This window comes from Coloeus monedula, assembly GCF_965178545.1.
Source record: "Coloeus monedula genome assembly, chromosome: Z".
Classification (NCBI taxonomy): domain Eukaryota; kingdom Metazoa; phylum Chordata; class Aves; order Passeriformes; family Corvidae; genus Coloeus; species Coloeus monedula.
Window position 1 is genome coordinate 12,608,280 of NC_138822.1, and position 72,089 is coordinate 12,680,368.

General features: G+C 39.3%; 1 protein-coding gene across 2 annotated transcripts; it reads right to left on the reverse strand.

Annotated features, from left to right (window-relative positions):
- Nucleotides 1–5,935: 5,935 nt before the first annotated feature.
- SNCAIP (synuclein alpha interacting protein) lies at nt 5,936–54,588 on the reverse strand (the record flags this gene model as incomplete). Of its 2 annotated transcripts, none has more annotated exons than XM_082301826.1 (11): nt 5,936–6,045; nt 10,462–10,528; nt 12,129–13,191; nt 15,627–15,719; nt 20,717–20,886; nt 26,173–26,298; nt 32,068–32,181; nt 33,747–33,926; nt 35,571–36,433; nt 46,727–46,799; nt 54,532–54,588. In XM_082301826.1, 11 exons carry the CDS (start codon nt 54,586–54,588, stop codon nt 5,936–5,938), a joined length of 2,916 nt encoding a protein of 971 aa, XP_082157952.1. The 2 variants fall into 2 exon arrangements, with proteins under 2 accessions (XP_082157952.1, XP_082157953.1); XM_082301827.1 differs by lacking the exon at nt 10,462–10,528 and adding an exon at nt 10,252–10,322 and having other exon boundaries at nt 5,961–6,045.
- Between the last annotated feature and the right edge of the window lie 17,501 nt (nt 54,589–72,089).

The window sequence follows — 72,089 nt, forward strand, 5'->3', positions numbered from 1 at the left end:
TTCTTGGCCACATTGGCTCTATTTTCTCCTGTGCCACTACTGAGTGTACAGTGAAACCTGGAAATCCTGTAAAAAAATCTTTGCTTATAGGTCCTGGTGCCCAGTGGAAATTGGCATTGCACTGAACAAAATGATTTTATCTTAAAAGATCAGAAGCATATTTTTAGAAGCTGTCACATTTGGGTAGACATTTTCAAGAAAGCTTAAAATTAAGTCACTTTTTCGATTCCTTAGCAAACATGTAGGTGAATCTTACTTGACCAGTGTTCTCAGAAAATAAATGCCGTATCATGGACTGCTGGCAGAATTGTTCGTTGTCTTGACAGTGCTATAAAAGCCACAAGGTGTAAAGACCTCACAGTTTTCCCTTTTAAAGTTGATTCTGCTAGAATAGAACCACAGACCCATTAAAGGAGATCTGCCTGAAAGGGATCTCAGGAGGTCATCCAAGTCCAGCTGCCTGTCCCATGGTATTTCTGATGGTTGTTGCTGGCATGTCATTTCTGACAGTTGCTTCTCCCACCTGTTCTTAAAATCCTCCAATTATGACTCTCTCACATCTTCCCCCTGGCTATTGTTTCCAGTGCTATCATTACTTGTGAAAAGTTTTGCTTACATATGACCTCCATACCCATTGCTACAGTTCTATATTTACTGCTTCTTGTTCTGCCCCTAGTAGACAATGCGCAGAGCAACATGGAGGGGCATTATTTCTATGCTACTTTTAATCTGTACTGGAAGACAGTTGTCTTGTCTTTAACATTTGCATGCATATGCAAACACATAGATATATGTGGCCAGGCCACAGCTTTTTGAGCTGAAAAGCCCCATAATTGGTCCCTAAGCTGCAGTTTTTCCATACCCTATCTACACATAAAGTTATGTTCATGTCTGTACAGGAAAGAGGGCAAACTCCTTTCAGGCCTTTTCCCTTCGCTTCCAGACCCACATGATTTTCTTTTCTTGGGGCAGTATTGCCTTCTGAAAACAAAGATAAAAAGCTAGCTCTATGTTCAAACAGTATCAGGATTTCTTATCAGTTTCCCAAATATACCCTGAATAATTATTTTCCTTCTTCCTGTATGTTGCTTGCCAGTAAGCACATTGGCAAAACACCTAACTGTTAGAGTGGGAAAGGAAATGAGTCTGCAGCTGTCAAAGAAATATTCTCCAGGAAACAGATGGCTGGAGCTATTATTTACAGCTGACCGTATATGTTAGAAAAAAGCAGTTCAAGCTACAAAATCTGGAGTATCCAGAAAACTGGTGATGCATTATTAAATGTGTGCAGAGGATGGGTGGTTGATGCTGTGTATGCAGCACCCTGCTTTACTTGGAAGAGGTTGTGTGGCATTTTAAGAACCTATCTGATTTCTCCTGTCTAAAGTCTCTTGATACTTGGATCAAAGTTACATATCGAGTGGCCATTATAACGAAGAAGAGATGGGTGCAAATAGTGAGTAGTATGTCTGGGGTACACAAGGTGCTAGGGCAGTGATATTCTACAGAGGATGAACAGCAGGTAATGCCCTGCCTGGGCTTTTACACTTGGGCATACAGTGCTAGGCATAGGTCTGTGTCTGAAGGACATTGTGGTTGCAGGACACGTGCTGTACTCCTGCACAACTGTTTGCTTGCTTCCAACCTTAAAATGCAGAGAAACAAATTTACACAAAAGCTAACTAACAGACCGTACTTGGGCACAGCTGATGTACAGTTGGAAAGACATTTCGGAACTCAGAACAGGAAACAAAATATATTTTGAGAAACCATTCCAACTATGTCATTGAAAAACCATTCCATGACAGACTATTAAGTCTTGCATTTTGATGCTACAAATGCAGGGACTACATTTCAAACAAATCTTTCTGTTGGTTTTACATCAAGTAGATTTTTAAAAAGCTAAGAAATATTTCAAACATACGAGGAGGTGAATCTTAGTCTACATGCAGACAAAGTTGTCTCACCTTGAGATACATTCACTCATCCATTAATTCATACCTGGCATATGATGTGTTTTTTACTTTGGTTTTGACTGTGCTGCATGACCATATTCTGACATTGCTTGTGATGGTAGCTGATGAAACATACAACAAATCAGCTCTCAGAGGGCATGATTCTGAGACAGTTACCATTTTGTTATAAATAAGTGGATGTTGGAGTATTTTTTTTTTACTGTTATGCTGTCAATCATATTTCGTTATGCCATTGATCTTATGCCAGCTTGATGTTACAAAAAGGTTTCTGAATTACAGTTACAGTGAAATGAATATTAAATCTAAACTGTTTGTCTGACTAGTCTCTTTCAGCCACTTCATACAACAACTATGCTGACTATAGTTATTTTATTCATTAATACCTTACTAAACCAATTTATTTGATCTCTAATTTGGAGACTGAAAGGCAAAAAGATAGAATATTACAAAAATGCTGCACTACTAATGCAGGACAAAGCACATCCCACTATTCTGCTGATGAAATTGAAGCACCATTCTTGCAGTGTTGATGCTGCCTGTGTATCCATATGCTGCTTGTCTCAAGTACCAGAACCAAATAAATCAGTCAACAATGAAAAAATCATAAGACTCTTAGAAAATGATTTTCATTCTTCAAAAAAGGAGAGTCAGAGATTACCTGAAATTGGGAATTCATTACTGCTGTCTGGCACCCTGTCTATCATCTTTGGTACAGAACTGAAGGCTAAACACATCTGACATCTTCTGGGTAACAGATCATGAAAAGTTACTCTTTGTGTCTGTGATGTCCGCAGATACAGTTTTACTAGGACACACATTGGTTCGTTAGCAAATGACTGACTTCTTTGAACAAAAATTTCTGAGTGGATGAAGGAGGACCTTTTATGCAAGAGCTGTAATCATAAGGGGTTTATGTTCCTGTTGAAAGCTGTGGATAAGTGATATTTTCTGAAGATGTTTGGTGGAAATCCCTGATCATCTCTTCTGCCCTGGGAAATCCTTATGCTTTGCTGACAGAAGCCTGACTTAGACTCATGCCAGAAGGGATATGCTTGGAGGATTATAAACTAAACAGAAGGAGTAATGGCACCTGGATTTTATAGCTGCTAAGGATACAAATATGCAGAGCACACAGGCATCAGCCAGCTGAAGATCACAGAATCAGCATTCCTCTAATACGCATGACATCAGAGTGTACCATGTGCAGGCTTTGGGGCCCTAGGTAAGAAAGGGACTACAAATTAGGAACAACAAAATCAGCAAAATATAACATCAGTTCACCTTAAGCCTTCCAGACACTACTTTCCATGCTTACATCAAACTCCCTTCTAGACAAGCTTGCCCCAAAATATCTTTCTGTTGCAATGTGCTCAGGAGCCATGGATATCTTTAACCACAGACCCCAAACATCTCCTGGCATCATCTTTTCTCATGTAGTAATCTGCATTGCCCTAGGTTACTTGCATAATTTGACTCTCCACATGCTGTATAAGAATGTACTTTGGAAATTGCTACATTGAAGAGAGCAAGTAACTGCTAAATCCTCAGTCTTTAGAGTAGGCAGTTTCTTACTTCCAGGGTTTGACAATATTTACATCTTGGTCTACTTCAAATCCTCTCAATGAAACTCAGTTTTTATCCCCTGCTTCAGCTAGATACTACAGACTGTGGCAGACTTTGCACATCTCCAGTCAGTCAAGACCACTCAGCAGGATTGCTGCTTCTGCCATTCACATGAACACAGTCAACTCTCTTCACATTCTCAAAAACGCAAATTTCCAGCTTGTTTCAAGCCCATCTACCAGACACAGAATCTTTCCTTTTTAGCTCTCTTTCACCACTCTCGCAATTGCAGCACATGTGTCTCTTCTCATTTTGCATTCAGATTTTTCATATGCACACAGATGACAGGAGGCCCAGTTAGAGGTATTGCTGCTCCTGGCTCACAGATATTTTTGGAGGTTTGGTTGTTTCTTTAAACAGGTCAGCTAGAGTGCTAGGTTTATCACTTTAGCTAAAAAATCAGAGTGTTGCCAAATGGCAGATAAGAACTGTGGAAAGAATTTCTGAATTTCATTTCTGCAAGTACAGGCTTTTATTTTTTCATGTTGTTTGGGCTGGGATTTTTTTTGTGTGTGTGTGTATGTGGTTGGGGATTTTTTGGTTGGTTGGGTTTTTTTTGGTTGGTTGGTTTTTTGTTTGGTTTTTTTTGTTTGTTTTTTTTTTTTTTTTTGGTTAGGTTTTGGTTTTTGTTTGGTTTTTGTTTTTTTTTTGTTGTTTGTTTTTCTGATGTCTCAGTTGGCCCTGTATTATCCAGTAGTACTCTGTGCTTACCCAAAGCCTACAAACAGGGTAGGTCTGGGGCATTCAGACATCTTGGTCCATGCAAGCTGTGTGGCCAAATGTGACATCACTCTGAAGACTAACATAAAGAAAGACATTTATCTCACCTAATTAAAGATATCCAAATACTAAGTAACTATTCCAATAGCTTTACTATCTTAGCTCCCTTGTAGTAGGTAGGAAGGGATGAGCTGGTTCTCCTGGCAAAAAAGATGTATCTAACAGGTAGAAGGAATGATATTCAGGAAGTTTCTCTCTCCTCACTGACCATAAATGAAGCTCAACAGTCAAGATAAACACAGCAAAAAAAAAAAAAAAAAGCAAGAGAAACTGCACAGAAAGCAACTCCATTGTAGTTAATCAAAATCCTCATTTTTTTAGTTAGTAGTTCTGCATTTGCAGGAATTTAATCATCACAATATCATAATTTTTATGTCTCTGCCCACTACAGGGAGGCTGGAACTCAAAGGTCCTGTCCAGCCCTAACCACTTCATGATTCTATGACTGTCTTTGTGACAAATAAAAAATTTCCTTGGCAAACTTCCTTTGACTTCCCTATGTTCTATTAGAACAGTCAGCAAAATAAATCCTCATTAATTTGGATCTTTCTCAGCAAACTGTAGCAGCCTTCAAATGGAAATAAATCAATATAATCAAAATAAAGCAAATATATACACACATATTTGCTATAAATAAATGTGACAAGTAAAGATTGCCTAGTAGTGTGCCTTTGGATGTTGTGCTGTAGGACACATTTGAAGGATGTGCTCATAGTTTATCAGAAACAAAGTGAATTAATTCATTTTCTCTGAAAAGTTAAAAGAACATTCAATAAAGGGATCATGGCACCTTTAAGAGAATGTGGACTAGAGCTTCAGCACCTTATGCAGTAATTTCAACAAAGCTGAGCACACTGCCAGTGTTTGGCAAGTAGCAGTAATTGGTAACTTAAAATTGCATTTATACTTTTTATTTCTAAATGTTTTAAAGCTGATGAAGGACCACTATACATTAAAGCAGCTCTTGACACAACTAATTGACTGAACTGAAATCCGGAAACTGGATGTTGTTTAATTATCAAATGAACACCAGAAAGAACAATAAAAAACTTAGAGCTCAAAAGAGGAAATGAAGTATAGGAAGTATCTGCACTCAGTGTGTCCTCTTAACACCGTCTTTATTTCCTTTTTACAAAAAATAGAAATAACAACAGACAAAACATACTCAAAAAAAAAATCAATGCTTTTGCCTTGGTCTCACTGAGGAGCTGCTCAGGCAGGGTCCTGGCTGGAATTTTGACAGTATATGCTGTTGACAAAGGGAAATAAAGATATATGACAATATATCCATGCAAGACACAAAGTACAAAATGTGTTCTGTGGCCTTACAAACATTTTGGCAATTGCAAGTGTCATAACAATTTCCAAATTGTTACTTCTGCTCACCCATGCCTTTACACAGCATCGCTTACAAACAAGTTACATATACACATATATCATAAAAAAGATTTGTATATGGTCTAACTGATAAAAATTAAGGCATCCTAACAGCTGTTGTTTTGCTGGTGAGTGGTATGTCTCCTAGTAGTGTTTCAAAAGTCTATACTTCAGGTATTTCAAACTGAGACATCATGATGTGGTTTAGAGGAAGAATTCCTGCAGCTCTGGCTCTTCAGCACTCTTTTGACTCTCAGGTTTCTGGATTTTCCAGTTGATGTCATCATGCCTGAAGAAAAAAAAGAAGAAAATTACTCAGTGGCAACACTGAAAATATAGAGGGGTTGGCACTGTGTTTTTTTACCCTGTTTTGTTCCATTTGCATGTATTGAAATCTGAATTCATCTTTCTCTGGGCTTATTTTTCCAGACATGTACTACACAATATACTTTTTAATATTGTGGATTTTTTCTGAGTTGTAACTTCCATTTTGAAATCAAACCTGGAAACCAATGGGATGATGAGAAGCTTTTTAAGTCACAGCACTAAACAGAGTGCTGTTGTAATGTTCTGGTAATAGTGCACAGAACATCAAAAAATTCCTTGCACCTTAGAGAAAAGTATCACAGTGACAAAAAGATTCACTACAACAAACATTAGACATATCCTATTGGTTTCTGACTCTGCCTGTAATAGAATTATCTTGTCCTCATAAATAATCATCAGAAAGAAATAAATCTATCTATTGTGTAGGAGATTTGAATGACAGCTTGCCAGTTAGAGTAGAAAAATTATGCACAATATATTTGTAGCTCTCATTTTCTTCACTTTCTTTCATATGTTCTTGTTCTGAGTTGCCAGTATGTTCCCCTTCTCTTCAATTAACCTTCCAACTGATTGTCGACTAAGCATCCAGTTCACAGCAGTTTTCAAACCAGTTAAGAGACTCACTTTTACTTATTACTACTGAAGAGCAAAACTCCTACAATCCAATCACGACTAGATGGTTTGCTGCTGCAAAGGACAGATGTTAGAGTGAGAGCAAGAGTATGTTTATGAAGAAGTTTGCCTTTAATTCCCATATTGGTGAGCTTGATTCTTGTAAGCCAGAATAGCTTTATTTCAATCTACAACCATCATAAAGAACCAAATATTCCCAAGAAACTTATACTTAGGATGGTTAGAGAAGCTGATGGTTACTTCAGGGTTTAACAGAAGCTGACCTCATGGACCATAGTTTTGGGTCCTAGTAAGAAGGGCATTAATGATCATTTCATTTTAAAATCCCCTTCATTCATCTAAATCACAGTTGTCACATATCCAATGCAAGAGCAAAACACACAGAATTGAGCCAGGCGAAACAGATTTTGCAGGAATGGGTCTGAGGAGGAAAAAGAGGAGCACTTAACTCTTTGCTACACCTACATTTTGGCACTTAACATGGATTGCTGTTATCATAGCATTAACCATGTCGCTTTACTAAAGGATGCTTTCTAAGGCTAAGATTTACCTGCTGTACCAGCTTAGGCTTGCAGTGCTGAAAGATCCTGTGGGTGAGTCCCCCATCTAGAGGCTCAGTAGGCACACCAAAGACCCCCTTTGGCAGCTCTACAGTTGCAATGAGACCTCAAAGAGGAACATTTTTAGCTAATGCAGATGTCTCTAGGTAACAATGCCTTTTACAACTGTGTCTCCTGACCTGGAAAAAATGTATTACCAATACCAAATACCAAATGTACTATTATTGCTAACTAGCAACCAAATTCCTAATTAAATTTTTTAACATCTTCTAGTGCCTGTATCACCACTAGTACATCCTCTCATGCAACAAGCAGTGGTGCATGATCGTAATACCTCACAAGGGAACAAATGTAAATTTTCTGAGACAGTTACTTTTGTGTTCATGTTATACTCTACTAGTATGAATTGTTACTATTTTGTTAGACATATAAGCATTCTTTTTCTGGAGGATACATTTGAAGTTGTAATTTATCCAGCATTAGGCCTGGCAACGGGATATGGATTAGGTTAGAGTCACTCGCTGGTTTAGAAGCATGCCCAGTTTACTACCTGACAGATATTTGATGGTGGATTCTGTTGAGTGCCACCATGTAGGAAGCAATTTTTGCTCTTGATAGCTGTACCTAATACAGGGTTTTACTGCTTATTTTAATGTAATGCAGATCTCAGATGATTTAAAGTGTGGGAAAGAACTGTTCATTGGCATATATGTAAGATGGAAAAAAACCTACAAGTATTTGCTTGGAGTCGTAATATGCAAAAACCAGCTAATCCTTCCAAAAGAGGAAAAAATACCCCAAACCATCTTGCACATCTAAAATTTCCTCCAAGACTTTAAGAAAAATAGGGTGAATCAAATTTCAAAAGGCCACTAAAAAATTTACTGCAGTCCTCTACTATTAAGCTGTGACCAACTTGAAAAAGTAAACTATGAAGCCTTAATGTACTTGGGTATTTTGAATGAAAAGAAAAAAAAAAAAAAGAAAAGAACAGAAGCTGAAGAAAAAGATGCTGGAAACTAGCTGACAGGAAAGTCATCTCACTGAAGGTAGATTTTGTATAATGACTTCAGATTTCAGAAACTGCTAATAAAATCCCCTATTATAAGGGTGTAGTGTCAAAATGGGCTTGGGGACTGTGTTCAGAAACATAATTGCCCAATATAACAATCTATAAAGGTTTAAACCACCAAAGACTGTACTGTTTTCCAAAGACGTTTTTTTTTCAAAATAGTTCTGAAATGGTAATTACAGTCTCCCTAGACTATCCAGGGAAAATTCAAACAGTGTCCAGGAGCCTGTAGTGCACACAACGGTGACGTTCTTTTAAGACTTAAATGTCACACCTACTGGACATCATGCAGTTGACTAACGACTGGTACCCATTCTGCTGTTCAAAAATCACAACAGATGCTAAAGGTCATTACAAAGGCTGTCTTAGAAGCTCTGAGAACCTTCAGGCCTGTGTCCCGATTTCTGAGAAGCACAATACAACTTCCGTTCTTATGTGATATTTGGAAATCTCATGCCACAGACTTTGACTTCCAAATTTATGGGTATTGTAACAGCCTCCTCAAGCTGCGGCCTCAGTGCACTCTGCTCCTTGTTTCCTACTCTCTGGTTCTCCATGTGTCCATGGTCATGGGGGCAGCTTTAGGACATGGTGCCTGGACCAGCAGTGCCTGGAGGGACAGCCAGGAGTTCATGCCCAACCATCACCCTCCCAGCAGGTGACACCTCAGCCCTGCAGTGGCAGCCAGACTTTCCCTGTCTCTCGCTTCTGGGGAAATGCCACATTGCCACATTCCTCACACAAGAGCAGTCACACAGAGCAAGTGCCAAATTACAACAACTGCCTACATCTGGGACATGGCTCCAACATAAGGATGAGATTAATTGTTTTGCATTACTCTACGATCTGGACAGGCAGCTGGATGTTTTGACTGGAAGCTGCCTGCTGATGCTCCCTCAAACTGCTGCTATCCAGTTTTCTGCACAGGAGTTTCCCTCTTTGTTTTCAGAAGAGAATGAAACCTCTTGGAAATCTCTACTGTTTTTGGTTTCACATACACTGTGCCAATAGCTTCTGAACAAGACTCATATTTCCATTACAGAAATTGAGTTTTTAAGTATGGGAAGGTCCTGGCAATAGAAAACTAGTGAACGGACCCCTCTTCCTCCATGTATTAGATATTTAGAAAACACTAACTTGAAAGTAACTTAGGCTCTTGAACTGCAGAACAACTAACGTCAAAGTAACTTTACAAGTCAGTTTAACAGAAAAAGAAGAAAGGAATTTGTGAGTGTTAAGAGAAAATGACAGGTCATTTTTAAGAAAGCATTTGCTTATTAAATAAACAAACATTTTGTCAAGTGTTGTTTATTTCCAACATATCTTTATGGAATTGAGGGACTGGTCTCTACCTGCCTGAATAGCCCTGATGGAACAGGACTAACTTAAGGAGTTTAAGTACAGTCAGAGTTAATCAGACTTTTAAAAAACAGATTTAACTTCAAAGTCTAAGGGAGAGTAAGAAAAACGTGTGAAAATAGAAGACCACTTAGACTTAAAGTACAGCATTCTGCTTCATGTTCCCTGTATTCTCTATTTCAAGATGAACTGTGATCTTTTTGCTCTTCTCATGAGAGGAAATTTAATTTCCATTCTCATCTGGTACTTGAGTTTTATTCAATAGAGGCAGAATACTCAGCCAAAGTCTGCTACACACTCTGGTCGATTTATGAGCATGAATACTTTTTGTACTTGCTTGGAACTGAAATCCTGTAGCCAGTTCAATAGTGACATCAGCAGAAATCCATCATAAATTTTTGCTTTTCTAGGAATTCAGATATTCATCTACTTCCCTTCTTGTGAATCGATTCCAGTGTTTCAGTTACCAACAGTGTTAACAAACATACAATTTGAGAAAAGAAGGCAACAGAGATGCTAAACATTACCATGCATAAGCACATACCAAGCATAGTTACACAGAAGTTCTTCATTCAGCATGCAAGAAGAAAGACTGGTGTAGCTGAAGTAAGGATCCTAAGGAAGTAAAACATCATACCAGTTAAGAGCATGCACAGAGTTTCCCACATGCATAACATGAAGATCCACTAAAACATGCAGTCAGACAGCCACAGGAACATTTTAGACGATACCTTTTTGCGCCTGAATCTGTTACCTCTTTGAGATATGTGCTGTGGTCCTTTGGGTTGGTATGAAACATTATTGTTTCCACAGTTCTGATGCTGGCAGCAGTGACATGCAAACATGGCCTTTTCACAGAACAAGCATTTTACAGTGCAAGCATCAATACTGTTAGAATTACCTCATACAATCCTTCAAATTTCTTAGGGAACTACAAAATCTGCTCATGGCCTTGCAACCTATCCGAACATCTTTGAAGACAGACTGTCTTTTCCACTGTCACTAGGAAATCTGAATCACTCATTCCAAAAGAAAAGCCATTGTGTTTTAAAAATACTTTTATGTTAAATTGGCTGTTTGACTAGATGGTGCATGTCTTTAAAGACTCAAATCATAGTAGTTCATATTGTGATTCTGAGTAAACTTTAAGAAATGCAGTCCCACTTCAATTTAGCCCTTTAGATGTCATTTGAATTTTTCATGTAGTTTCATTTAATTTCATTTAAGTCTGCTATAGCACTACTGGTCTAACAGCACACACTAATATGGGCTATTCATTATTTCCCAGTTGTCTCTTTCCACTGTTTCTTTTGCCTCCTCCTTGCCTAAGATTTTCCTGTGTTTTTCTCCCATTACCTTGTCATACTTTTTACAGTATATAATTCATTACTGCTGCTCCTCCTCTTATTGGCCTGCTTTATGCTTTTTTTATGTTGAAATTATTCTTTCCCCTCATGTCTTTCTATCCACCTGTCTTCCCTCCCTGTCTTCCACAGAGGATTAAATCATCGACCATTCCCTCTCACTCATCTCTATTGTATCTCCAGATGCTCACACTTCTCTCCATTCCACAGAAATACTGCACCCACACTACATTACACAAAACCCACTACATCTGACTCTTTCTATTCAATATAGAATCACGAGGTTGGAAAAGACCTTTGAGGTCATCAAGTGCAACCAATGACCTAACGCCTTGAATGATGCATTTGTTCAAAGTATTTTCTCCTTTCTTTTAAACAAGAGGACCAGCTTCTTAACTGCAAACACCCCTCTTTCCCTTGGGATCCCAGAAAAGGGACTCTGTTCACTGCAGAGAGGGGAAGATCTGGATCCAGTACATTTTGTGACAAGCCCAACCATATGCTCTGACACAAGAAGACTCTGTGCTATGAGGAGAAGGTGGTCACAGAGGACTTGCTGCTGACAGCTTCAACACCTAGGGTTGGCTGTAGCTCCCAGAGAAGCAGGAAGGACCATTTCTGCAATTTTTCCTTGTTATATTTCTAATTCTGTTGGCCTCATCAGTATTTATAGGACAGGACAGGACGGGGCTAGTTCTTCAGTTATTTATACCTCAGGCGTCCCAAGGGTTCAAGACTGACATTCTCATTGTATGTTTTGTCACTCAGTGCAACACCAAACATCATTTCCATGTGAATCACATCTCCGTGGAAAGCTTTCAACACAGAGTATGTGGATCATGTGCCCTAAGAATACAGACTCTGTACATAAGCAATTCCTGCCACTCCTTGGAAAATTCTTCCAAATCTAAAAAGTGGATGGACTTTCTGTAGGTCAAATACAATAAAGTATTTGTGTGCCTCCTTTTGCTATAGAAAGGCAGAAGGAAGAAGCTGTCAAACTTATGCTTTACTTAATGAGACAAGGAAAAAAGGCCCCTCCTTTCAGTGCACTCACTGTCTTGGTTCTTCCTTTTGAGACGACTGCTGGATTTCCCTTGCTTTCTGTCGTCTTCCTTCCTAGTGAGGTAAAAGGCAGTGTTGAGGAGGTTTTGATGAGGTTTGCTGTTTGACAGTTGTTGTTGTTATTTTGGTTGCCACTCAGTGTCTCCATTATGGACCGAAAGGTTCCAAAAGGCCTTTTCAGCTGGTCCCCTGCATACTCCCCAGAGCTGGCTGGAGCCCGCGTGAGTCCTTTGCTCCGGTCTTTATCCTTTTCCTCATTTAGTTCTGACTCTGCTAGTTCCACCTGCACCACAGGCTCCTCGAAAGTTACTCGAAGTTTCAAATTTTGAGAGGTTCTGCGCTTTGAAGATGGAGACTTGAGAGCACTCTTAGGGCTGGTGGCAACCTTCTGGGCAGTGGCACTGTCTGTGCTGGACGGAGGGTTGTCCTCACAAAACTGGTTCTGAGGTACTGTACCAGACTGATATGGGGCTTCATTATCCACATCGCTGCTCTCCGAAGTAGGGGAAGGACTGTGGCCATCCACAGACTTAGAGACCCTGATACCAAAAGGAAAGCGCCGTCCTGCTGTGGAAGTGTGTTTCTTAAGCATCATGTTCAAACTCTCTGTGCTCTCAACACTCTCCACTATAGGCTGAGGTCTTGGTTTGTCAGTTCTTTTCACAGGGGTGTTCTTGTGCTCCTCAGAATTAGCTGAATCTGTATCAGACTCACTGAGAGACCGCTGCATCAGTTGTCTCAGTCGGGCTAACTTCAACTCCCTTTTCTCTGGCAAAATCTTCTTCACGTTCTTGGAGGATGCATGAGCATCCTGAAATTCCAAAGTCAGCTTTTCCTGCATACAGACATTTTCAGAGATTTCTTTTCCCAACAACTGGCGCAAGATTTTATCTGAGTCCTCATCTTTTATCTTAGATCGAGCACGACTAGATGTTCCTAAGCTGCCAAGGATCTGAATACCATCTTGAGTGCTCAATTTACTTTTTGGTGGAGACAATTCATCTGCTTCAGATGGTTTCCACTGGGGTTTGCCAGAAGAAGGAGATGACGGCAAGCTTAAAGAAAAAAAGAGGAAATATCACAGCAACATTAAGACACATCTAAAATGTGAAACTACCATTTCCGGTGTATATGTCTGTCTCAGTTTATTTTTACTTATCCTTTTCATTGCTACTCACATGGAATTCATTACTGTGATGTCACAGCAAAGCTTACAGAGAGAAGGATGTAACCCTGCTTCCACTCCTGTTTAGAATTTGAGTATTTTTGCTTCGTGTTACAAAAAATACCTCCTTAAAATCAAAACTTAGAATGGTTATTCAAACACCAAATATGACTTTATGAGGAGAACTGTAGAAAAACTACTCCTATTTGTGTGAGTTGACATGCTAAAAAGCACCACAAGGCTAAATGCCTACTATCCAAGTCGCGTCAGAATACAAAAGTAGCTTATTCTAAGTCTGTAAAAGTACCACCACTCTGCATAGCAATGATTTCATAAATCTAAACTGCATCTGGTATTAATAATAACAACCATATAAGACCTCATAAAAAGTCAGGGCAATTTGCAACTCAAAACCTTTTCAGATATGAAATACTGAAAAGCAAGAGAAAGGTGACATGAATTTATTTCAATACTAATAGTATAAAGTAAATTTAGAACTCCAACTGTTTTACAGACAGAAACAGCAATTTCAACAATGACTGATTTGCAAAGAATGTAAATTGCAGAGACCTTTTCTTTTCCCGTGACATATGCTAGAGCTCATAACACTTCACATTTTTACTTTAGACCACTTGACCACTTTTCCTCTAAGCAAGGACAAGGTGAGAAAATTTAGGTTTGTGTGAGGCAGGCAAGCACCTTCTGCTCTCCTGAGTCCATAGTTCTCATAGTGTACAAAATTCACATGCCTATATTAAACACCTCATTTTCAATTAATTTTATGGGTTTTTTTCCTGTGGCAAACCTAAACAGACAGCGAAGAACATGCATTTATCTATAGCACACATTCTCAGTAACAGGGATAAGTTCTCTTAGATCTGCTACTGCCTCCTTGGATGATGAAAATATCTATGAGTGAGTTCCAACTAGATGGAAAAGTAGTAGCCAGCTATGAAATAAAATAAACAGAGTGTAATTTTCAGACTTGCTCACTTAACTAAACTGATGTTGAATCCTGACCTTTTACAGGAATAATGAATGATGAGGGATCTGCTTTCACCTGATCTTATCTGATACTGAAAGTAAAACAGTCCTGGTGCTCCCCAGAACTCAGATAAGAGATCACTTGGAAAGATCAGTCAGCAAAAATCACAGAAAACAAATGAGCTGGAAAGCTTTGGTCCCATTGCCGCTGTTGAGCTGGCAGACAGGGAAGACAAAGATTCCTTAAAAAAGGCAAAAAAACCCTCTTTCCAGTGTGGTTTTGTACTTCAGCAGGAGTTTGGAGTTTACAGCCCTTTCCTAGCTGAAGTTCCTTTACACAAATGCATCTCCAATCCCAATATCTTTGTTATCTACAGCTGTAACTGTTTGCACTTCTCTGAAACAGTGACACATGAAATTCAGGGCCATGGAGCACTTGCACAGAAAAATGCTTGAGATTCTGTGAGAATTGATAAAAAGCAGTCATTGACCCTGCAAGTTCATACTTGATGACCCAAAGCTGTGGTAATCAACGGCTGCAGAAGCTTTTATGCTGGCTTTATAGTTTCACATACATGTAGCCCCCTAACAACTCTGAAACAAGAAGCAGCATTGTATATGTCTTCCAGAGGGGAAAATGGATTTAAAAAAAGGATAAACCGATAAATCTCTATTTGTATGTGAGTTACTTCATTTCTTTCCAAGTCATCTTCAGATTGCTGTGAGAGTGAAGTCATGCCTCCTTCATCTGCTTCCATGCATCACCCTGTCAGAGAGATCCAGTCCTCTGTCTTTACCATCCTCCTCTTTAGTGTTTGAAACTTAACTTGTGTTTCTTTCTGTGACTTCTGACAGGATATGTAAACAACACATGAAGTTTCCAGAGTTTTGACTTCTTACGCAAGCTAAAGCAGGTAAAAGATTTAATGAGTACAAGGAGCCTCATTAATATGAAAGTAGTTGTTTTTGATAACTGGCTTTATAACTTACTGCTAAAAGTAATGTATGAGAGACTACCAAAACATCAAACTTTACAGCTTTCCTAGGGGTTTCTAGGATCTTCTCCTGTTATTTAATTCAAAATATCCTACATTCCACTACAAAATTTGCTTTCATCCTGTTGGGAAGCTGGGACTATTTGGTTTGTACTCAAAAATTTCCAGCATTTATCATTACTCACTGTCAAATTCTAGAAGCTCAGCTTTGAGTCCATGAGGTAAAACCCCTACATTTTCTTTACACAACACATCTGCTATTTAGCCAGATCACAGCTTTTCCTGACAACCAATATATTATGAAAGTGTGCAAATCCACACTGCAGTACAGTTCCAGTCACCTTACCTTGGGGACGTGGGCAGTGACTTGCCCTCCGACCGCTGGGCTTCTAAGAGCTGCTGGAGTTGGTTCTGTAATGTCACACGTTCCACAGTCTGCCTGCGAGAAAATGTAAGACTGTGTACCTCAAACTGTAAAACTGACTGCATAAGTAAGTTACAGGAAAACTGATACTACCCTTTCAATTTTGTATTAAAGAAAGAAGTCCTCTTCACCTGTACTTCATGTAGTGAATAGAGAACTTATAAATAAGAACACAGAGAGTTTGTGCTTTTGTCTGAATCTCTGCTGACATTTTGTAATCACTGTACAAGAACAACTGAGAGAAACTCACTTGTCAGATTATTTCTAAAACTTCATGTAAGGACAAGTATGTGATCATAAGCAGCAGTGAATTGAAACTGGGTGACTCACAGACACAAAAGTATGGTAAACTTAGGGCCATTTGTTTCTTACTTGTTTGTGGAAAAGAATAGAAAGTGCACAGATTAAGCAGTCACTTCCTACATTTGGTGGATGGCCTTTATCAGCTGAGCAACAGCTCAGGCAACGGCTCTCTCCCTTTCTATTTGCAAATGAACTCAGAGAGAAGTCTCTGCCCACAGGAAAGGACTGGTCCAAACTTCAGCTGCAGGATGGAGTTAGGTATATGATGTCTGTGTCACATCTGCTTGTTGCCCAACCTTACCAAAGGTTGTACCTGGGCTCTGCATCCACCTTATCCCAGGGCTTTACCTACCGCATTTTATCACTTTCAGTGTGGTGTTGTGATCTACACTGTTTTGCAAATAACTTTAGAGTTAAATTGCAATAGTACCTAAAAATTGTTAGTAATATCAGAGTGATATCCATAGTAGAAACTCCGTTTACCATTTATCATGTGTAATCACATCTGTTGTCCTGTAACATACTTATTCCCCTAGGAAGGACTCAGTTGAGCATTACAACCTGAAATCCTCAAGTAGTTCTACAAGAATGACAGATCAATTTGCCACAAAAAGGTCTTCTTTTCCCTCGTCCCATACAATTCAGACATTCTATTCTCATGTCAAAACACCCCTTTTTGTTAACCACCACAGATAACATTCAATCTTGTTTAGTGATCTGTAATTTCCAGTGCGTCTAAACACTACACAGACAGAATTATTGGAAAACTTCTAGAAAACTAGGGATTTAGAGACTTTTATTACTGTACCTATGCTATCTTTCACCTGAAACAGAACCATTACATTGCGTTTTATTCCCTGGTCCTGACCAAATGACCATGGGAAAATGACTTTTTATCTGCTTCTCCCAGGCTGTGCATCTGTTGCTGTCTAAGTAATATGTTTTTGTATGTAATATGTTTAATAAGTTATGCAGTTGCATCTGCAGAACTAAGGCAGTTCTCGACCAGTGAGCTGGACACTTTCCTAGCTCACATGCCATCAGCAGACGATTTAGCTGAGTTTCAAATGCAGTCTTTATATTGGCAATGTCAAAGCCAGAAAGAATCCAGATCACTTTTTAGACTAGAGGTTGTACTTGCAGGACTGGCAGAAAACAAATGCTTTACTTTTAATATATCAAAGTGAGTTTGAAAAGTGCTCCAGAAATAAAGGTGTGATCTTGACATACTGCCTTGCGTTTTACAATACAGCCATGCTTTATGTAGATCCTTCTTCCTTTAACTTTCCATCTTCCTTCCTTTGGCCTACGCACTTCCTTAGACTATTTTAAAATTACTCCTACCATCTGTCAACATTAGATTATATTGCAGCTCCCCAGATACTCTCCTATAAGAGCCAGGGAAATTTTCATTTGAGATTACATTGTGATGCAATTTATCTGTTTTCTTTTTCCTTTTATCATTCCTTCAATTTCTATTTCTAAATATCTAAATAATGCAGCTAACAGTTTTTTATGTTTTTAGCTTCAGCAGAGATCTCTGACGTCTTCCTCTTGAGTTATTGTTCACATTCCTCTTAAACAATTTATTCTGATAGAAGAGTTGAAGTTTACTCCATTTTTATAGTTTAACTAGTTAGTACAGAAGTCACAGACACCCACACATCTTGCCAGTGCTATCCCTAAAGATAAATAACATACATATGTATATTCCAAGATATCACTGGAAACAAGGGATCACAACTTTTTGGAACAGCAATACTGCAAAGTATTAAAGCCAGACTGATTTAGGAGACAAGATGACTGTAGCTTCATGGGTAAGAGGGTGAATGTTGTTTTACTAGAATTGATGGCGGAATTCTGGGGGTCTTACCTTAGACAACATTCCCAGTGAGTAATATGTAAGAACCCTTCTGTGTCTACTTAGACATCTGGGAACCTGAACCACCTCCTTATGAAATCAGGGAGCTCAGTAACTGCAGAAGGAATGGGCTGAGGCACTGGGCTCTACTGGAGTATCTCTCAGAGCATGTTTTCTTATTTCTCCTTTTTTTTTTCAAATAACACAAGAATGACTACACCACAAAGCAGAATATAAAATGGCTTAACTAAATAAAAAAGAGATTAACATTATAAAGTTTACATTGGGTTTCTTACTATACGTCTATATAACATGTTCTACCCCAAAAAAACTCCAGCTAACCAAAAACCCCATCAACCTGCACACACCTTGCCATACCACTACAGAGAATGCATGACCAGCTCATATTTTGGAAGCTGAGGGAAGGCTGGGAAGCACATAAGGGATTTTAGTGTTGATATTGACTGTTCAGGTAATCCATCACGATAAAACTATTCCTCTTCTGTCTCTAGAACATTGTTCATTAGCCCTGGGAGAAGTAGGTGGTGAAAATCCAGGAAAGCTAGCTCAACTGCCCAAGTTGGAGTTATTCCTATATAACAGCTACATTATGTACATTTGAAAGAGTTAGAGAGTAAACTTGACTTCTATCTGTTGCCATCTGATGTCTTTAGGATCTTCAGAACTGCTTTTCAGGATTTTCAGAGGTGTTGCAGCCAGTGGATTCTCCTGCTGTGATAAAGGTCCCCTTGACAAGATGCTCCACGGATGTACTTTGTACCCCCCTTGGATTTTTAAGAAGGATGAGGACTGAAAAACAGGGTAAGAGTCTTCCTCCATCATCCTTTCTGGCTCTTGAGCATGAGCCTCTGAACATGGTCCATTGCTTCTATCAAAATCACTTGTGGCCTGAGGCCTGCAGCCCAAATAGCCATGCAGAAGCTGCTCCCTCAAGCAGAAAATAGATTCTTTCAACTGCCTCAGTAAGCTGCAACAGGGTTGCACAAGAGACTTACATCTCTGTGTAGAAGAGGGAGAACAGGCTGCTGCTGCACTTCCTAAAACTAATCTGAAGCCTGAAAAATAGACTGCTGAAGGGAAGCAGATTTTACTCCAGCTGAAACACGCAAAGAAACTCACCAGGAGCCAGATACGAATCATTTAAATGACTTCCTAAGGATGCAGTCTGTGAGTTACTTGGAAAAGTAACAGTGGGGATACTTGGAAAAGTGTTAATGCTTTTGTCATGAAAGTCACAACTAGACTATTTCTGTGTGAGTAAGCAGCCTGCTGACTTACATAACAACTCCTTTATTTCCATATGAGAGGTAAAACTTTTATCAAGTACTGGGTGAGAACAGAAAAGAAATGAAACATGGGTATTCTTTAGCTGCCACTTCTACTTCCTGGTGCGTATACCATTTTTCTTTTTTTTTTTTTTCTGAATTATGGGGAAAATATATTTTGTGATATATTGATATGAATCAGATGCTAATGCTGTCTTCTAGGGAAATGCCCTATGTTTATTTTTTTTCCTTTATGTCAGTTTTCTCAGCAAATGGACCAAGTACAACCAGGTACACTGACATATCCAGGGAACATTACCAGGCTGTAAAATTATGAAAACTGTAAATGTTATAATGATCCTCAGTTCAGGGTTTGCATTTTTGACAGTATAAATGTAAAAGAATGAAGATATTGCAAAGAGAAAATGTCAAGGTAAAGACAGGGAGATCGCTTCCCAGTGACTGTCATGGGCAAAAGAGGTTCAGTGCGGGGAATTTAACTTAATTCATGGTTAATTAGCATAAATATTTCATTATTGGTTCAGGTATTGGGAAACAAAAAAGGACAGACATTTAAAACATCTATTCTCCCTTTTTCCAAGCTCAACTTCTCTCCCAGATTCATCTGCACTCCTAGCTCTTCTTCTCCACCGTTCTCAGGTTTCACTCCAGACACTCTTCCCCTCTTGTGATTGTTGCAGGTTACCCCCAATTTTTCAGTAAACCAACATGCAGCACAGGTCAGGGTTCACGTGTAGCAGTTTCTCTCTGTTGCTCTCTTTCTCCCACTCTTTCCTGTTCTCTAATGTGGGTCTTTGACAGGCTGCATTCCAATCAGGAAATCACTGGCTCTGGGCTTGTGCATGGGCTGCAGCCCTTTCAAGGGATGTACCTGTTCTACCACGGCTTCTCCATGGGCCACAGTCCCTTTAGGAGTGTGCTTTCTTCACCATGGTGCACCTCCAGCTCCTCTGACCTTGCTGTTCCCTCTGTCACTCTTCTGTTTTCTTCTTCTCTCTGGCATTTTCTGCTCTTTTTTAGATATGCTTTCACAGAGGTGCTACAAGAATGACAGGTGGGGCTTAGTTGTGTCTTGCAGTGGGTCTGTTGCTGAGAGCTCTGTCCAGCAAAGGGAAGCCCCTTGCTGGTTCTCACTGAGGCCACTCTGCAGCTTCCCTGCTAACAGAGTATTGTAATTTATACCCAATACAATTAGCTACACGTTACTTGCATAAAATGATATGGTCTCTTCGAAACATAAGGTTATCAGAAGTCATTTTCATGGACTGTGACATCTTGATCAGATATCTACGCTGGAACAATGTTAGGTCAGTGCTGATGGTTTCTAAGAGTCTTACCAGAATATTGACATGTTAAGCCACAGTAACTGCATCTACAATTAAAGCAAGTAATTAGAATAATTTGTGTTTCAAAATAAGAAATAAGGTAGAAATACGACTTTAAAATGTCATCTATAAGACGAAGAAAATGGACACAGCTAATAAACTGAAGTAGGGTATTGTTTTAAGATCAGCCCCTCTTGCTAACAATGAAACACTTACTCCTTCAGCTGCTTAGTCAGTTTGACAACCTGGGAGGCCAGCGACATACATGTCTCCACAACTACTAAGTAGCGGGAACACATGGTGTGCCCGTGTCGCTCAGCACTTTGTGATGGCTTCTCTCCCACGTGGTTTTGCATGGTGACATTTGCTCCATATTCAACCAATGTCTGTAAAAACATGAAAGGGAACAGTGACATCTCTAAGTGTAAGTCTATGCTGTGACTTCTGATCAGTACAAGAACGGCTGGACAAAAAGCACTCCTGAATAAAATGCTTGAGAAATGTTAGTCTAAGCCAGACATTTTTAAAATTCAGTCACTGACAAATCTGCATGCAGCTTGAATTCAAACCACATACCAATCAAATCTACCACTCAGGTGCAACAATAACATAGAAGACTGAGCTGCAGTTCAGAGGAGCTATAAAAAGACTGTAATTTATATATTATTCCCTCCTCTGCCCCTGAAATTCTACTCAATTAATTTGTTTTCTGTTCATATGTTTGTACAGCATCGCATCACTTGTAGCATTCATACAGTGAGTGGGACTGCCAAATGAAAACAGGACTTCCATTTGGCCACCTATTGATTCTCTCCTGCACCACAGCAATAAACTCTTGCAGATGCATCTCCCTGTGCATTACAGAACACTGTGATAACTTTACACATGGCAGACCTAGAAAAGAGGACACAGGACATCTGATGAAGATAACAGCAGGGTCCAGAGCAGCGTGAACACATTGCTAGCCAGTTTACAGTGGCTGGTGATGAGCTGTAATGGCTTACCAGATCTGTTTTTGGGATCTCCACACTGCAACGTATTTCAACACACCTTTAGGATCTCATTTTAGGAATGCCTTTGCTACAGTGTTTGCTGACTCCTTTTGTGGTTTAGCTCTCCATTTTCTACCACAGCAGAATCTCTATGTTTAAAACACTCAATAGAGCAGTCTCAGTGTTCTGATTCCTTAGCTAAGTAATGCTTAGACATGAAAGATAGGCCAGATACTTTAGGTCAGACAGGCACAAATTTCTTATTGCTGATAAAGAACTGTACTATGACTTAATCAATCTGGTTGGAATTTTTGGGGGGTTAGGTCAGTGTGGTTTTTTATTGCTGAGAGAAATCTCATTGCTTTGCACTTGCTTGGTTAGTCACTATTTTCTTTTGAATACGTACTGAAATATGTGTCAGCTTTTAGTCTTTAAGAAATATAATATCTTACACTGATGTATACCCCTGTGTTACTCACAGTACCAGCAGAGAACCCTAGCTTGCTGCTGGAGAACCATCCAAGTTGTAAGCATGCCATTTGAGTTACTCTGAGACTAGAATAAAGAGTGTTCTATATGCAAAAGAAGTTCTGTCAGGCCGACCTCAAGACATCAAATAACTGAAGCAAGATTTGAGACTAACTCTTCCCTCTTTATGATCTGCTTGTAATAATCAGTGTTAGGAGCTCTTTGCATTACTGGAGTAGGTAAAATAGGACCTAAATGTTCTCAGCAATGCTTTGACACATGTTGATACCAGCCCCCTGGAAAACTTGTGATCCTATACACCCAGAAACTATAGCGTCATTAACTTTATGAACACACATGCAGAAGAGGAATTGCATGGCTGAGCTCTTGGCTGACTTATCCAAGCAGAGCTGAAAAACCACTGAGGATTGGAGTGATTTTGTTGACCACAAACAGCAGACACAGAGACCTCTACATCTGCTGACAGAGAAGTGGAATGGGTGGTCTGTCTGATCTGTTAAAACCACGCAGAAAGGAAAGTTATGAACTCTTGCACTGCATCTCATATCAATAGATTGGGCTTAATTTGTCAAGAAAGAAAATAAACCTTGCAGAAAGTAATCAAATAGTTTGAAACATGATAGGAGTGTCATCTGCTCATAAACACAGCGAATAAGAGGGCCAGGGAATTACTAACAGTGATTCTTCATTTTTTATTCTGCTGCTTATAGTTTCCCTGTTTCCTTTATCACTCCTTTCTTCTTACCAGATTATTCACTGTACATTATTTTAAAGTACACTACAAGCTTATTTGGCACAGGGTTTATTTTGTTTCACAGCACAACAAATTATCAACTACACTTAAAACTGTGAGGTTTTAGTGAAGTGGTATTACTAACATTGTGTATTTTTATCATCACAAGATATTTTCATGACTTATTTCTCATGGCCTCACTTCAACAGAAAGTACTTGTTGAATTGCATATTTACCTAAAATAAAATAATATTGAGAGTTCTAAGCCATTTATTAAGGCTAATTCTTCACAGGGACAGCAGGGCTAGTCTCTTTGTTGTTTAGTTTTATCCATGAAAACAGCCTGCAGATGTCACCACTCTGTTCAAAATCATCTACACTCATTTCTCCTTCAAATGCATTGCACATCTTGATGAGGCACTGTTGAGATAGCAACCCTAAACACACACTCCATAGCAACCCTAAGCACACCCTCTACCACAACAGTGCTCCCCACCAGTAAATTATAAACATTTCTTCTATCCCTTTTTTTCCAGCTGATCACAGCAATTGGCTACAATACAATAATAAACCCGCTAGACTCAGCGTGGATGTGATGGTTTGTTTATTTTATTCTCGTATGAGTTTCTACAGGGTCCATTCCTCACATCTTTAAGAAAAAAGACGTCCCCTTAATAAAAAAATGCAGAGATGGTCATGTTCTCCTAATCTATTTGACTGTCTTCAAGTCTATTCACTCAGCTCAACCTGTTTTTCTTTTTTTATTATGCAATACTCTCAAACTGGCTTATGGAGTTATGTCTTCTTGGTGACCAAATATATAAATAGGTAATAATAATAATAATAGTAAGCAGCTCTGCAGCTGTATATCCAACATAATAATGTCCACTAATATATTTAACTCTTTGAAGAGGTTAGCTGATGAAAATCCACTAGCTGTATTTCTTTTAGGGCTGGACTAATACAAATGTTCTGTATTTGCAGTGGCCTGAAAGGTGATGTGGATCAGTTCATGTGTGGTAACATGAATAACAAGTTTACTGATACATATCTGAGTCCCTTGAGAATTACTGCTTGTTCTTAGACATGTTTTCCTCCCTAACTTGACTTAATCACTTTAATTTTTATTTCTTGCCTTTCTGCCAAGAGGTTTTTATTCTTTTATCTGTTCTTCTCCAGGGACTAGTTTGTTTATCAAATACCTCTCTGCAATTTCCTGGAATAATTTTATTATTATTTCTTCTCCAAACAGCTTTTGCTCAACGTGACAACAACACAAACACTGAAATGTACTCCTATGACTGTACTAATGATTCTAGCAAATTTGACGGGCAGAGGGTACATCTGCAATTAACACAAAGTTAAGTTGCTTCACCTTCAATAATTTACCAGAAGCGCTGATCAACCAGCGAGGTTCCAGTGACTGGAAGTTACCAAACTTGGCACCCATCTATTACACGGGTTTGAAGAAGGATCCAGGGAGGAACAGGCCTGTCAGCCTGATCTCAGTGCCAGGCAAGTTCATAGAGCAGATCATCTTGACTATCCTCATGCAACAAGTACAGGACAGCCAGGGGATCTCACCCACAGTATGGCTTTATGAAAGGCAGGTTCTGCTTGAGCAACCTGATCTCCTTCTGTGACAAAGTGACCTGCCTAGTGGATGAGGAAAAGGCTGTGGATGTGTTTACTTAGATTTTAGTAAAGCCTTCGACATGGTTTCCCAAAGTATTATTCCAGAGAAGCTGGGTGCCCATGGTGTGAGTGAAAAACTGGATGGATTGCAGAGCCCTGATAGTGGTGGTGAGTGTATTTACATCCAGATCATGGCTGGTCATTGGAGGTGTTCCCCGGGGCTCAGCACTGGGGCCAGTCCTGTTTAATGTAATGAACAACACAGACAAGGCGATCATGTGCACTGTCAGTAAGTTCACAGACTACACCAAGTTGAGTGGGAGTGCGGATCTACTGGAGGGCAGGAAAGCTCTGCAAAGGGATCTGCACAGAATGGATCAAAGGGCTGAGGCCAACTAGATGAGATTCAACTGCACTTTGACCACCCCAAGCAGCACAACAGGCTTGGAGCAGAGTGGCCAGGAAGCTGCCTGGAAGGACCTGGGGGTGCTGGTTGACAGCGGCTGAACATGAGCCAGTGCGTGCCCAAGGGCCCAAGAAGGCCAATGGCATCCTGGCCTGTATCAGCAACAGTGGGGCCAGTGGGCATCGGTGAGGCCACACCTTAAGCCCTATGACAAGTTCTGGGCCCCTCACAGCAAGAAAGACATTGAGGTGCTGGAGCAAATCCAGAGAAGGGCAACAGAGCTGGGGAAGGGTCTGGAGCACAAGCCCTGTGAGGCTGAGGGAGCTGGGGTTGTTTAGCCTGGAGAAAAGGACATTGAGGGGGGGACATTGCCCTCTACAACTGCCTGATTGGAGGCTGTAGCCAGGTGGGGATTGGCCTCTTCTCCCAGGTAACAAGTTAACAGGATGAAAGGAAGTGGCCTCATGTTGTGCCAGGGGTGGTTTAGATCACATATTAGGAAACAAATTATCACAGAAAGGGTTGTTAAGCACTGGAACAGACTGACCATTGAAGTAGTGGAGGCACTGTCCCGGGAAGCGTTCAAAACCAGCGTGGATGTGGCACTCGCAGACACAGTTTAATGATGAGCATGGTGGTGGTGCTAGTTTGGTCAGACTTGATGATCTTTCAGGTTTTTGCCAACCTTAATGGTTCTATGACTCTAAGACCAGCCATCTAGTCCAACTCCATTACTTTTTTGGTATGTCTGCATTGAACATAGGTACTGGACAGAGGTATCCAAACTGGTTCGTTCAGATCTGGCTTCCATTAGCACTGTAGATGTGAAAGCCTTCTCAGCTGGACAAATTACCATTTTTAGCACCTCTGTACAACAGAACTGTACTGTTTTCAGTGGCCAAGATGATTCACCAAGAATTAGTTAGAAATTAGCATCACTCTTCAATGTATAGCACAGATTCATTCCAGGATGGTAAGTCTGAAAGGGATGGTTTAGTCAAGGTATAATCCTTCAACAAACCTATCTTTTATAGTTCCCCTAAGCTGGAGAGCTACAACTACTCAATGGAAAAAGAAACAGAAGGAAAACTATCAGACTAATAAGAAAAGTATGCATATCTAACCTGGCTGACCTTTTGCAACACAAAAACATACACACTAGCTGCTTATGTATGAACAATATAATCATGCTTTCATCTTGAAATACAAGTTAGTTTAGGCTCACGACAGCATAATTGAGAATAGAATCAAAAATCCAAAGCTTTTCACTATTTCAGTCTGACTCCTACTGGTTTAAAGTTCTTCCTTCTGATATATTTTAATGTATCAATAATGATTCCCACTTAGATTTCCCATAATATTTCTTTTGTCATTCAAGCTTGAAGTTTAGAGGTTTCTTCTATAGCTATCACTCTACCTGTATGCATCCTAGATAGCCATGTTGAGCAGCTATGTGAACAGCAGTGTTTCCATCCTGGTCAACTTCATCCAGTGAAATCCCTTGTTCTTGCATAAACTGAAGAAGCCACAGAAGAATTTTCTCCTGGGGGCAAAGAAATGTCACAAAAGGTAAGAAATAATGAAAAGCTGAATATACTAGAGGAATAGTGGTACTGTCATCTGTTACTAATACTATCCAGTAATTCCTTGTTTTCAGTCTCTCTTAACTTTGTAGGACTTAGTGCATCATGGGACTCTGGTTTGGCTTTTAGGGAGTTTTGGGTTTCTTTTTTTCCCCCAAGGGAAAAAGTTGAAATACTTTATTTTATAAAAAGACATAATAGGAAAAAAACGAGTACTGTAACACATTCTGAGAAATTGTACATAAAAATCGTGCATGCCTCTGTGTTGAGGATGAAACCTGAGGCAGAACAATCCATATATCAATCTGAAAATCAGGTTGTGAAATTTGGTCAAACTTCACAAGCCTGTCTGGAAAAATAAAACAGGATTGTGCTCAGATCACAGCCATGAGCAGTTAGATTCTTCAGATCTATAATCATTCCCCATTTCTGTGCAGTTGTGCTAAAGAAGCAGCAACACAACTAAAACCAGAAAATAATGTTACCCTAAGGTCTCAGTGTACTGACTCATGGACCATTTGTATGTCCTGCATTTTAGGAAGGATGGGGAGACTTGGGAGTGCAAAAGCTCGTCTCGGAAAATCTGGAAGCCAAAACTGAGGTAGAAACTTTTTTTTTTTTTTTTACATCACTGTTTGTGTGTGTATGTAGGTACAATACACATTTATTTGGGTATTCTTTTATAACAATGGAGAGTTATATATGTACACTAAGCTTTTCTGATTTCTTATTTTCTCCAGCAAGTTTATCTGGAATAAATTTCTTCTCTCTAGGAACTTCCCATTCCTCTCCAGTTTAAATTTCTTTTTGCCCTCCTGAATATGATACATATTGAAAATCTAGAATAAATCTATAGATTACATAGAAAAGTGCACTCCATTAAAGGGTAGCTGACTACAGCTGCTTTAAGTTTTTCTGTCTGAATAGGTGAAAAGACTAAATTACTTCCTAGCTTAAAACTTTTTTATTTAAACATGTATTTTTTAATATCTTGCATTGATATCTATCATGTGTTGCACTGTCTCAGAGCTCCAGTTCAAAGGGGGAATTCTAGTGTGGATTCTAGTGTTGCAAACACTAATCCACAGACTTAACCTGCACCATCTCAGTAGCTCCAGTGACACATAAGTACATAACTACCCAAAATTAGAAACGTGGAAAATTAAAGTACACCTAAACAAAACAGTATTGAAAGCACATATAGGAATCGTAGCATTAATTACGTAGAAAAGGGTAAGAATAAAAGTGAAGAAAGAAAATTCTAATAAGGTTGGATATAAACCTGTATTTTTTGTGCAAAATTTTTATTGCAATGAAAAGGAGAGGGACTGTCAGACTCTTCTGAACTACTCCAGATGACTCTGCGCGTTCAGGCATCCGGGTCTCTGCTTACTCCTTCAGAGGGCTACTCTGTCTGATACTTATTTTCTTCATATATTCACTTTAGCAGCAGTTTTGTTCTTATTACAGGGTGAAGACCTAGGTATTTTGACTTCTCCTTGGCTGACTGCCCAATACAGCTGACAGCCAGCATGGAGAGATGGCTTCAGATCACATATCCCTTTAAAAATACTTTTGAACAAATTCTCAATATGTTGGTGGTGTTGGCCAGCGATGAAGAAGGATTATGCTACTCCTATGAATTGCCCCTATGTAGATACAAAAATGCTGCTAGCAAGGATTTTCTTGCTATTTTCTAAGTTTGTGAGAGACTTTTCTCTCTCACAGAAGAGGTAGCAGAGTTATGTAAACAACGAAACTACCTGCAACCTTGAAAAGTCTTGTTTATGGTACAGTAGAAAAATATTTTGACAATGGATGTTTTAGGATTTTAGCCAATCACCCCCAAAGGGTGGCTGATCCTTTGTCCAATTAGACTATGAAGAAAAAAGTCTATAAAAGAGTTTGTAAAATAATTAAATCAATCAATCTTGCTGCACAATTCCTGCCTGCTGGATCTTCTCCTCCTCCTCCTCCCTATGGCTGCGGGGCACGGTGATATACCGTAGGAACCAGGCCTGCGGTAATATTTTGTGCAGTAATACCTCTATGTTTCAATAATTAAAAGAAAAATATTTTAGCAAAACTTATCTGCAGAATTGGAAGACAACTATAGCTTTGAAATCATATATTTCTTTGGAATGTAATAGGTACCAGAATGTTAAGCATGTTCTGTAATTTTATGATCACAACAGCATGGAGCAAATCATGCTTCCTAGTCATTTATCTTATCAACAAGAGTTGATAAGTCAAGTTGAAGTCAAGTGGCTGCATGGCTCTATTCAATCATCTATACTTAAGACTATCTGTGCACCAAGTGATCACAGGCACAAAGTTATAGTTCTACTCAAACAGTTTGTGTTTCAACAAATTTATCCTTGACCAAAAAAACCCCAAGAAAACAAATACTTTTTTCACTTAAAACCAGGGAAAACAAAACCATCATATATCAAAATATACTACGTATCACTTTATTAACACTCTCACTTTTATTAACATTATGCATTTGCAAGAAAAATGTTTTCAGGAATAGATTTATAGTCTTCAACTCAGTTTATTTAGACAAAATGCAATATAGTAAAGAAATTCATCAGATGAAGATAATGAAAAATAATTGCTTTTTTGTTATGTAATAGGAACTTATAAATACTGATAAATTATTCAGTATATCTGTTACTTTTAAGACCTACAATGGTCTTAAAATGTTCTAGCAGTTATTAACACCCCTTTGGCCTATTCTAGATCTACAGTAATTCAAACCTCTCTATAAAAATACTTCAGTAAAATTTGGGACAGGCTGCTGACTTTGGTTCCATCAGACGACTTTTGGAGAAGGAAGTACAACTAACATGGACCATTTAAATAATTACATAGCCTACAACAGGAAGGGATAGCATGCTGAAGAGTACTGACTTTACAGCTAATCCTAGTCCCACCACTTGATATTAATTAAATAAACAGGCCTTCCCAGTATCCCTTCAAAGAAGAGGAGTAGGAATGAGTGAAAACCACACATTACCCTTGTAAAAACGACATCAGACAGGAAGGCAAATACCCTGAGGTTTGTTAGGTATCTTCATATCTGAATGTCACACACTCATTCCCACTGTGCTCTCCAGAACTGTACCACCACCAAGGTGTGCACAGGATCCTTTCTAGGTCCTCAGTCATGCTTTAGGTTGGTATCCCAAAGTCCCTCTATATTCTCTGGAGTTCAGAAACCACAAACCCTTGGCATTCCCCACCCTCTGCCTCTTGCCTGTGCAGTCCATACTACCACAACATCCCTGTTGGAAAGCCTTTCCAGCCCTGTGAAACTCTTAGTCAGGCCTAGGACAATGTGCACCTAGGACTGCAGCACCATCTTGCTGTGACATGGTGACTGGGCCAGGCACAGCTGCCCTTCACTGTACTCATGACTGAGGCCCAGTGTAAAGAGGCCTGACAACCATCATGGTTTCTCTTGCATAATCTCATGCTTGCTAAGGAGATATGCTGACCAGGCTACAGGTTGACTTCGAGCTTTTGTTCTTTTCAATCAGATTAACTTATATGGTCCCTCTCTCATTGGAAAAATATAATGTTGTTGACACATCCTTGGAGACAGGCCATGACTGTAGTTTGATGACTATTAACATAGGAACTTTGCTATGAACTCCCTTCTGCTGCCCATTCTAAATTATGATTCTTGAAGAAAATTATGGCGCGCGTGTCTAATGCCTGGGGACACAATGGATGGACTGACTCTTTTAGGAAAGGATTCAGTAACAGGTCTTCCTTGTAAAAATATTACTCTTGTAATTCTGCCAAGACCAGTGTTTACATGGATTATCTCTCGTGTAAGTAATGGTAAAATAAATTAAAGCTTCAAGGACAGCGCTAAGTAAGCATTTAAATTTCTCAAAGATTTTTTTTTTCTTAACAAACTTGGATAAGATAGTCTGGTACCCCTTCAGCCTCAACACTCCCTCATGTTTTCAGGTAGTTTATGGATTATAAAAAAAAGATAATTGACATCACATATGAACTTTCTTTGGCATTCAGCTAACTAAGAAAATTTGGCAGCAATTTTTATGTCACCTTGGCAAATTTCATGGGTGGCTGGTGTTTCTTAAGTGGTAGAGCTTCCGTTCTGCTCTGAAATGAATCTAGATAAAGTGTGCCAGATCCATTTCTGGCACTAGATACCATAGCTCACTGAAAAAACCCCAAAGCTTCATTGGCTTTAGCTTATATAAATACCTTTAGAGACAAGGACAAAATTAGGTTAATCAAGTGAAGATATGAATTTAAGCTCACGTGCAACTTTCTCTTTCAAACTCTTTCTTCCCAGTAGCAAACACTCTTCTCTCTAATCCATTTCTGGTCTGGCTTACATATTCCCTATCCTCAGTGCTGGGTTTACAGCGAACATGCTAACACCATTAATCTGAATATCCAGCAGGATCCTATCTTGCACCAGTAACATCTGCATAGTAGGTAAGTGCAAAAAAAAGAGGTCTTTGCACAGCATGAAAACAAGGGTGTCTGTGTGCCTGTAGAAACAGCAGGAGAAAGGGTAGACCTCCAGCTCCATAACCTTCCAAAACTGCCTCTCCTTTCCCCTACAGTACATGCTTGGACAGAAGCAGTTAAGCAGCAGAAATACGTCACAATAATTGTATGGCATTGAATGAGATAATCACATACATCAAAGAATTATTTTCTTGGTGGTTATATTTTGTTTGTTCTCTCTTAACAAGAGTAAAAAGCATCACTACAAAATCAGTGAGGTTTGGTGTCCCTGCCAGTGTCTGGGGGGTTGAAGCTAGATGATCTTTAAGGTCCTTTCCAGCCCAAACCATTCTATGAATCTGTGATTCTATAATTTATCTTTAATGTCTGTTGAAGAAACTGTGTGATAAAATGGTCCATCTGCCAAAGAGATTAAAGAAGAGTAACTGTTTGCCGTTCCTTCCATAGTAGATCCTGGAGAAGGTCCCCCGAAGAGGGATTATTGCAAGGTCTACTTAGGGAAAAACAGATGTTGTGGAAAGAGAATGTTGTGTAATGTTCCTCCAGATATTAGCCAAGCACTAGAATGCTGTACTTCAGTGGTGTCTCACTATTACAGTAACAGACAAGTTAGGTGTGAAACAGGACTGGTTTACAATTAGCTCAGTTGGGTAGATCATCGTACTAATAACACCAAGCTTTTGGGATCAATCCCCATATGGGCCATTTAAGAGTTGGACTTGATGATCCTTGTGGTCTCTTCCAACTCAGAATATTCTGTGAATCTACAACATTTTTTTGTATGTAGTTTTCAATGGAAGTGGCTAAAGCTAGACAGGTGATGTTCCAGTTCCACCATACTTCACTGCCAATACAATGAATTCTTAAACTGCAAATTTTTGTTGCTCTTCTGATGTGTCCTATGAGTCCTCCAGATGACAGCTAATCTCCGTAGATATTCTTGGGATTTACTGGTTGGCCTAACATGCCAGCTAATCTTCTCCTTGCCATTACTCAAAGCTTGTAAAACAAAACCCAACCAACCAAAAATAAAAAAACAACTTCAGAGGGAAAATGCGGAAAAAATTACACAGATTAAGTTGGGAAAGATTTTGTTATACTTGAACTAATTCAGAGCATCTGCAATTAAAAGTCATAAAATGATACACATGATTTAACTTAAATTCTTGTATAAGCACCCAAGTAATCTATGAAAATGTAAAAGAAGGTCATACCTGGCCATAGCAACCTGCATAATGGATAAGGCTTGGGTGGTCTTTTGAGCAACTGAGTTCCGCAATAGCTTCTGTTTCACTCACCATCCATCGAACACACTCCAGCTGACCGCTCTAAACAAGCAAAAAAAAAGTCTAAATTCCAAGTGTTTCCATTCTAAACACATCTACTAGAGAGCAAAAAGCTTATCAGAATTATTAAAAATTTCCAGTTTGATTGAAGATTTAAAGAATAAGCCAATAAAACCTTTTTTCTTTTTCTGCAGAAAGGCAGACTGATTTAAACATTGGTTCCTTTACCTTCAATAATACTTGATCATACTTTGTCATTCACAGAAGAGAGTGTAAATGTGATGGAGTTCTTCCTGTTAGTGTGGGTGCTCCAGCACAAGTATCTAATGATGACTTGCATGACTGGACTTGTCCTCGGTCAATGCAAGGTCCTGTAAGAGCCTTTAAGTGATCTGGCATAACTAAATTTTGTGGCTCTTGATCCTTACTTCCAGAGTAGTTTTCAACACTGATACAATGATACTTATTTTTTTTTGCTCCTCCTTTATACCACTGTAACTCCCATAACGTTGTACTATATGGGGTGTGCACCTATTTTCCACAAAAGAGGTAAGTATCAGAATTTATTGGCTTACAAACACATTATATACCAACCTTGAAAAAACAAGAAAGAAAAATTGCTAAAGTTTTGCAGGACTTTAAATTGGCAGACTGTAACTAAACATTTTCACATGGGCCAAGATATCAGAGCATTTCATTAGTATAACTAGGTATCAGTTTAATTTTCTATTCATATGGCTTGACCCAGAAAAAATCAAAAAACCCAACCATGCCACCTACACCAGGGCCCTAGGTGATTGAAGTGTGCCTCAAATATGCAAAATGGCAGGTTGGAATCCACCAGTCTTTTCTCAGTTTCTAAACTTTTCCCAGGAAGCAAATAACAATAAACCCCCCAAAGAAACAGAAACTCCTGTATTATATTTCACCCCTTCCCTTCTTTGTTCTTAAGGTATTTAGAGGATGAAAGGAGTGACATTCAATCAAAGAACCAGAATCACTATGATTGAATCATCAGCCTTCCTGCGCTATCTTTTATTTTAGTGTAGTAACACCACGAATTTTCATAATTCCTACATAGTAAGTTTTTCTGAAAGCTTGGACAATAATTTTTTTCAGATTTTAACAGGTTGTTGTTCTGCAACATGTACATTTTAACTTTGATGCAACTGCTTTAGACAACTGGGAATTTTCACCTCCAGGTGCTTTTATGCTTTGTAAAATTGTTCTCACACTTGTCTTACAAGATTATACCAGTATATGTAAGAAACCAAGAAACTGTTATGCTCCCTAAAGAAACAACTGAATCCAAGTTAAGTGAAAGCTACTTAAAACATAACAAATAGTCTTTAGATTCAGTAGACTGATTTAAAAATTAATGTATATGTTTTGACAGCAATGTAAAAATTGTCAGTGTTATAGAGTGGGTATTACATCTTGTGTAGTAATCCATTTTACTTTGCTTATGTAGTACCAGCCAACAGGGTTTTTTTTTTCCCACTTAAAAAGCTTGAAAAATAACATCCTGATGGATGCATTTCTTACTGCCATCACAGGAGAAAACTAAATGACCTTTATGTCACATTACAGTAGAGAGGGCCTGTTACCTTTATTGCTAATCCAGCTGGAGTTAGCTGCTCAATGTTTCGTTCATTCAAACAGTCTTCACCCATCAAAGAAGTGAGATGCTGCAGGCATTCTGCATGTCCCTTTGATGCTGCTACATGCAACAGATTGTTGTCACATTCATCATGGATCTTATCCAGATTATCTGCTGCTAAATGTGGCTGTTAAAAAAAGCCGTATGTTAGTTACAGCTAAGGATAAAAAGATACATTTATCCTCACAGCCCAAGACACAAGCCAAACACAAGAAGGCTTCCCAACAGTCATGCTCTTTTATAAGTCAAAATCCAGAGCTTTTTACTTCAGTGTATAGAAATTGGGTACTATTAGCACAAGGACAGAGGTGGGATGTTCACTGGCTTGGCTGATTGCGAAGTTTCCTTCTCATGCAATTGTCATGCAACAGTGCAAGATCTTGAGTGGCTTTAATTCTTCCCACTAGTCTGATCAATGAAGTAGTTGCAAAAATACCCACATTTTAATAATTTCTGTCTGAATTTTCTCTCCCCCTTTATTTTTTTTTTTTTTTTTTGGCATTATATTGATGAGTAGTTGAAGAGAAAACATCCATGACTTCTGAAAGACATTCCTGATTAATTTTGCTCATCACAAAAGCGGTAGCTTATTTTAAGCACCATTTAAAACGTAGTTAAAGCACATGACAGAAGAGTTTTGTGTGATAGCTTGTTTCCATGGAAAAATATGTTTGGATATTTACTCGAAGTTCTACACCACCATGATGTAATACAATATTTCTGCCCAATTCTAATTTAAAGACAAAACAATCAGATTGAGAAACTCCAAAAGGAAAACAAAAGATTAAAGACAGAGTCAAGGAGTAGCAATAACTAAGTTCCTAGAGTTATGCAGTCTTGCTAGAGTATTGTTCCATGAGTGTGCTTCTTGAAGAGGTTTCAACCAGTTGGGAAAAAATATTTTCTTACCTATGATGTCCTCTTTTTTCACCCCAATTCCTATTTCAGGATGAATTTAACTTGCTTTTATTTCTTAATGACTAATCTAATATTCTCTTCTGCCTCTGTCTAGTTTTGAATATCTTCCTTTGTTCATGCTTCTATGTTAACAGCATGCCTTTGTGCTTGAGCTAGACTGGTAAACAGAGAAGCTGAACAAAAATCTAACAAAACTAGTTTTTATACATACACTGTGCCTTCACCAGCTGTTCCGTGTGGAGATCACATGCTCTGCATCATTGTGCTAACTTGCAACCAGTTACTTTGGAAACCATCATTGACAGTGCCTGATCACAGTGTTAGAATTTACTAAAAAAACTTCATATGGGTCAGAGGCCAACGAGGCTTTAGAGAAAGCTCCTGCGTGAGAATGCTGCTGCAACAAGACAGCATAAACACTCCTGAATAATAATCAGAATACAACAGAAGCCTCTCTGTTCCCATCATCAACCTCTACATAACAACAGTGCTAAACCAGAAATAATTGAGCAAAGTGACCCACAAACATGAAAGGCAAATCTCAGTTAGGATTTAAATTTGATATTTAAGTGATTCTATTAGTTAAAATGTCTGCCTTCTTTATAATTTCAGTGTACTGCATAAAACAGCAATCTTGGCTATACAGACATTAAACTAGCATCTTGGTTTTGCTACATATTTTATTTAAATATTAATGTTTTCCATTTGGAAGCCCATACGCTTAATTTCTTAGGAGTCTACAAGATAAAATGGGCAGTGGTTCAAAATATGAACTTCATCAGCTTAGCTGGCTTAATAAACCATATCATAGATCACTTTATTCTACATTTTTTATGAAAAATATGATACTTACCAGTAAAGAGATTTGGCCTTCCTTTACAATATTTAAGATGCTCTTAATTTTTTTCACCTCTTCGCTCCTCTCTTCTGGGCCCCCTGCGCTGCTCCAGTTCATGCTCAGTTCCTCTAGCTGCTTGCTTTCTGCCACTGCCGTCTGCAGGTGGAAAGTCCTCCGGTGGCAGCTCGGCATAGTCTTCTCAGCTTTGTGAGCATGAGGATCAACAAGTGTCCTGCTGAGGAAGCCCTTGCCTTGGGCTTCAGATTCATGGGCTGAGCTACACTTAACTAAAGGCTGGGAAAGCTCTAATTCTTCTGCTGAATGCTTGTGCTGATCGAGGACAATGGGCTGCATTTTTCTCAGCTGAGCGCCTTTCACAGGAGACAGCACACAGAACTGTGTCCCGCCAGCAGGCGAGCTCTCTGTGCTCCCTGCAGGACAGCTCTTGCCACTTAGACCATTCATGGTTGAACACGCACTCAAAAGTTTTTTCTCAGGAGCTACCTTTGTAAAAGGAACAGGTTGCTGACTTGATTTAATGTAAGGCACATCCAAAATCTCATCCATATCCAGGTCATAGTGCTCCAGCTCCCCAAGCAGAACAGCAGGTTCTGTGCTTTTGCTTTTAAGGCTCTCTCCTTCTCCTGGACTCTGGTCATCATTTGGAGGTGCAGACTGAGAATCACTGCCTTTCTGGTATTCTCCCTTCTGGTTCTTCTGGTCATCACTTTCATTGTTCTCAGAGCTTTCTGGCTGATGCTTTAATGGGGAAACTCTCTTCACTGGTCTGAATTTATTGCACACATCTGTAATTCCTGTTGGTTTCTGTGCATTTCCAAGAAGAGTTGAGACCCCACAGTTCCAGCTGCTGCTGGAAACTAGAGAAACAGAGGAATTTGATTTAGCAGTGAGTGCTACCTGACATGTGACATGACAGCATGCTTTAAAGATACACCTGCCCAAATATTGGAAACAAGAATTATATTATAACATCTAAACAGATTTAACAGAATCTCTAGCAAAACTGAAGAATCTGACATTCCTGAAAAGAAACTTTCTTCAAGGATGTATATTGTAATAGTTACAAATAATTCATTCTAATCAAGTTCTAACCAAGAATACAAGTCATCCATGAGCCAACAATGTGTGCTTGTGCCCAAGAAGGCCAATGGTATCCTGGGGTGCATTAGGAAGAGCATTGCCAGCAAGGATCTAGAGGTGATCCTCCCCATTTACTTGGCCTGGATGAGGCCACATCTGGAGTGCTGTGCCCAGTCCTCAGTACAAGAGAGACATGGAGCTCCTGGAGTGGCTCCAGCAGAGGGCTGTTACTATTAAGGGACAGGATCGTCTCTCTCAATAGGAAAGGCTGAGGGAGCTGGGCCTGTTTAGCCTTGAGAAGAGACAACTGAGGAAGAACCTCATCCATGTCTATGAGTATGTGATGGGAGGGTGTCAAGAGGATGGACCAGGCTCTGCTCAGTGGTGCCCAGCAATAGAAGGAGAGGCAATGGGCAGAAACTGATGCACAGGAACCTCCACCCGAACATGAGGAAGAACTTCTTTACTGTGCAGGTGACTGAGCACTGGAACAGTTTGCCCAGAGCTTGTGGATTCTCCTTCACTGTAAATATTCAAGAGCCACCTGGCACAATCCTGTGCAGTGTGCTCTGGGATCGCCCTGCTTGAGCAGGGAGGTTGGACTAGATGACCCACTGTGGTCCCTTCCAACCTGACCCACTCTGTGCACAATAGCCTGGTGGCATTTACAGTGGTCCTGTCCAACTATTAGTCTGCACTCTGCTCTGCATTGAGAGGCATCCTACGAGTAGGATGATTTTCTGTGAGGGCAACAAAAGAGGTAGTCAAAACTTTTTAGTGGATTTGTTTTAGCATCAGTAACAACAACTCAATTTTTAAGGCCTGTTTCCTCTGGAAGATGGATCTTTCTTACAAGAAGTAGAAATTCATGAACAGCAACTGAGACCTGGGACTGTTTAACTTGGGGAAGGAAAGGGTCAGGAGGAATCTCATCATTAAGAAGAGGTAACAAGGCTTTTCTCCATGACAGGACAAGAGGCAGCCAGCACAAAGTAAAATACAAGAAATTCTATCAGAACACAAGAAAACACTTTTTTATTGTGAGGCTGGTCAAACACTGGCACAGTTGCCCAGAGACTTTGTGAAATCTCCATCCTTAGAGATACTCAGAATTCAACTGGACACAGACCTGGCTTAACCTGCTCTAGCTGCCCTGCTTAAGCACAGTTGTTGAACTAGATGATCTTAAGTGAACACTGCAAGCCTAAATCAATTTTGTGATTCTCTGATCTAAAAATTAAGCCTACTTATTGAGGTATGATGTTTCCTTCTGATTTTCTCCTCTCTGTGTTGGGCTTCTCTGTCAAACTTTCCATCCCTTATATGTATAACCTGTGTACACCCACACCCATGCACACACACACACCCCCCTATGTGGCTCTTCCAGACAATTATTTCAGGGCACTGCAGGATAGTTTGACGAGTGAATCTGACTTGGGAGGAGGAAAGGAGCTCAAGCCAACCAAACTCCTAATCCTACTGAACTTGAACTCAATCCTACTGAATTTGCACTCTTTCACACAGTCCCAGCTGGTGATATTTATGATCTACATAATCAGTGGAATTCTGGCAACGAGTCTTCTTTCTTTTGTAATTTTCAGTTGAGGGACAGCACTAAAACCACAAAAGCATTTAGGGAGTTACTATGCCCCTTTCAATGTACACTAAGAGTTAATGCATTCTAAAAGTCAAGAATACTGTTTAAATAAAGCAGATTTATAACATGTGCTAACTGCATATCAGTGGGATCTAACTTGTGGTCAAAACACACAATTTGCCATGAACACCTTCCTAAGGAAACAGATATATACACTTTCAGTGCAACATTAATATCTGAAGTAAAAAATTAGTATGGCTCAGTAGTTATGGATGTCTGAAAATCACATTAATACTTTTGGAAGTGCTTAAGAAAACATTTCTGAAGAAGAAATAAAAATAACAATAATCAAAAGGCATGCAACTTAGTGGGCCAATACAAAGAATGCACTGTACTGACTTATTTATGTATTGTATAAGATTCTAGGTTCAAAGGCCTACACTTTTATGTTGGTTTTATTTACATGTGAAATTTTTTCCAAGTGATACAGGGAAATGGATACCATATGTTTCCCAGCTGTTTTGTTCTGACAGGAACTATTAAGCACTCAGTATGGAAATGAATTCTGTCTGGGTTTTATGAAAACACTGCTTTCAACACAGGGGTCTAGACAGAGGAAAAAGCATCAACATTTTGTTTGTCGTCACTTTATTTAAGCTTATGTGTATTTTGTTTCTTCACTTTCTCCACTTTTAACTTTAATAACATGCATTTACATAAACCACTGCTGACTGAATTGTAAAATAGGACACTAAGAAGAAGCAATGATGTCTGTTACAAAACCAGCCTTGGTTAATTGTGAAGTCATGTATTTCTCCTTTCTTTCATTAAAGTTAGAGCAGAGTAAGGTACTTCCATTTTTCATTGTTTTTCTTCCCAACATCTCTTTAGAAATTCTGTTTTTCCAGAAAAAAACCTGGAACACCAAAATCAGTTAGCAATACTTTTATTGACTTAAAAACATCCTCTTTACTTAACTGAGATTATGAATTTACACTGCTTTTAATAAAGGATTAGAGGATATTGTTTAACCATACAGCTGAAGGGAAGAAAAATTAGGAAGCACAGTATTTCTTTGTGCCATTTACTCCTTAGGAGTTGCACCAGTCCCTAGGCAGTCACAGCATGGTTTCCTCTACACAACACTGAAGCCATAGCCTGGAGTGGACCAGGACATTGCTTGAATCTCTTTCATTCTGCTTTCAGATGCATGTTCCCCAAAGAAGCAAATGCAAGTGTTGCCTATAGCCTCCAAAGCACCAGCACAGCAGGAGTTATGTTGAGTAGTCTTAAACAGCTGCTCCAGAGGAAAAGCCTCTTGCTCATCTCTCCATACTTATGAACTCAGACAGGGACCATTAAAAGTCTGGGTCAAATAAATACTGTTTGATTCTTTTATAAACAACAGTAAAAGATGGTCTGAGTTTAAGGCAGAAGGCTACAATATGGAGCAACTAGTTTGATTCCAGAATCTGACAATAATTCTGGTACACTCCTAAAAGGTGATGAAATTTTTTTTCCTCAGATGTGTCAAAATTATTTCCTAAACTTTTATTCATTTACATATGAGTTTTGGATAATCCTACTGTTGTATTACTGAAGCAAAAAGAAAGAGGAACACAAAAACTGCAGGCTTTATTCACATCAGTAAAGAAATGTTAGCTGCTGATAAACCTGACATGCCAAAGTATTTCTCTGGCACAAAAAAAACTTTTTCTGATGAAAACCTGCAAGGGTCAAATTTGCAAATGTAGTTCTTCACCATATATTGTGCTCTCTGTTCTTCTTGAGGAAGAAAAAACGCAAATGAATCCAGAGGCCTGCAGGTTTATTTATTGTTTTTTGTATCTATTTCTTTACTTATACATGTCCTAGAACTACTGGGGGCAAATAAGCAGAAAAGAGGGCAATCAGGAAGCAACTTGTCTTTCAATTTAATCCCCATCTGATTCTATTTTCAGGAATCAAAATTGACCCTTATAATATGTTTCCAGTTGGAAGCATTTTTTGTACTCCAGAGTATTTTTCGATCATCTGTATGTCTAGAGTGTGGGGAGGTGAGAGGGGAAATTTTATCTGGTATACAAGCATCTGTAGAACTACAGGTAACTGAGTTTTCTCCAACCATCAAGACAACCTCATGCAAAGATGAAACTTTACCCTTGCGACAGGCAGTTTCTGTGATACTTACAGTCTAATGCCAAACATCAGAACACCTCTAAATTGTCAATTTTTAATGGACATTTTTACATTAAGAAAGTCTGTGAATAGCATTGACAACTGCCCATACTTTTTAATGCACTATTTCAACATACTGCTTGTGTAATACTGAGAGGGGGCCTGCAGTAAGTCTACCCAAAGTTTCGTATTTTGAGCTTTACTGTCATCTGAAAGAAATGTCTGAACTTCTTCCTTGTGATATGCCTTCAGCAGAGACTCTTGAATCAATTAAGACTCACATTAATTCCATTTAAAGCACTGTGATTCTGACTCTATATACAGGTGCTGAGGTGTTGAATACACTAGGGAAACTCAGAAAACTAATGGTTGTTATCACCAATGTATCTCCAACACTGGCAGCAGAATGTGGGCTCCATGTGATAGAGGAAGGGGTGTCTCTTACAGATCGATGGATAATCAGAGCCAGATTTCAATATCTATTTACTCCTTTATTAATACCACAAAATTCATATTTAACTGAATTCATTTTAACTGAAGGTGGCACTGTTTTACAGTTTTAATATATCAATAACCTGTACCAGGAATACACACTAGAGCTCTTTAACATAAACTCTAGAGCATGAGAACTTGAATTAAAGAACAACCCTGGACAGATAAGAACGGAGAGGGTTTGTTCCCATTTTAGTGGAATTTCAACTCACTCTAAAGAAGAAAGAAAGAGTATACAGGGTAAATAATAATTTATGTTTTTAAATAACAGTGCATCTTTTTCAGGTAATTCAAACATTTTGAGTCTCAGTAAATGAATATTTGTCTTATCTTGGCTTGAGGAAGAATAATACAAAAGCTGTAATTCTAAAGTAGAGAATACAGGAAAGGCAAAGAAAATTCTGAAATTAATAAATTGGGTTACTTTGCGTAGACTGTTCTATGGATGTAAAAGGAAGGTAGCAAGCAAAGTTCTAACAAAAAAACCAGAAGAGGTCATTGTGGCACAAAATGCATGAAAAAGGAAGAGGAAGGATGCAAAACTAAGGTAGGAAAATACCTTGTATGTAGATAACACAATTGGTTTTTTACTAAGAAAATTCCTCAGTATTCTACCAAGGAATGATCCAATCAGTATTGTATTGTTTCAGACATATTTACCTGGGAGATATTTGGAGAACAGATCTGTGAAACTGATGCCTTTTAACACTGCTTCCAAATCAAATATTACTTTATTTTATCATACAAATAAAAACTACCAAGAGCTTGAGACAGAACTTCTGTAATTTTTTGTTTATTGATTTATTTATTTTTCTCAATTATGAAACTAGTATTTTGAATATATTTTCAAATGGCAGCTACTTTGAGAATGAATAAAGCAGTGCAGAAGGGTAACTGCTCGACATTAAAGGTGAATTTGTTCTTATCAATCTGTGAATAAAGATCTAAAGTAGTATATTGCCTTCATTTGAAACATCCATTTAATGACAACTGAAAGTCATCACAGATGACAGAATATAGTCCAACAATGACATGGTTCAGTGAAGCTTGTTGAACACAGATGTCTTGAAGCATTTGTTCAAGAGTCCTTAGAAAATTTGCGCAGAAAGAAGCAACCAATTTCATGGTTAATAACAAAAGCATAAAGGACTGATTTCTGTTTCAGTTCATCAGTCTATGTTAAACAATGCTGGAAATCAACGGGCACTCTGGCTAACACTTCATTTCAGGAAAAATGTGCTAGCTAGGTCCATTTCTAAACTACACTCTTTAATTTTCTATCTTTGAAGATAAACAATGACAGAATCACAGAATATTCTGAGTTGGAAGGGACCCATATGGAATACTGAGTCCAGCTTTTAAGTGAACGGCCTGTACAGGGCTTAAACCCACAATCTTTCAGTTAATTAGCACCTTGCACTAAACAACTGAGCTAATGTCCACCTTAGTGGTTATGCTTCCTAAAAGATTGTTACCTTGATGCATGATTGTAGAAAAAACAAGTATCCTTAATCACACTTTACTGCGGATAAACCATGATTTTTCCTGCAATTTTTTGTCAGTCCCATATATCTTTCCCCTTATAATCTGGGGGCACTGGCACATATATTTTGGCTCCAAGGATCCCTTGGAATTTTCCCAAATCAGAATTCCCTAAATCTGAGAAGGACTCAGAGAAGTCATAAGGGACTTGAACACAGGACTTGAAGGAATAGTAAGCTTGCAGATGATACAAAATTAGGAGCTGTTTACTCCCTCTGAAGACAGAGAGGCCTGGAGAGAGACCTTGACACATCAGAGGCCTGGGCAATCACCAACTGTATGAAGCTTCACAAGGGAAAGTGACACATTCTGCTCCTCAGATGGGGTAACCCTGGGTGTATGGGCACACTGGGGAATGAGGGGCTGGAGAGCAGAGCCATGGAAAGGACCTGGGAGTCCTGGTCTGTAGCAACTTGAATATGATTCAGCAGTGTCCCTGGCATCCAGGGGGGCCACCCATGTCCTGGGGTGCATCAGGCCCAGCATCGCCAGCTGGGCAAGAGAGGGGATTGTCCCGCTCTGCTCTGCACTGGGGCGGCCTCAGCTTAAGGCCTCTGTGAAGCTTTGGGTGCCACAATATAAAGAGGATCTAAAGCTATTACAGTGTCCAAAGGAGGGCAAGGAAGATGGTAAAGGGCCTTGAGAGAAAGCCATATGAGGAGTGGCTGAGGTTGCTTGGTCTGTTCAGCCTGGAGAAGAGGAGACTGAAGGGAAACCTCATTGCAGTTCTGCAGTTTTCTAGGGAGGGGAAGCAAGAGAGGCAGACACTGATGTTGTCTCTGTGATGACCAGTGACAGGACTTAAGAGAATGGCATAGAACTCTGTCAGGAGAGGTTTAGGTTTGATATTAGGTTCTTCACCCAGAGGGTGGTTGGGCACTGAACAGGCTCCCCAGGGAAGTGGTCACAGCACCAGCCTGACAGAGTTCAAGAAGTGTTTGGGCAATGCTCTCAGGCACATGGTGTGACTCTTGGGGTGTCCTGTGCAGGGTCCAGAGCTGGACTTTGATGATTCTTGTGGGTCCCTTCGAACTCAGAATGTTCTGTGATTCTTTGATTCTGAGTCAGGACTGAGATTGTCCTGCTGCACGACTTTCATGCACATCTTGCAAAAGGGTGAGGAAGGAACAGGACCTTCCCAACAATACACACCACCAGCCAGTGCTGTTCACTAAAGGGAGGTGATGGCGGGATTTCAAGGAGGAAAAACTACACAATGGGAAAATATTTGTCAGATTTTCTAATACCTCCCTTTCCAAAAGAACAAATTTGAGCAAAAGGTACAGGCAGTCAGAAATAGTTAAAAAAACCAAAAAAATCTGCTGAAGGAATTATGTGAAATGCTTGAGAAAGCACACTGACTTCTAAACACCAGTATTTGCCTAGGATTAAAAGTGTTTGGAGTAATTTGAGAACAATGTAACCAAATACTTTCATATGTTACTAACTTATTATTCAATGTTTACATAAAAGAGGGAAAGAAAATGGGAATTACAGGGCTATTTACCAAACTTATCTGCAAACAATTAATAGTAGAACTTCCACATTATTAGCCATATAGTTAATAAATGTAATTCCATAATGATGAACTGTCTGGTTTAAATTTGTTCTAACAATCCTGCTGGTGAAAATGGTTGCCCATATATATAATTATATTTTAGGTATAGAATTGAATCTTACTTTCTCCATAATTTTGTCTTAACTGTCTTAGTGAACTAAGTATTTTCCTGAGAAAAAGATGACAGACATTTGCTTTTTAGACTATGACATATCTTATCTACGGTCAACTTCTGCTTAACTTTTAGCTCTTCTGAAAAAGTAATTCTTGGATAGTTCTACTGTCATAGTTCTCTCTGTTTTAAAGCAGAAATGCAACCCCTAACAAAGCAGGAGTCAGTATGAGGTAGAAAGTTGGATCAGTTCTTTGTAAAACCTCTGAGATTTTATATTTGTAACTACTTGAATTAAAAATGGAATACAGATATAAAATAGTATGAATTCTTCATGCTGTAGCATGAAAGATTTATTATATAATCCATCTTCATAAAAAATAGCACACAACATCAATACGTTGGTAACATTATTTTAATGATCTACAGTATAATGAAGGCAAAAAGACTATGTCAAAAGCAACTATGAGAAGTCATCAAATTGGGCCTTACACAATGTTGACTAATCCAGCTCCGTTGGTAGTTCAAGATACTTGGAATACTGAAGTTTGTACAGAGATGTAAAGTGATACACTTCTGTTCAGCACTATATTATTACTCAGTGATTAAGCAGATTAAAAATAAAAAAATTTTAGTACCACCTCCTATTCATCAAAGTAAGTGGTAAGTAGCAAGAAAAAACAGCTTTCAGTACTATATCCACTTTGACAATACTATCAGTGCTAAAGGCCTCTTTTTTACTCAAGACTTTTAATCAATCTGGAATTAACTTCCACTGGCAGACTCCCCAGAGCTACTGCTGTCTCCCAGCGATCCCTGTATTTGCTTCTGTCAACCCCTTTTCAAGGGAACAGATGAGTACTGATGTAATTAAAATCATAATTGAAAAATATGTGTCTGCAGAGGCAACCATGGAACAAGAGAGATACACAGCAAGTTGTCAGCATCCCACAATCTAAAGGAAGAGCTCATAACTAGTATTTAATCCTTACTATTGGTTTGTATTTTACTTTATGACTACTACCTGAATTTTAAATGGAGAAAGAAGAATGGGAGGAGGAATATGGGAGAGAATGGTGGGAGCATGTGGGGAGCAATGAGGGATTAAATGCTATGGAGAATGGCAGGGAAGCATGAGGAGCAGAAGAGGGAAGAAGTGTGTGAAAAAGAGGAAAGAGGAGAGGAGGAGGTAGGAGGAATGAGAGAAGAATGGGAGAAGAATAGTGTGGAGAAATGGTGTGACAATAGGAAAATGGGGAGAGAGTAGGGAGAATGGGAGTAAGAATGGGTAAGAAGAAGGGAAGGAGTTGGGACAAAAGGGAAGTTGGTAGAATGCAAGGGATGAGGGAGAGGGGAAGAACCAGCAAAAAGGTAGGAAGGACAGAGAAGAAAAGGGATAGGAATAAGGCAGGGGAAGGATAAAAGGGTGTAATGGGGCAGGATGGGAAGAATGAGGGGAATATGGAGTGGAGCATGGGGGAGGACAGGGGGAGACTGGGGTAGAATGAGATAGGGTAAATGGAGTGGAGTCTTCACCTTTTACACTTCTGCCCTGCTTTTGCTTGCAACAAGTAATGCTGTGTGTGCAATCACTGCTATACCCTCTGTGGGCAGTAACTTGCAAGCAAATATGGTAAGGAGAGTTTTGTTTCTCTTTATTGCCAAGAACAGTGGCATGTGATGACCTGGCCTTTAATGACTCTGTTAGAAGAAGTAGCAATCAGAAAATTTCAATTCAAGTTAAACACACTAGAAATTTTAAAAAGTCTGAAAGGAAATACAGAAATAAAAGTTACTGAAGTATAGCATGGCTCTGAAGTCCTTCTATCACCCCATGAATTCCAGATCTCCTGTTTCTGTTATAAAAGTACTTGACGAAACAACATTAACAAAAGTTCAATTAAAAGATCAAAAAGCACAATAAACTTTTCATAGCTCAACAAAAATGCTTCTCTTACCAATTCATTTCTCCTCCATCAGGAAGAGAAAAATAAAAGAGGATTAATCTGATTTACAGATTGAAAAACAACACTGAATGCACTTTTTGTCAGGGGCAGGGGGAAGGTCTCCAGCTGCTTCTCATCTATATGCCATGATTCTTCATTTAGTTTACACTATTAAACTAAAAAACTCAGCTTTAATCTTAACTATTACAGTATGCCTTAGAGTAGATTCTATCATGTAGCATCCTTGATACAGTTTCAGACTCTGGCAAAACATAATCCCTCAGACTGGTCGTGGCCATATGGGTAGTAAATGTATCCAACATTTTTTCATTGGCGCCTACATTATTACGTCTTGTCACCAATGGTTTCTCGGGTTTTCAAGTAAATTGTTGCACATACTGTGGTTTGGAGCTGCTGAGATGAAGCCCTACATTTATCTGCATGCAGCCAAATCCTTTTTTGGAACTTTCTTTCCTTCTAATGAACTAACATCTGTTGAAAAAAAGAAACTCATGTTTCCAGAACACTGTACAGAAATGAGAAAAAACAAAACAGCACGACACTGCCAAGAAGCTATTGTTGCCAAATTGTGCATGATTTAAAAAAGCCTAGAAAATTATGGGTGGACAGAAGTGGGCATCATACCTGATCTGTCTTCATTTTGTGAATCACACCTTCTACATAATTCTGGGATGGTCTTGAGAGAAGTTACAGAATACTGTAAAAAAGGAAAAAAAATGCATAGAGGTAGTAATTAAAAAAGATAAAAAGTAAGATTTTCAAGAGGTTCAAATGTCATGGACACTAACAAAATCTACAGACCAAGGGTACTTCTGGCAGTCTGATGGTCTTCTTTGGTTGCATGAAAAAAGCAGATGGCACCTGCTGTTGTTTCCTACCTTGAGGCATACAAAACACACTTTCAAAGTTAGAGCAAAGCACCTCCTCACCTCAGATTTTTCCTTCCTGCAGGTCACCACCAAGGCACAAATACAATTCAACACGTGAGATACACTGGAAGTCAGAACACATCCAGGCTTCACCATAAACCTCAAGGGTCTCACTTTGCCCACCTGTGCATCTATTACGGTGGTTGCACTACAACCATCATCACGTTTAAAAATTAGAATTGGAGCTGTCACAAAACAGTACGTAAAAGAGATGCAGAATATTTGTGCTGTAAAGATCTGATTTCAGAGAGGGGTGTTTGTATCCACACATATCAGATGACAGGCTTGTTTCTCTAATGCGGGCTTTACTAAAGCAAACTTGTATTATTATTTTGATATGACAAAACACATCTGATATGAATCAGCATGTTATTCTCTGAGTTAGCAATTTAAAACCAGGAAAAAAACACCACAGGTGCCACAGGTATTTTACTAAAAAGAAATTTTATCTTTATAAACTTGTGGAATACCTTTGGAAAGACACAAGATCCAGTGTTATAAAACCATACATTCTGATATGCAGTTGCTTTATAAAAGTCTTCCTTAATCAAATGCTTAAATATTACAGGAATCTCCACTTAAACAAATGAAAATCATTATGTCTGTGAAAGAAATATCAATTACTTTGCTTATACTATTAAAAACAGTATTTTGGAAACTAAAACAGAAAAAAGGCATTTAGGATTAGCACAACTGAAATTTTTCTCAGAATACATAAACACCATATGTTTTCAAAGGAACAGATATTTTTAGTTATATATTTAGTTTGCTGTTGACCAATGAAGAAAAACAACTACATATAAAACCATATGAACTTTCCGCACACAAAAAAAACGGTGATACGTTGTTCTGGTTTTTGCTGACAGTTTCTCATTCAGTGTTTGACGTGTTCCTCAAGCACAGCTGGCCATCTCCTTCTAAATAATCTAAATTCAAGCTCATGTGACCAATTGCAGAGTAATTTACTTCTCTGGTGTGAGTTTAAGACTGTTACTCAAATGACTGTAGTTACTTCATGAAGCCTAGAAAACCTCCCAGGCCTTACTTTTTTCCTTGCCAACCTAATTCAGGGATTGAGAAACCTCAATCTCAAGAAGAAACCCTCATAAGTATTACCAGGATCAACACTGAACTTATTAATTAAACTGTGTAGCAGCACTCCAGATCTACCCAGTGATTCCAATCCCCATTAAACAAGGGGTTGTCTATGAGGCTGTGACTGCTTCAGGATGTGACAGCCTAAAGCAAAATAGAACAGAGCAGAGACAGGGAGAAGGATGCTACTAAAGAAAAGTTAATACAACTTAAACACAGACATGGACAAACACCATGTGCTGCGCTTCACTTTAGTTATTGTTTAATAAAGCCTGAGCTGTTTAGCTATACATCTTGCTATTTCAGCACAAAGACTTAGAATGCAATGTTGAACTGGTCTAGTAAGATTCTTAAAAGAATCCAAGGAGCATGTCTCCAAGGAATATGGTAGCTTCATAAGACCAGCTGTTGCAGTTTAAACTATTACACAGTTTGTAATTCAATTAGAAAGAAGCCTTTTGTATTCTATTGCCATGTGTTTTGTCAAGCAACTTCAAAAACAGAAAGCCATCTTTCTTTTTGCCTTTTTCCTGTTCTTTCTTGGAAGAATAGATTTTTTTCTGTTTCAACATTGCTTTAAAATGTATTCAGTTACCTTGTCCCACTGCCAAAAATCTATTAAATGTTTATAACTTTATTATGCATTTTAATATTATTGCTTTGATTTCATTAACATTTCCTCCCACTTACCTCTATCTTTAAAAAGATGTCTGCAAATCTACGTTTCTGCCTTCTGTATTTTGTGCAAAAATGTAAAGAACCAGCTTTTGGTCCAGGAAGCAACAAAAATTACTTTTTCAAGTGGACTTTTCCCAACCATGAAAACAATCCATTCCCAGCTCTTCCCACTAGAACTGATTTATTGCATACTCTAGCTCCAGTTCTAATCATCAGTACTATTTTCTAGCTTTTCTTCAACCATAAATTTCAAGGTTACACAGGACATCAAAAGAGGCTCAGATTGCAAGCCTTCCCTGAAACAGAATTTTAGACTTAATGTTTATTTAACAGCATTTGAAATTAATTACTTCCAACTCGTCATTCAATAATTTCAATTTTTTTTTGCATACAAAATTAAACACCACTTCTTGCATTTCACCAGTGGAGTAATCACATCAGCCAGAGTTGGGGGCCATGCCCAAGGGCATAACTGACAATGTAAGAGCTGAGCACATCATGTCACTTCGTTAGTCAAGGCTTACTGGGGTCTTTGGTATTTAATTAAAGTCTGTCATGGTTGATGGTGACATTCAGTAACAAACTAAGGGCTTGTTCCTAAGGTAATACATGTAATGGAATTTTTGATTACTGTTTGAGGTCTGGGTTCTTTTCCTGCATTTAATGCCTGCCTATGTCCAACCCAAAACAATGAATTCTAATAAACCCCTAATAACTTTGTATGAGACAAGAAGCAGTAACAAGCAAATGCAAGATATTCCCAGCTTTTTTCAACAGGCACTGCTAATTCAGGGAAAAATGGGGCTTCCCTCACAATACAGTACATTTGTTTGTTATGTAACACTGCACTACAGAATCTGAATTAATGCCAATGTTAACCTTTTAAATTTCACATGGTTTTCAAATTTTAATGCAACGAATTTTAAATAAAACACAGGAGAAAAAGTGGGTTTAATGTTTAAAAGTGTCTTTAATAGGGCTGCTCTGCTCTGTGCCACTTGTCCACCACTTGCAGATGCACTTGTGTCCAAGAAGTAACAGAAAGAAGAAATAACTGATTGTGAGTAGTAGCAGAGAAATATATACAAAACAGTAAAAAACCCAAGTAAATTAAGAAACAGAAGTTACTTTTCAACATTCTGTTGTATCCTAAATGGAGTCAAAGTGCAAAGTTGTATGCATAGTGTGACTCTCAGACCATATTAGCATAACCATGATACCTCCAAAAGCAAGAAGCACCACGGCCAACTCCTACTTTTTGCAGTATCAGAACTCATATCATTTACCGCCACTGGATCAAGTCACCAATGACTTTGTCCTGTTCTTAAATTCACAGCTCTTTGTTTCCATTTTGTTACTGAAAACAGGCACCCCCACCTTCCTACAGCTAATTTTTTTCCAAGTGTTTCCAAGTAGACAGTTTAGCAGTCTCATTTCAGTTTATTTGCTATAGTGGAAAACAAAATGTTTCATTGATACTAAAAACCTATTAAATTAGTAACTTTACAACAATTTATTCTCTTAATAATTTATTAACTGTGTAATGCCACCATCTTTCTGAGACATTTATATGGCAGTAGCGAGCTATATTGAGAGAAAGTAAAGGAACAATACTTGGCCTGATGTCGCAGGAAGATTTTTCTCAATAGTAGTGACAATTTAAGCAGCTTCCAAACAAAAAACAGAGAAGGAAAGAGATTAGACTGGTACTGTGCATGTGGGAAATATCACCTCCCCAAAATAAATGTCTTTCTTACAGCTGGGATGAGCATCTTTGGAGCACTGGTTAATTTTTGCTATGTGTTGTTGACAGCATCTTATATAGACACTTGATATGTTATTCTTCCTTTTAGCTTCAAAGTGGACCTATATAAACACTAACACTGTTAGAGGTACAAAATGAGGTTATTTTGTATTATTTCTGTAAACCAAAAAATAAAATAGTTGCAATAGTTGCTCAATTTGCCAGTGCAATATAAATCCTGCACTCCAATCAAAGAGTTAGGAACCCCTCAGGCAACTATACCAACAGCATAAAACTTCAGAGCAAGAATGAATTTACAGTGAAAATCAGGAGAAATAGGAAAAAGGTGAAAGTGTAAAAACATACATTTGATAATTTGTCTATCATTTAATGCAACTTAAAGGTCTCTTTTTTTCCCCCCCTTCCTTTCTGGGAGCAGTTATTCATGAAGAAATAAATGAAAATATTCAGCTGGGTTGCTTAATGTCACTGCAGACAGAATATTATTTTTGTTTAACATAAACAAGAGACCCAGAAACCTATTCTGCTGTCTGAAATACAGACAAATATACTGTACCATTTAGATCTTCTAAATGCATCATATTTGCATTCCAGAGCCCTGATGGAGTTGCTACTGAGATGTAGCTGCTAAGCCACCCTCAATAATATTTTAAAAGTCATAGCAGTCAGTCTCCAATAACTGGATAAAAGTGAGTATCACACTGATTTTTAACATAACTGATTTTGTTAACATTTTTAACATTTTAACAAGGATAAAAAGAAGAGCCTCAGGAACTACTAGCAGGTCAGCCATGCCTCAGTGCCCAGTAAGAGCATGGAACAGATCCCCCTGGAAATTATGCTGAAACATATGGATGGCAGAGAGGTGATTAGAGATAGCTAGCATGGCTCCACAAAGGGAAAATTGTGCCTGACTAAGACAGGGGCCTCCTACAATGGAGTGACAAGAGCTATGGATGTCATCTGCCTCAGCTTCTGTAAGGCCTTTGGCACACTGTATCCAAGTGCTACCTCCTCACCTCTAATTTGGAGAGATACAGCTTTGATGGATATGTGTACAAGGAGTTGGCCATGTCCAACAAGTTACAATCAACAGCTCAGTTTCCAAGTGAGACCCAAAAATGAGTGGTGTCCCTCAAGGATGCGTACTGCAACCAATAGTATTTAAAATCTTTGTCAAAGGACATTGACAATGGGATCGGGTGCACCCTTAGCAAATTTTCACATGACACCAAGCTGAGTAGTGTGGTTGATTTGCTGGAAGGATGGAATGCCATCCAGAGGGACCTTGGGAAGGGTTGTGGTGTGAGCCCACACGAACCTCAAGAAGTTCAACAAGATCAAGATCCTGTCCATGTGTCAGAGCAATGCCCAGTATCCATACAGACTTGGGTACAGAGAGTAGCCCTGCAGAAAAGGACTTGGCATACTGGAGGATGAACAATTTTACATTAAATGGCAATGCTCACTTGCAGACCAGAAAACCAATTGTACCCTGCTGCACAAAAAGCCTGGCCAGCAGGGTGAGGGAGGTGATTCTCCCCCAGACTTAATTCCTGTGAGAGTCCACCAGGAGTACTGCCTCCATCTCAGGAGTTGCTGGAGAAAGTCACAGAGGACTGTCTGCAGTCGGTGGGATCCCGTACTGGTACAGGCATGAAGAGGATGAGGAGGAGGGAATGGCAGAGACACTATGTAATAACCTGAATGCAAACCCCATCCTCCCCTATCCCCCTGCACTTACCAAGGTAGCAAGGCAGAGGACTCCAGAGTGAAGCTGAGACTGAGAAAAGGTGGGGGGGGGGGGGGGAGGGGAAGGTGCTTTTAGATTTTTCCTTGTTTCTCATTATCCTGTGCTGTTTGATTGGCAATAAATTAATTTCAGCAAGAGGAGGCTTTTTTGCCCATGACAGTAATTGCTGAGTGGTGTTCCTCTCCTTAAAGCACAAGCTTCTTGATGGAGTGGGAGTAACAAGAGTGGCTTGGTGGCCACCTGGCCACCTGGTGACCAGTCAATGTCAACCCATCACAATGAGCCTTGGAGCTACCTGATCTACCTATGAGAGGGAGATTGGAACTGAATGACCTTTGAAGGTCCCTCCCAAACAAAACCATTCTATGATTCTGTGATATTGGAGAAATGTACCATTTCCTGTTCTCATGTACAAATGCAACATAAAAAAAAAAAAAAGCAAAGGAAAAAAAACCAAAAACCCAAACTCCCCCCACCCCTTTCCCTGACTTACATATATATTTGCCTTTTAAAACAAATTCCTGTCTTTCTGTCTATCTTTTTGACTATTACACTTTGGTCAGTTTTGCTGAAATGGACTACATGGGTCTGGTCTGCAAACAGTGGCTTTCTAACAGAGGTACATTTGTAAGTGCATCATTTTAACAGCCTTCTTGCTGCCTATATTATCAGTCACTTTTCTGCACTGGATTAGAACCAGAGGGCTAACAGGAATAATATAATTTGCTAATACAGATGCTATGCAGCTGCTCTTACCAGAGCAGGCTAATGATAAAATGTGAAGGTCAGGTATTTCTAAACTGTGTATGATGAGATATGAGTAGAGCACTAGAGTAACCATGAATTCTCTTGTTGATCTGGGTTCTGGCAACAAATCCTTTGTTCTCTTCCCTGCTAAAGCAGGGAGTAAAACTGCTACCTCAATCATTTGTGATGTTTTTTACTCAATGTTCAGCTTCCACTGAAAGAACAGGCTATTAAAGCAGGCAGCCTGAGCTGTTCAGCAGAAAAGTGAGTAACCTAACCCACCAGTATGCAGCAACAGCCACAATGGGAGGGACATGGAAAGGTTACATCTATTATGTTTTACAGTTTTACAAAACTGAGTATAGAAACAGATACCAGGAAATAATTTAGCATATAACAGTAATAAAAAGAAAGTTGCCCATAATAAGGTATTCACTCAAGATTGGCTCATTGTCTTGTAATATTTTGGGCATTTGCCATATTCTGCTTTAATAAAAATTCAACAGTACAATAGGTAGAAAAAAAAATCCCTTCAAAAGGAATTTGTCAGTGAATAAAGCATCTGGAATGTTTTAAAATGAATCAAAAGTCCCAAATGCTAACGGGAAAACCAGGCCCTTCGTATTAAAAAAAAAAAAAAATTAAACTATAAAACTATGAAACATGTGGAAAGAGATGGTGGCATGCTTTCATCTAAAAAATAAATTTATAAATTCTCTTACAGGAGATTCAATTTTTGTATTCAAGTTTATTTTTGATAGAACATTAAATATATGAACAACTCAATTGCACAAAAAGCAGAAACACTGGCAGTAGTACTAGTACTGTGAATAATAGAGAAATACACAGTATCAGTGCCTCCTTTAAGAACACTAACAATGTAGACAGCAACACAGCAACACAGTAACACAGTATTTTTTCTTGCAATTACAGCTGCAGTTGTTTTTTTGTGACACTAAGGATCAGTGCTGCCTATGAATCCCTGGAAGTCTTTCTATCTCTTTCTGTACTCTATCACATCACACCTATTCATAAAATACTGCTGTACTGGGAAATGGCTACTGGTGAAAAGGGCAGAGGGGAGAGAAGCAGGTTTTTTACAACTGAAATACATTCAATTAAAGATAAAATTTTGGTGTCTAAGGCTAGGTCTACAGCACGTATAGTTCATTCAGGACAATGCAGGAGAGAAGCAGTCCAGAAATGAAACTAATTTAGTAATTTGATTTGCAAGTAATTTTTATTACCTGAAGGAGAGGAATCAAGTTTTCATTCCAAGCTTATCAGAGAGATTTCATTTACAAAACATCTGATCTTTACTTCTAAATTCAACCTATCTAAACATTCCTCTATATAAAATAAAACGAAGTGTGGTTTCCAACAACAGTGCTGCTTTTTACATGAGGACTTAGATATCTAAGGTTGTCTCAACTTGAACAAGTAAAATAAGACTTGTACTTACCGATATATCATCACTAAAATCTATTTCATCCAAATCAAGGTATTCAGGGGCTTCCATTATTCTTCTATGGACATTTTGGGCAAGTCAGCACATTAGTAAAGACCTAATTAAGAAAACAGAAATGGATTGCCTTTAGAGAGCCAAAATCACACAGAAGTGATTTCATATAGTTGCTAGATTACTGAAACATTTAACTTGAATCAGTATCATTCGCCACCTCTACTCCGCATATTGTGAAGAAGATATTTCAGTTTGGGAGAACAGCTAAGTGCTACTTGAAGTAGAAGTCAAAAATACTTTATTCAGCATCACTCAGTCCCTCCAGAAATTCAATACAGGTATAAAGACCTAAGCTGTTGAACATCCTCATGACCTTGCATAGTTGTGTTAATGATGTGCGGTGTCTTAAGGATGAGACATTTACCCACAGCAACTCCTGTTATCCTCTGCCCAAGATGGCAGAAAAGAACTGAGAATCCTGCTGTGCACAGACAACAAAATCCTATCACACCTTATCTCTGCTTACAAGCAGTCTAACACACAATGCAGCCAGTACTTTAGAGATTAATGGTTTACCACCCCTCAAGCTGAGTGCACATCCCCCAGAACGAAACCGAATGCAGTGCCAGAATTATATCATGCGCACTAATTATCAGGGGGATTAACCATTTTCCTACAGCAAGACAAAAAGAACAAATTCTCTTGCAAAGCAAGAAATTTGGCTGGAAAAGTCAATATTAGATCTGAAAAAATTGAAGCTTCAACAACGAGAAGATCAAAGACAATAAACCCCTCATTGTCAATCCTAGCTAGAATGAAGTTGTGTGTTATCACTACAGATAAGTGCAACAGAAGTAGAAGTAGAAAAGGAAGGTATTTTAAAGGAAGCTGAACAACGAAAGCACAATGCATTTTCAAATAATGTGAGGCATTACATAAGGAATAAGTATTATTATAGAAGAAAATTAAATCCTCCAGTACATGTACATAACAAAAGAAAACACCTTAAGGGAAAAAAATAACACAAACACAATTTATTCATATGACAACTACCAAGAAATATGTTTACGAATAATGAAATCAGCTGTGTACACCGAAAAAAAATCACTGTGTGAAATATTCACATGCCTTTAAAAATGTCCTAGGATACGAGGTCTGAAAAAAACACTTTTCTGCAAGTGTCACTGGCAAACAAAACTTGAGTAATTAATCTCCCTAATAACACGCTATTCAAGCAAAAAGCTGACCTTAACACACCTGTTCTTGAGAAGCTATTAGAGTAGGGAAAACTCCAGTATTATGCTGAAATAGCTGGAAAAGCAAATTTTTGTTTCTCACTGAGTTACTGAAGCACTGTCAGCATAATTTTCTCATTAAGTGAATGTTCTGGTTTTGGCTGGGATGGAGTTAATTTTTTTTACAGTAGATACTGCAGGGCTGGGATTGGGATTTGTGCTGGAAACAGAGTTGATAATTCAGGGATGTTTTCATTACTGCTGAGCAGGCTTACACAGAGCCAAAGACTTTTCTGCTCCTTACTCCTCCCCACCTGTGAGCAAGCTGGGGGTGCAAAAGCAGCTGAGATAGCCAGGAGAGCTGATCTCAATTGACTCAATGGGATATTCCACAAAAGATGACATCATGATCTGCATATAAAGCTGGAAGAAGGAAAAAGGGGAGTGTTTGGAGTGATGGAGTTTGTGTCTTCCCAGGTCAGTATTATGCATGATGGGGTCCTGCTCTCCTGGAGATGGCCAAACACCTGCCTAGCCGTGTGAAATGGTGAATTAATTCCTTATTTTCTCTGCTTGCATGCACAGCTTTTGCTTTCCCTACTAAACTGTCTTGATCTCAGCCCAAGGGTTTTCTCACTTCTATTCTCCAAGCAGTTGTGTGGTGACAGTGGAGGACAGCAGCATGTAAGAACAACCTTGGCTACCTATAATTTGCCCTCATTGTGACTCTTAGACTTGAGTGAAGCAGTGGGAAAAGAGAAGGCTGCAGAAAGGTAAAACTGGAAGTGTCTCCATTGTGAAACTCATCAGAAGCTTTTTATTTTGCACATTCCCAAATGCTAAGTTTATTCTCAGAGGGAACCAGTAAAATCAGACAAAAGCCTGACAATGAAAGGAAATAGCTATTGTGCAAAGGCATGACACATTCAAGTCCACAAATTTCTGCACTACAGATTTTCCTTAACAGAAACAAAACATTTCAGTATATTTTTTAAACATTTATGCATTTGGGAGACATTACAGCTTACTTGTGACAAAGTGCACTGCCAATATGAATTGCAGTGGTTGGCAAGGCAAGGTTTTGGTAGTGGGAGAGTTATAGGGTTGGCTTCTGAGAGAAGATGTTAGAAGTTTCTGCTGTGTCTGATGGAGCCAGTGCCAGATGACTCCAAGACAGACCCATTGCTGACCAGAGCTGAGCCCCTCAGTGATGGTGGTTGCACCTATGGGGTAAGAGATTCAGGAAAGTGAAAAAGTTACTGTGCACCAGCAGCCAGGAGAGAGGAGTGAGAACATATGAGGGCAACTGCCCTGCAGACACCAAGGTCAGTGAAGGAGGGGGACAAAACATTCCAGGTGCCAGAGCTGGGACTCCCCTGCAGCCCATCGTGAAGAGCATGGTGAGGCAGCTGTGCCCCTACAGCCCATGGAGGTCCATGGAGAAGCCTGTGGGGGACCCAAAGGCTGTGATCCCATGTGAAGTCCATGCTGGAGCAGGCTCCTTGCAAAACCTATGAGCCTGTGGAGAATGGAGACTATGCAGAAGCAGTTTGCAGGCAGGACTTGTGACCTCCCTCTACAAAAGTTGAGACTAGCTGTCAGTCTATCACTGTGACTATTGACACCAGCTCAAATCAACTTATGGTCAGTTTTTGAAGTCAGAAAAATGCTGACTTTTACCAGCCATAAGAGAGTGGTTGGGCACTGGAACAAGTTTCCCAGGGAACAGGTCTCAGCATGAAGCCTGACAGAATTCAAGGTTTATTTGGTCAATGCGCTCAGACACACAATGTGACTCTTGGGGCTTTCTGTGTAGGGCCAGAAGCTGGATTTGATGATCCTTGTAGTCCCCTTCAAACTCAGAATATTTTTGTATGGTTGTATGATTCTGTATGTACTACCCTATCAAATTAAAGGACTATGTTACTACATAAGGTGATAGATGTATGAAGCAAGAATAAGCATTAAAATCTAAGTTTAAAGGTTAAAAACATATATGGATCATATAAAATACTAGTAGTCTGAAAACAAACCAAAGCTTCCATGAATTTCAGTTTTTCACTAGAATTAAATGGATTAAAAGCTGCCCACTCATTATATTTAAAAATCAACAGAAGAGATAAATAAAGCTACTTTAAATATGTCATGTAAGGAAGAATCAAGAAGTGACCCAGAGTTTTTATTTTCAACTAAAACTGAAATTATTCAGTTACAATTATATTATATATTTTTTTAAATAAAATTTTGGAATAATTTTTAAAGCAAAATTTAATTATCCACTTAATAAAATTATTCAGTTAATAAAAACTCCAGTAAAAAAAACTCCAGTAGAAAAAACTCCATCGCTTTAGTAAAATAACTATTATTCCTGGTTACCACATATCTCAAGATTTTCAAACAGAAAGATCTCAATCTTTTAAACTTATTTTTTCGCTCTAAATTGGAAGCCATTGAAGCAAAAAAAAAGTGCTGTATCCATGCACAGCTGACAGAAGGATATTCATTCCACCTAGTGATGTAAAAAACCCATGAAGTCAGTCCACAGTCCTGCATCATAACTTCCCCAAAATATTACCTTCTGTCTTTTCAAAACTTAAAGACTATGAAATGCACAAAGGCTGAAGAGAAAGTTAATAACGTAAACAAAGACATTTTCTCTACAGAAAACTTTCTGAAAATAGTGTTCAGTTCTATGAAAAGAAAGGGCAAGAGATTAATGTATTCTCTTCGCGACACGATTTTAGTTTTCTTCTTAATGATGTAAAACTGGACAGCACCTCAAGACAATTACTATGAACAAATAAGATTTCTCATGACTATACTTGGAGTTTTACACAAAAGGTGTACTTTTTGGATACAATTTAATACAGTAGAACTCCACCATGCGTAATGCAAACCATATGGTAAGGATAGTACTCAGAGCTGTGACTACTTTGAGAGCTTTGCAACAGCTGAATCCAGCACACCACCAGAAGCACAAACAATCTAAATAGGATCCACAGGAAGATCATAAGCACAACTGGTTAAATTCAAGGTAGAAATAATTGCAAGCAAAATTGCAACTGCCAGCAGCGGCTGACATGAGATGAATAATGTTTTTCCAGCACCAATATCAAAGCAATACAGATGACTGTCTCTAGCTTGTCAGCAGAAATGCTTGACATTTAACCTATAAATGTTCCTAACTGCATTTTGGAAGCTAGTAATTGAATATTCCACAAAATTTTAACCCCAAAAAGGGCATTTCCTGTCTGGAGATTTGACTTGCAGAGACATATGCACACAAATGTGTGTTTTATACAGGTTAAAGAAAGCTGGTCAGCTCTCAAAATTCACATCTAAAAGAAGAAAACCACATAAACATCATCCATATGTACTCAAGGAAAAAAAGTGTTTTTTTACAATTTTGTGAACCAGTTCACCAGGAGAAATCAGGATAAAAATTACTACATAGAAATGGGGTAATAGTAGTATTACTGGTCCAATAACATATTGCATACACTGCATTGCAGCAGACAGTAGTATTTGAAACCAAACTCATCCTTCTCCTTTTCAAACATGAGCAAGAATCATTGTTTTTTGCAAAACAGATTTCCTCTGTTTTTTTCCTTCTCGGCTAAAACTAGACACGTGAGCTCAAATCCAGCTGCTAACATTCAACAAAATCAGATGAATGAGGGAAAAAAGGGGCAAAAAGAGCTATTTTCAGTATAATACTAATAATAATAGTAGCAATGAAGTTTCAGATGCAGGGAACAAGTCCGTCAACTTCTGCAAACACTAAAAACCCACTCTGGATTGATGGCACATATTACCAACAAAGGTAATGCTTACAATTGTTCACAGATTTAGTTTCTAAGGTACATCAAGCCCGGGATTTTTCTCTCCACACAGTCTCAAACAAACAGTCACACCATCAGGAATCCCTAGGGGCCAGTGTGCCTTTTGAGGACGAAGTAGACGATGCAGGAACAGCAGAAATGCTTTAAGAGTCATGTCAGCTGTATCATGTAATCCATACTAGTGTTCATAGGCAAGAACAAGGCCATACAGGCGAGCATTTGCTGTCAGACAATTAACTGAGTGAATAAAGGGACTGATAGAGCAGGCAGGAGATATGCAAACATCAGGTTCAGGTTCTTGTTGTGATTGCTCAGTGTAAAACTGTGGAACAAAACACCATAACTGATTGGTAGTGATGCCTTTGCCACAAGGCTGTAGTGAATTCAGCAGATTTGAAAGGAAACTGATCCAGTGTCACAGACAAGAGCAGTCTCAGTGTAGCATGTGAAAGGCTAAATCCAAGAGGGAGCACATGGAAAATGTCCTTTATTGAGTCAAAATAAAACAAGTAATTGAAAATGCGTAATTTTAATTATTTATGGATACATAAAAACAAAGAACAAATAACAATAAAAGATCTGCTGTCAATTAAATCTTTATTTCAGTTGTAACTCATAGAAATCCTGCTAAATGCCACATGGGATTTTATTTTCCACATGTCAAAACTACTTTAACAAAATATTTGGGGATTTACTTAAACTTTCAATCAAATATAAAGTGAATCAGATGTAAAATACTTCTAAGTTTCCTTTAGCACAGTCAATATTAAAGATTTAGGCTTTAAATGCCAGAATGCCATGACAGTTGCTTTTTAATTAGGGGATAAGGTTACATTTTTCAATTATAGGTCTAAGATAACAAAATAAACATATGGTCCTTTCCTAAGCATCAGGAGCTATAGTAGCTCAAGATGAACAAGATCTGTGGGCAGAAATGAAAGACTTTACATCTTTAATTTAAGCACACAGTATGTGTTTCAACTAATGCTTGAAATCTGGTAAGCATCTGAATTTTATTCCCTACCATTAAGAAATACCAAGATCGCAACCCCAAAATTCTTCACTTTCAAACAAATAGAACTGTGTAACATTACATTATGCTAAATCTATTCAGCATGCAATGAAAAGCACAGCACCCAATTAAAATCTACTGTTGAGGAAGGCACGTCAACACTAGGAGATGCCTAAAAGTGAATTCAGTTCCTCCTTCCTCATATTCTACTCTAACACATAAGTTCTACCAAAAATTAGTTTGGCCTTCCACCTATTTAATACACAATGTGTGGAAAGCACTACAGTATGTCCAGGAGCACTGCCATAACTGGGGGACGTGAGAACTGGACTGCTGAGTGAAGGCAAGAAAGCTTAGTTGCTGGGTCCTAGCAGAGCTACTCTGGACTAACACTACCACTTCTCTAGCGACCCCGTCACTTCTTACACTCCCTGGTGCCTGGATGTGTGTTGTCTCCTATTAAAGATTACATGTTCTTCAAGATGGGGATTGCGTGGTCACTCTACATTTATCTGGCTTTTTGTATAGCTGGTGCCTTTGTCTACTAACTTTTTGGTGCAACAGTAATTCAATTAAATATAAACATAATGCAAATACACTACAGCAGGCCCTGGAAGAGGACACATTTGAAACTTTGTAGAAGATCCCCACGACAACATTTTTATTCACCAAATACAGATGGTGCCTTTGCAGGTGATAAATGCAGAGGTCAAGGAGAAAGCATCAAAGACATAGAAAGCATACAGTTTTATTAGAATAGAATAGAACAGAATAGAATAGAATAGTAGAGTTGAAAGGGACCTACCATGATCATGTAGGTATGAGTAATAGTTTAAATTTAACAGTATACGCATATGCACTCTTAGAAGACCTCAGCTTCTAACTCATATTTCTATTATCTTTATTATCTCTAAAGGGGGAATACTTGGATATAATCAATAAATTTTTAAGCAACGTGATTCCGGGAATATAAAGAGTAACAATGAAGCTCAAATTGAGCTTCATTTTTATTTGCTTTTCAAGCATAGACTTCATGCATAAATAAAATGGCAACATGATAGACGGTTAGACTGTGTTGATACTTTTAAGTCATATAAGGATTTGTGATAATATAATGTACTCTGAACTGCATTGTGCAATCAATTTTTTTTACCCTCTAGATCTCCCAAAGTGTTTTTTCTAATTATGTGATGTGACATTTTTTCTATAACTGGTCATTGAAATTACCTATCAAGTCAGATCTTAAATACAAAAATATAAAGGGAAGGCTCAACAGGAGCAATAGTACATATTAAAGAGTTAAGATGAATTTTAAATAACAATTTATTGAAAAAAAAACCAACAAGTTACAGTGAAGCTGAAAAATTATGGGATTTATTTCAGTGAAGGAATGTATTCTGCAACCAGGATTACCTAATCCCTTATCGCATTTATTCAGAAATACTCCTGAGTTTAAAAGTTCACAGCAGCAATTCATAATAGTATAATACTTCTAAAGCAAGTAAAAATAAAAGCACTGCTTTTAATCACCACTCAAGTACTATCAGTGCACAAGCTACACTGATAGGACAGGAAGACAGAACTCAGCAAAGCACAACAATTTTCCAAGACTGTTTTTTATGCTGTTCATAAAATTTTACTTCAGAAAAACCCTGCATGCCAGACATGCAGATATAATCCACCTACAGTGGAATACACCTGAATAGTCACAAATACTGAGACCAGTTCTGTTCCTAAGGAAGCCAGTGTACACACAGGACTGATGTAAGGTAAGAAAAACTGTATTTATTCATGGTGAAACATAACTAAACTTCTCCTAGTCATATACCCAGACCCTGAGCACATGTGTTCATCCATGTTGGTTGCATATAAAGGGCAGGACTGTCCCGCTCTGCTCTGCACTGGGGCAACATCACCTTAAGGCCTCTGTAAAGTTTTGGGCACCACGATATAAGAAGGATCTAAAGCTATTAGAAAGTGTCCAGAGGAGAGGTATGAAGATGGTGAAGGGCCTTGAGAGGAAGCCATATGAGTTGTGGCTGAGGTTGCTTGGTCTGTTCAGCCTGGAGAAGAGAAGACTGAGGGAAGACCTCATTGCAGTTCTGCAGTTTCCTCATGAAGGAAAGCAGAGAGGCAGACACTGATGTTGTCTCTGTGTTGACCAGTGACAGGATTTAGGAGAATGGCATGAAACCTGTCAGGGGAGGTTTAGGTTTGATATTAGGAAAAGGTTCTTAACCCAGAGGGTGGTTGGGCACTGAACAGACTCCCCAAGGAAGTGGTCAGAGCACCAGCCTGACAGAGCTCAAGAAGGGTTTGGGTAATGCTCTCAGACACATATTGTGATTCTTGGGGCTGTCCTGTGGAGAGCCCAGAGGTGGACTTTGATGATTCTTGTGTTTATCTACTGATTCGGGATTTTCTACACTTCTGTGATTCTACTATTAAATTCTATGGAGTCTTAAGGGAGATGCACAAACAATGTGCACAATTTCTGCAGTCCAGAAAGCCAAACATGTCCAAACCAAAAGAAGCGTGACCACCAGGTCAAGGGAGGGGATTCTGCCCCTCTACTCTGCTCTCATGAGATTTCTGCTTGAGTGCTGTTTCCAGTTCTGGGGTCCTCAGCACAGGAAAGGACTTGTTGGAGTGGGTCCACAAGAGGGTCACAAAAATAACGAGAGGGAGGGAACACCTTTCCTACAAGGAAAGGCCAAGAGAGGGGTGTTCAGTCTGAAGAAGAGAAGGGTCCAAGGAGATCTTACTGCAGCTTTTCAATACTTCAAAGAGGGCTCACAAGAAATACGGGGACAGATTTTTAGTAGAGACTGTAGTGATAGAACAAAATGTAACAGTTAGTTTAAACTAGGCATAAGGAATATTTTTTTTGCAATATGGGTGGTGAAACCCTGGAACAAGTTGACAGCTTGTCATCTGCTAACTATCCCTGCCAGTATTCAAGGTCAGGCTGGACTGGGCTCTGAGCAACCTGATCTAGTTGAAGACATCCCTGCTCATTACAAGGGATTTAGACTAGATGACCTTTCAAAATCCCTCTGATTCTATGATTTTGAAGAAGTCATGTGGGAGTAGGTAAGAGTATATGGTTCACCTACTCTTCTGCTTCCATGAAATTAATGGAAAATTCATCACAATCTCAGCCATTTTAACATCAAATATATTTAACTTCTACAAAGACTGACACTATGTACTCTGCAAAACGTATGTTGGCATACACAGGGTGAAGAAAAAGCATGCTTATTACGACACAGTTCCTCATGTTTGTTGGAGGTTTTTTCAGCACACTGAGTAACTTCAGATAACTTCATGCAAGTGTGACCCTAAGGATGACATCTGAGCTGCAGTAACATACAAACAAGCTTTGCCATTGATATCTGTGTGACTAAGATGTTACCCACCTTAAGGCTAGGAGTGTCTATATGGCTGTTGGAAGCATCTCCTTGCTTTTTAAAATTCTGGTCCATTTAGTTGTCTCATGAACAACCATAACACTTAGTATTAAAAGAGAGTGATTCTACTCCTTGATTTCTAAAATAACACAGCAACCTAACAAAAAGAAACTAATATTCAGGCTACTGGGTGACCTGACTAACTGGAGAGTTGTTTTTACTGTAACCCAACTTGAAAGACATCTGCTCGCTGCAAACCACCTTGGATTTCTTATAAAAAACCTATTCTTTCCACCCAAAAGTTTTATATTCCATCAATATTCAAGTATAAAGAAGTGTGGACATCAAGCATTCAGCCAGAAATACGCACTGGAGCATTCTGGAGTGAGGCCTAGAAAAACAAAGTTGTTTGTTTCAATTAGCCTTGAAAAAGAAACCTTATGAATTGGAAATTTATAGCTGTTATTTCAAAACCGCCACAGCATATGATTCAAGCACTGTAAAAAAGCTAATACACTGTCTGCTTAAGTTTAATGACAGGATCAAAACAAGTAAGATGTCAACTGATCTGTTGAAGAATATTTAATTGGCTGTATTTGATTAATTTATGGTTTTATTCCCTTTGAAGTACTACATGGTTGCTCTTAATATGAAATATCCCACAGTCATGCAAAATTAATATGCTTATCTCATTTCAATCTTGCTTATATGGCAACTGCTTCAGTTATTTCAGACCAGCTAACTCCTTCTATATGCTTTAGGACTTAACAACATGCAGATCAAAACCAGATCAAACAACTTCCCTTTGTACATAATGTATGTACATATATGTGTAAAAGCAGGGAAAAACTGGGAAAAAAACCTCACTAGAACGCAGAGTAAGAATAAACACTACTCCATTATCACAACTTGTTTTTACAATACCACTGTTGGTAGAGATCTACTGACAAGGGAGGCCAGAGTGGGACGGTGGCTGCACTGGACACTCTGTGTTTGGAGTGAAACATAGTGCGCTGCCTCAGATGTAGTCCCAGACAAACTGTAAGAAAAGCAGGTGGTGGGATTTACTTCAACTTGTAACATCCTAACTTTTGCATTAGAAGTGGAATCGGGTCTGGCCTAGCCACTTACCCAGTTGTCAACTCATGCCAGCAAGAAAAGCATTGCTTTATGAAGGTACCACACACAGAGGTACAGCTTGTGCTGAGCGCACTGCAGCAGCATCCTCTCCTCCTCACTGTGACATGCTGCTATATTTGCACCCTGGGACCACAGAGTGACTTTAACCATTAATGTCTATAAGCTCATTCCTTATTTAGTAATTTTCCATATTACAAAAAGAGGCTCTCCCTGTGAGGGGAGATTAAATGAAACAATGCACTATTCATTCTCAACCATCTTTTGTTAATGGCCATTAAACTAGTCAAGCATGGAAAACAGCCTGTAGTTCTACTTATTTCTACTGCTGCTTTCATGCCACTTACCTAAGCTGTGGAGTACTACTTCCTGCCAACCACTGACCCTATTAGGGCATGAGGGCTGCTCCCTTCACTTGTTATAAGGGGTCTTTACATAGTAATGAACTTCTGTTTCTTCCTTTATACTGCTCTGTGAATATGTATTTATTATCATGCCATCTTCAGTTACCACTTGTTCTCAAAATTTTTCAGTCTTCCCATTGAACATTTTTGTGACAGCATGACTAAAATAACAAAGAGTTTCTGCTTAACACAGAGAATAATAGTTACCAAATCACTATTACAAGAGAAATACTACTGTCCACTTGAAATTACCAACTTGTAAGTTTAAAAACCTGTCACCCAGAGGCATAAGAAATAGTCACAAATAAAGTGAGCTACTTAAAGTGTGAAGTTTTTATCATTCATGTATGAAATGGCCGCTTCCCACAAAAAAGACCAGCATCATCTCCATGAAATATAATTTATTTTCTCAAATGAAATGTTCCTATAACTTCAAAAAGGACAATTGAGGTAAACACTGCATTTACAAGAAGAAAATGTGACAGCAAAAACTCCATTAAAAAATTATTTTCCATGAACTAAAATCAACTTTTAGAAAAGGGAAAGTTCATTTTCTCAAAGGAAAAAATGAAAAAGTGAGTACAGACGTTTAGAACAGCTTTATATATCCTCAAAAATAACTGGTAGATAAATCGACATTATCATCCAAAACAGCAGCACAGAGTAGGTGAGGTTAAAGCACAGAATGTCATAGGCTGAAAGGGTCCGCCTGAGTTCATTTAGTTCAACCCCTCTGCTCACACAAGGTCAGGTAGAGCAGGTTAAATCCAGGACTACACCCAGCTGGTTTCTGAATATCTTTAAGCACAGACGCTCCAAAATGTCTCTGGGCAACCTGGGCCAGTGTTTGACCAGCCTCACAGAAAAAAGTTTCCTTGCGTTTAGATGGAATTTCATGAGTTTCACCTTGTGCCAACGGCCTCTTGATCTGTCAGTGCACACTGGAGAAGTCTTTATGGAAAGGAGCCTCACTCTTCTTCACTCTATCTCAGGTATTTCTAGACATTGACCAGATTCTTCCCTCTCATCTTAAGGTTAACCTGGGATTCCTGCAGCCTGTCATACCAGTAGATTGACACCAGTAGCTTGACACCAGTAGACTGACACAAGACTTGAGTACCTTGGCCTTTTCTGAGCCCTGTGTCACCAGTTCCCACACCCCATTCAGCAGCGGGTTCATGTTTTCCCCAGTCTTTCTTTCACTGTTTATGTACTTATAAAAGCCTTTTTCTATTACCCTCCACATCCTTTGCCAAACTCAACTCCAGGTCAGTTTGCACTTTCCTAGCTCTAGCCATACAAGACTAGACAACAACAGTATACTGGTCCTGAGTCACTGTGTTTTCACCTCTTGCACCTTTCATGTCTGAGTTCAGCCAGGAGCTCCTGGTTCATCCATGCACCAAGCAGAGTGACTCCTGCTACCTTTGCTTGATTTCGGCTTATTTGGGATGGACTTTTCTCAGGCTTGGAGGATGTGCTTCTACAGGTAGAAAAGGATGTCAAAGAAAGAAAGGAAGGTCATCCCCAAAAAAACAATGCTGGCAAACTGGTAACAGTGGATGAGGAGAAGGCTGAGGGACCCAGCAACTTTTTGCCTCAGTCTTCAGTGGCAAATTCTCATCCCACACCTCTCAAGTGGATGGACAGCAGGATGGGACTGGGGAGCAAAGTGCTTCCCACTATAAATGAAGATCAGGTTCATGAACACCCGCGAAACCTGAATGTACATAAATTGATAGGACCTGATAGATGCATTCCAGAGTCCTGAGGGAATTGGCTGATGTAATTGCCAAGCCACTCTCCATGATATTTGAAAAGTCATGACAGTCAGGAGAAGTTCCAGGTGACAAGAAGAAGGGAAACATTGCACCCATCTTTATAAAGGATGGAAGGAGGAACCTGGGAGCTACCAACCTGCCAGGCTCACCTCTGTGCCTGGGAAGATCATGGGACAGATCCTACAAGCTCGGCAAAGGCACATGGAGGACATGGAAGTGACTTGAGACAGCCAGCATGGCTGCACCAAGGGCAAGTCCTGCCTGACCAACCTGGTGGTCTTCAGTGGACAAGCAGTCACTCTGTGGATAAACAAAAGGCTACAGATGTTATTTTTCTGGACAGTCCCCTCCAACATCTGTCTAACTAAACTGGAGAAAGACTGATTAGATGAGGGGACTGTGGATAAATAATTGTTTGGATGATCACATGGAGAGGGTATTGGTCAATGGCTGAGAGTCCCAGTGGACATCAGTGGGAAGTGGTGCCACCAGGGGTCTGTACTGGGACCAGTGTTAATATCTTCATTAATTACATAGACAAAGGGCATGAGAGCACCCTCAGCAGATGACACAAAGCTGAGTGGGGCGGTGACACTCCTGAAGGATGGGATGCCATCCAAAGGGAACTGGACAGGCTTGAGATAAGGGCACATGGGAATCTCATGAGGTTTAACCAGGACAATTGCAAGGTGCTGCACCTGGGTGAAGGCAGTTCCGAGGAGGACTTGGGGGTGCTGGTGGATGAGAGGCTGGACATGACCCAGCCATGTGCACTCACAGCCCAGAAAGCCAAACATGTCCTGGGTTGCATCCAAAGCAGCGTGGGCAGCAGGGGAAGGAAGGGATTCTGCCCCTCTGCTCTGCTCTGGTGAGAGCCCACCTGGAACACTGCATCCAGCTCTGGGGTCCTCAGGACAGGAAAGACATGAACCTAGACGAGCAAGTCTAGAGGAGGGCTGTGAATATAATTAGAGGGATGGAGCACCTCTCCTATGAGGAAAGAATGAGAAAACTTCAACCTGGAAAAGAGAGGGCTTAGGGATTACCTTATCATGGCCTTCCAGTTCCTGAAGACAGCCACAAGAAAGATGGAGAGGAACTATTAACAAGTTAGTGATAGAAGTGCAATGATTTCAAACTTAGAGAGGGTAGGCTTAGATTAGATATTAGGAAGGAATTCTTCAGTGTGAGGCTGGTGAGGCAGTGGAATAAGTTGCACAAAGGCTGTGGACACCCCATCCCTGGAATGTTCAAGGCCAAGTTGGATAGGAGGAACCTGAGGTAGTCAAAGGTGTCCCTGCCCATCACTGGGGGGCATAGAACCATCAAGGTGGGAAGAGACCTTTAAGATCTTTAAGTACAACCGTCAACCCAGCACTGCCACTCTAATCCTAAACCATTAAACCACGACCCAGTGCCTGATCCAGATCCCTCTTAAACATGTCCAGGGACGGTGACTCCACCACCTCCCTAGGCAACTTATCCCAATGCCTGACCACTCTAACAAGAAAAAAAATTTCTAATATCTAATCTAAATCTCCCCTGTCTCAGTTTAAGACCGTTTCTTCCGGTCCTCTCACTGCAGGCATGGCAGAAGAGACAAGCCCCCACCTCACCACAACCTCCTACCATGAAGCTGTAGAGAGCCATGAGGTTCCCCTCCCTCCTCCTCTTCTCAAGACTAAACAAACCCAGCTCCCTCAGCAGCTCCTCATAAGACATGTTTTCTAGACCTTCCAAGATCCTTACTGCCTTTCACTGGACATGCTCCTGCACCTCCATATCCTTTTTTTAAAGTGAGGGGCCCAGAAGTGAACTCCAGGTGTGGCCTCACCAGTGCTGAGTACAGCAGATGACCACTGCCCTGGTCTTGCTGGCCACACTGTTTTTCATACAGGCCATGATGACACTGGCCTTCTTGGCCACCTGGGCACACACTGGCTCATATTGACCCAGCTGTCAATTAGCACCCCAAGTCCCCTTCTGCTGAGCAGCTTTCAAGCCTTTCCTGCCTAAGCTTGTGGTTCTGAAGGGGGTTTTTGCAACCACAGTGCAGGATCCAGCTGAAGCTTCCGCAGTTGTCCTCAGCCCATTGACCAAGTCTGTCCAGGTCTCTCAGCAGAGCCTTCCCAGCCTCCAGCAGATCAACATGCCCACCCAACTTGGCGCCATCTGCAAATTTACTGAGGGTAAATCCCCTCAATCTCCATGGGTATACCATCAATGAAGATGTTAAACAGGACTGGCCCCAAAACTGAGCCCTGGGGAACACTGTTAGGGACCAGCTGACAACTGGATTAGCTCCATTCACAACAGTCTGGGCCCAGCCATCCAGCCCGGTTTTTGCCCATTGAAGAGTCCACTCATCCAAACCATGAGCAACCAGTGTTTCTAGAAGGATACTGTGGGAGATGGTTACAAACACTTTACTGAAGTCTAGATAGATGACATCCACAGCTTTCCCTTCAACTACTAAGTGGATCATTTTGTCATAGAAGGTGAAACAGGTTGGCCAAGCAGGAGCTTTGTTTTGTAACTTCATGTTGGCTGGTCTTGATTCCCTGGTTGTCCTGCATGTGACATGCAGTGACACTCAGGATGATCTCTTCCATAGGAAGGACCGAGTTTAGGATGTGCAACAGGATGCTCTGCCCTGGAGTGTGGTTCAGCCACTGGACAATGCCCTACTTGCAAGGATATCAGCCGTGGATTAAGAGAGGAGTCATGTGCTGCATTTGGTGTTGAATTACGCCACAAAACCCAAATTAACATCCTGATAGTAAGGCAACTGGAGACATGTGACTGGCAATCAATATACCATATAAGTCCAGTCCACTCTCATGTGGTTAGGTTCTTCTAACATATTTCTTCTTGGAGTGTGTGCATGAAGTCTCCTCCCTTGAAGTAGGGATGCCCCTTCAAGGATACTCCTCGAGGCTGAGAGAAAGAGATCTGCCCACAAGCATTGGTACAGTGAGTTACATCAATTTCTACTTAATAATTGTTTCTTTTTGCTACCTTTGATACAATTCCTTTGATATAGTGCACTATCCTAACTTATACTATACACCTCTAATAGTTTTAGTTTTTATACTGTGTAGTAAGTGATTCTGATTAAGATATTTTGTCTAATCATTTGTCATAATAAATATTTTATATAAATACATCTGATGTGCCACCTTTACTTCTGTGAGACAAAGTTACTCACAACCATTGACAAAAGTCTGGGGCTAAGATTGGATTCAGCTGCACCCAGGCTCCTCTCTGAGGAGGAGTTTAGAAAGCAAGCGGGTCCTTTCTGCACCTTATGACTCAATGGGAGGGCATCTCTAATAACCTTTGTCTGAAGCTCCCACTCCCACCTGTGACAGGCTGACCGGTCTATAGTTCTCTGGATTATCCTTCCAACCCTTCTTGTAAATGGGCAGCATATTTGCTAATTTCCAGTCAGCTGGAACTTCTCCACTAAACCAGGACTGCTGGTAAATGATTGAGAGTGGTTTGGCAAGTTCTTTTGCCAGTTCCCTCATTATTCTGGGGTGTATCCCATCAGGGCCCATGATCCTTAAGGTCCCTCCCAAACCAGGCCTTTCTACAATTCTATGATCAACAAGCGCTTCCCAACTTTTCTCTCCAGGGCTGCACCCATGGGATTATTTCAAGCAGGTCTCTGAAGTGATGTACGGACTAGTATTGGTGGCTTTTATATTAACTATGACTTCTTCCTCTAAGCATTTATTTTCTATTATTTTGCTAGTTTGTAAATGTGTGTCAAACTCAGTAATAGGACATCATAATGCTCGTAATGTAAGATATCCAACACCAAGAACTAAATCCAAGGCAGGCAGAGATGAAGACTAATTTTGCATTTTACATGCATTTTTCCAGGTTGGCAGGGTTTCAGTGCTTTTTCAGTGTCCTTTTTATATATTGAAGTATTTAACAGAGATAAGAACAAAAAAGAGAAAATGGTGCTTAGAGGCTTTTTAGTGTATGTAGAAACAGAAACACCTATCAAAATAATTGTTTGCATAATCATGACATAAACAAGCTGCAATTAGGCTGTACTTATCATTTCATTATGCTGCTCATTATGACCAAGATATCCTGTTTGTTCTGCCTGTTCAAACAGAAAAAAACCCAACCCTTCACGAAAGCAATTTTTTAACAGTGTTTCAGAAGGAAGCTGGAGCTGGTAAACACATGTTCTTATGGGAAATTGCCATAATCCTGACTATATCCCAGCAGGCTCTGAAAATATTTCTCACAAAGTCTCTTACATAAAATCTACAACATATGTATGGCAGACTGTGCTTCACATCCTTTTAAGGAACTTGTGAGATTAATGAAGAGAACATTACTCTTGCTTTTCCTTCCAAATGTCTACCTCTTGCAACAGGTATTCCGTAATACTTGTTTTCTCTCCTATTTATACGATTTCTGCACTACCATGAATCTGCAAAAGTGGCTATGAAAGTTTACAATTAGACCCCCTATTGACAGTGTCTTACTGTAGACTTCTAATGCAGCTCATCCAAATCACAGTCTATTGATAAATGCATTTCATTACGTTTGTACCACTAAGCTCCTACCGTTCTTCCAGGGCAATTATCAGAGAAATCAATACAGTTGTTATTTTTTATGTGGTTGCTAAGAGGTTTTGAAAATCAATACAGTAGTTATTTTTTATATGGTTGCTAAGAGGTTTTGAAATTGATCTCAGTTTTTTCTTTTTTT